The 60,948-nt window shown below is 38.7% G+C and overlaps 3 protein-coding genes and 2 long non-coding RNA genes across 8 annotated transcripts; 4 read left to right on the forward strand and 1 right to left on the reverse strand.

The window, feature by feature from the left end:
• Positions 1-18,001: 18,001 nt before the first annotated feature.
• On the forward strand, positions 18,002-22,099 carry NAC089 (NAC domain containing protein 89). The gene is made up of 4 exons (XM_008231715.3): positions 18,002-18,492; positions 19,682-19,935; positions 20,622-20,903; positions 21,607-22,099. Exons 1-4 carry the CDS (start codon positions 18,297-18,299, stop codon positions 22,042-22,044), a joined length of 1,170 nt encoding a protein of 389 aa, XP_008229937.3. The 5' UTR covers positions 18,002-18,296; the 3' UTR covers positions 22,045-22,099.
• LOC107880552 (uncharacterized) lies at positions 21,916-23,297 on the reverse strand. Its single transcript, XR_001677435.2, has 2 exons — positions 22,722-23,297; positions 21,916-22,017 (listed from the first exon to the last, which is right to left on the reverse strand). It is a non-coding gene; the product is annotated as an uncharacterized LOC107880552 (long non-coding RNA).
• Positions 23,298-30,781: 7,484 nt separating this feature from the next.
• On the forward strand, positions 30,782-35,243 carry LOC148921617 (uncharacterized). The gene is made up of 5 exons (XR_016121900.1): positions 30,782-31,232; positions 32,338-32,387; positions 32,500-32,573; positions 33,206-33,358; positions 33,491-35,243. It is a non-coding gene; the product is annotated as an uncharacterized LOC148921617 (long non-coding RNA).
• A 7,418-nt stretch (positions 35,244-42,661) lies between these two features.
• On the forward strand, positions 42,662-48,378 carry LOC103329402 (bifunctional riboflavin kinase/FMN phosphatase-like). 4 transcript variants are annotated; one of them, XM_008231879.3, is made up of 12 exons: positions 42,668-43,126; positions 43,947-44,081; positions 44,270-44,456; positions 44,807-44,937; positions 45,069-45,138; positions 45,267-45,332; positions 46,207-46,361; positions 46,457-46,552; positions 46,868-47,019; positions 47,096-47,179; positions 47,279-47,431; positions 47,784-48,378. In XM_008231879.3, exons 2-11 carry the CDS (start codon positions 43,994-43,996, stop codon positions 47,405-47,407), a joined length of 1,158 nt encoding a protein of 385 aa, XP_008230101.2. In that variant the 5' UTR covers positions 42,668-43,126; positions 43,947-43,993; the 3' UTR covers positions 47,408-47,431; positions 47,784-48,378. The 4 variants fall into 4 exon arrangements, 3 of the variants coding, with proteins under 3 accessions (XP_008230101.2, XP_088909178.1, XP_088909175.1); XM_089053052.1 differs by lacking the exon at positions 47,784-48,378 and having other exon boundaries at positions 42,669-42,933; positions 43,033-43,126; positions 47,279-47,668; XR_016127269.1 differs by lacking the exon at positions 47,784-48,378 and having other exon boundaries at positions 42,662-43,126; positions 46,457-46,620; positions 47,279-47,337.
• A 496-nt stretch (positions 48,379-48,874) lies between these two features.
• LOC103329422 (transcription initiation factor TFIID subunit 4b-like) lies at positions 48,875-57,483 on the forward strand. Its single transcript, XM_089053057.1, is given in 18 exon segments — positions 48,875-49,015; positions 49,125-49,221; positions 50,886-50,987; positions 51,076-51,181; positions 52,398-52,942; positions 53,025-53,120; positions 53,211-53,697; positions 53,700-54,130; positions 54,646-54,670; positions 54,673-54,769; positions 54,860-54,941; positions 55,055-55,187; positions 55,344-55,399; positions 55,480-55,536; positions 55,623-55,763; positions 55,874-55,939; positions 56,024-56,285; positions 57,066-57,483. Coding segments are annotated over 16 exon segments (2,784 nt in total). The 5' UTR covers positions 48,875-49,015; positions 49,125-49,221; positions 50,886-50,945; the 3' UTR covers positions 57,224-57,483.
• The last annotated feature ends 3,465 nt before the right edge of the window (positions 57,484-60,948 follow it).

A 60,948-nucleotide genomic window follows, 5' to 3' on the forward strand; every position in this document is an offset into this window, starting at 1 on the left:
CCATTCGGATGGGGAACCTTAGGAATTAAGGCAATCTCGGTTCTGTTTAACGTTTCCATAGGCATGGTGTTGGAGAAAAAGTTGTTGACCGACCTGCAAACATCATTTCCCACTATGCTCTAGTACTTTTGGTAAAAAATTCAGAGAAACCATCAACAATACCAATGTCATTCATAAGTCATAGAAAATATAACATTACAATTAACCTACAATTGTTGCTAACGAGGTTTCATATCATGAAAACGTCGCATTATATTTTCATCACTAATACAAGCAAAAATTCAAAAACAAAAAATAAACGCAAAATTCTTGGGGTGCACACTTGACAAATTGTTAATCCTTTATAAAGATAAACTCGCAGTCCCACTTAAATAAGGAGTTGGGCAAGAGTTTCCTTTAAAAAAAAAAATCTTTTTTAAAAAAAGAAAAAGAAAAAGAAAGCCTTATTGTTAAAATCCCTAAAGTTTAAGCCTTTTATCCTTTTTATGCAGGCCTTAGAAGATAGAATGTTGTTAGAGCCCACGAATCGGTAGTTCAAGTTTCCTATTTTTTCTTTTTCTTAAAATCCTAGTCCAAAACGAGCTCGTTTTTGCCAATATTTTTGTTTTATAAAAAAAAAAAATAGGCGCTAACAAAACAATAACAAACTTCATTTAGCCTATTCGTCGAACACCTAGAGTGCATCACCTAGCCTGAGCAGAGGGACAATATGCAACACCTACAATGTCTTTTCCGGTGAGAGGAGGTGCAGTTGCACCTTCTTGTGCCTTAATAGGTCCGCCACTGAATATATACACTATATCTTTTAGTGCCTCGTTTTTTGTCAATTTCAAATTGAATGGTTCAATAAAGAATTTAAAAGCTTAGTTTGGTCTTATTAATTCTAATGACACAAATTGCTTTAATTTTCATGATGTCAATCCTAGTTTAGGATAAAAGTAACACATTTTCTTAAGATTCATTTTTAGGTATAATATTTTTTAAGTACATTTGCTATTGGTCTAGGTTTAGTAAAAGAGTTTGGCTATTATATTTTTGTTTTCTTAAGTTATGTAGTAATCTATACTATTGTTTAAGAGAAAACTCTTTCTCCATCACTTTTGACCACAAAAAAAAAAAAAAAAGGTTGTGTAACAAAAAGATTTAAAAGACTTATAAAAAAATAATTCTTTTTTTTAAAAAGTCCGCCTGTTTAGGCCCATGGCGGATGGCCTTTGATGGGCGATCCCAGGCCAAGCCTTTTGAAACCTCGGCATGGCTCGAAAAATTTAAAAAGCTTGAAAAGCCCTGCCTTAACCAAAATATTTCGGGTCCGCCCAGCCCAATGATGAACCCTAGTTCACCCTGTTCTCCAACGACCATGAAAAATAATAATAATAAAAAAAGAAAAAAAAACTTGCAAGTCACCGTCCCTCTTCGTCTATCCCTCCTTTCCCTTCCACTCCCATTCCCCCTCTGATCTCTCTCTCCTGTATTTATCTCTCTCTACACTCTCTCTATTCACGATGGAAAAAAAATGGCCTTATTAAAACCACTCCACCGCAGCTTGAATTGGCGAAGTGTGGACGTTAATCAAAGCACAGGTGGAGAGGGAAGTATAAGGTTGGCTGAGGGGAACAAAACCTGACCAAAATCATGGCGTAGTGGCCTCTGGCAGTGATGTCTCGGAAAAAATGACGAGGAAGGGATTGACAAGAGAGAGAAGGCGAGGGAAGGTGCGTCGGGGAGATGAGGAGGGGGAGAAAGTGTAATTTTTTTAATAAATTTTTTTAAATTAGTTTTTATATGTTAGGTAGAACCAACGTTCTTGACAGTAAATGCCAATCAATGCAGTTTTCCATTGTAGTTGTTAATGTCTATAATTGCATAATTGTCTATTACAATTATGCTGTAAACGTTTTGTAACTTCTACACCACTAACAGACTGTATAAAACCCATGTAACAATGCTTATTTGAGATATGAAAAGAATCTATTTCTACATGGTATCTAGAGCCACCATTTTTCTTTAAAAAATTTATGCTTCCCTTCCTTTCAATGGCCTCCTCCGCCTCCTCTTCCTCCTCCTCCTCCTCCTCCTATTCGGCTGGTGTTCTCTCCTTCCGCAATTTCTCTACTTTTATCTCCACAAAACTCTCGGAAACCAATTACCTTTTCTAGGAAACTCAAGTCCAACCTTATCTTATTGGCCAAAAATTTTGGCAATTCATCGATGGTTCTCACCCATGCCCTCTGCTGTTCTCACCCCCACCAAAGACAAAGCTGGTGATGCTGCTTTGGACCCCGTAGTCCCCATTCCCACCCCGGAATATCTTACCTGGTATCAAACAAATCAATCTCTTATTAGTATTCTTCATTCCACTCTCACCGAGCCGGTCCTTGCTCAAGTTGTTGGTCTCACCACTTCACAAGCAGTCTAGGACTGTCTTCGTCAAAACTTTTCTCAACAATCTCTTACTAATGCCATCCATCTCAAGTTTCAACTTCTCTCCATCACCAAAGAGACTAAGACAATTTCTGAATATCTTGCTCTTACCAAGAGCTTATTGATCAACTGGCAGCCATATGTGCCACAGTTTCCTCTGATGATTTGGTCAGCTATATGATTTGTGGCATGTGCCCCGACTATGCCATGCTCATCACCGCTATCATGCAATTCCCCTAACTACCCACTTTTCCTGATCTCCGTGCTCATCTTCTCGCCTTTGAAGCCCAACAATCTCTCATCGCTCTTATGGCTCCTCAACCAATGCTGCAAGCATTTTACTCTGCTCAACCCCAGTTTCACTGTTCCAGCCATCCACGTGGCCTCCATGGCACCCGCCATAGTTCCCAGTCTCCTTGCTTCGATCCCTCCTCTAGTGGGTCCACTCGTGCGTATTTTCTAGGCACCAGTCAATCCCATCATTGACCATATTGTCCCCCCTAGCCCAGCTTTAACGTCTTATGGCCTCCTTCAACCTTGCGTCCTCTTCAATGTTGGTCTTGCCAACAATTTGGCCATATTGCTGCTCAGTGCCCCATGTTTACCCGTGATGCTGTCTTCTCGCCTCCTTTTGCTGGCATGCACATCTCTCAACTTTCTGATCCTAATTGGTACTTAGACTCTGGTGCCACCAATCAAATGACTAATGACGCTTGCACCCTCACAAATGTCTCCACCACTTCTGATTAGGTTCTCATTGGTAACGGTGCCTCCCTTCCCATTACTCATTCTGGTAATGTCAAATTTTCCTTTGGCTCTTTTGGCTTTCATTTATCTGATGTTCTTATTGTTCCCTCCTTTCACAAAAATCTTCTTTCTATTACTCAATTCACCCACGATTATCATGTTAGCATTACTTTCTTTTCTTGGGGATATATTATTTGTCACTTACACACATGTGTTATTCTCTTTCAGGGTCGATGTAATGATGGCCTTTATCTGGTCTTACCCTTTATTGCATCCAACTTCATGTCTCCTTCAAAGTCAGCTTTTTCCTACATCGTCTCATCGTCTCTTTAGCATCGCCGATTGGGTCATCTGTCCAATAAAATGCTTAGCAACTTAATCTCTAAGTCCTTGTTAGGTTCTCATTTTAAATTATCTCATAATTCATGTAGCCATTGTGCCGTAGCAAAATCAGTTTGTTTCTCCTTTTCATCTCATGAACATTGTTCTTGTGAACCTTTTCAATTAATACATTCTGATGTTTGGATGTCTCATGTTGCTTCAATTTCAAGTTTCCGTTATTATGTTCTTTTTACTGATTATTTTACTCATTTCTCGTGGATTTTTCCCATGAGACTTAAATCGGAAGTGTTTCATCATTTTTCTACTTTTGTGTCCTATGTTGAAACTCAGTTTTCGTTGCCCGTTAAACAATTTCAAAGTGATGAGGGCAAAGAATTTGATAATGGTCTTTTAAAACAATTTTGTGCTTCCAAAGGCATCATTCACCGCTTTTCTTGTCCACATACTCCCCCAACAAAATGGCCTAGCAGAGCACAAACATCGCCATATTGTTGACATGGGGTGTACTTTGCTCCTTACTACCCATCTTCCTCACTCCTTCTGGGTTGAAGCTTTTTGCACCACTATCTATTTAATCAATCGTCTTCCTATCCCACTTCTCAAATGGGAAACACCTTATCGGCGGTTGTTTCATATAGACTCGGATTATTCTCTTATTTGCGCATTTGGGTGTACATGTTATCCTTATCTTGGTGCTTATGTTTCTAACAAGTTAGAACTCCATTCGCTTGCTTGTGTTTTTCTTAGCTACAATGCTAATTATTGTGGATATTGCTGCTATTACTCTACCACCGGGCATGTCTATACCTCTCGATATATTGTCTTTCACGAGCATAACTTTCTCTACTCTGCCCCTGCACTCACCCAGGAGACCCCTGCCTCTAATTTGGTTTGTGTTCCAGTTCTCACAAGGTCAGATATGCTCAATGGGGCCTCCTACCTCTCATATAGACACTGGGCCCATGCCCCATATGGAACCTAATTCTCCTTTTACACGTCATGCCCATGTGGAGTCTCCAGCATATGCTATCCTCACCCCGTCGTCTCATGCCTCTCTATTTAATCCAGTCGACAACATTCCATCGCCTCCCAAATTCACCCGAGCTCGCACCAGACCACCACGTGCCAGGTTTATTTTGGGTGAGATGCCGTCACCCAACAACCACTTCCGTTCAACCACACCACAGCGCTGCTTTGGCCCTAGCACCGCCGCCGACACCTAGCCTCCTTTCATACAGCCCATGACTCACCCTTCCACACGCACCAGCCCCGTTCACACACAGTCAAAATCCGGCATCTTCAAACCCAAATTTCTCTCCAATTTCTCGATTTGCTATCCTTTTACTTATGCATATATTTCTTTGGTTGATTCTGATCTTGAGCCTACATGCTACTTTCAGGCTTCTCGATTTTCTCATTGGCAACAGGCTATGCATAATGAGTTTAATGCCCTCCTTAAGCAGGGTACTTGGTCCTTGGTTCCATTGCCTCAATCTGCTCATGTTGTGGGTTGCAAGTGGGTTTTCAAAATCAACCGTCACTCTAAGGGTAGCATTGAATGCTACAAGGCACGTTCGGTGGCCAAGGGTTATCATCAACAACCCAGAATTGACTATTTTGACACCTACAGCCTTGTTGTGAAACCCACCAACATTCGCACTGTCCTCAGTATTGCAATCTTCTCTGGTTGGCCTCTTATCCAGTTAGACGTCAAAAATGCGTTTCTTCATGGCACAATTTCGGAAGCAGTCTATATGTAGCAGCCCCTTGGCTTTATTGATCCTACTCGCCCTTAGCATGTTTACAAACTCCACAAAGGCCTCTATGGGCTCAAACAGCTCCTCGCGCATGGTTTCAGCGCCTCAGTTCTTTTCTCCTTCATGCTGGGCCGACTCCTCTATTTTTATTTTTCGGAGCAACTCTAACATGATGATATTACTTCTTTATATTGACGACATTATAGCAGTAATACCTCATCTCTTTTGGATTTCATCCATATCTTGGGTATTGAATTTGACCTCACAGATCTTGGGCAACTCAATTATTTTCTTGGCATAGAGGTGACTTATTCGTCTAATTGTGTTCATCTCACGCAAAACAAATACGTGCTTGATATACTCAAACGCAGTAACCTCTTAGAATGCAAGCCATCATCCACCCATATGGCCTCCAAAAGCTCCTTATCCTGTACCATCGGTCTTTCTCTCTTTGATCCCTCAATCTATCGGCAACTGGTTGGCACTCTTCAATATTTGACTCTCACTTACCTTGACATTGCATAAGCGGTCCAGTCTGTGTCCCAGTTCATGGGCTCCCCTACTGATCTTCACATGGAGGCTATAAAACGCATTCTTCGATACCTAAAAGACACTCTTGGTCATGGCTTGCCACTTCGTCGGTCCACCGATTGCTCTATTCTTATTGCTTATTCGGATGCTGATTGGGCGGGTTGCCCCGATACATGACTTTCGACCACTGGCAATTGCGTGTTCTTTGGGGAAAATTTAATCTCATGGAGCACCAAGAAACAGCGTACGGTTTCACACTCTAGTGCTGAAGTGGAATACCGTGCACTCTCCTATGCATGTGTTGACACCATTTGGATCCAAGGTCTCCTTCGCGAATTAAACTTCTCGCTCTCCTAACCGGTTCTCCTCAATTGTGACAATCTCTCTGTGACTTAGATGGCTGCCAACCCTGTTTTCCATGCTCGCACGAAACACGTTGCTCTTGATTATCACTTTGTTCGGGAACGCATTGCCTTCGGTAGCCACAAAGTTTCATTCATCCCCTCTGCTGATCAACTCGCCGATGTCTTTACCAAAGGTCTTCCTACAAATCGCTTTGCTCGCTTGGTATCCAAACTTGTCTCTCCTCCGCGTTCGCCAATCAATGCGGTTTTCCATTATAGTTGTTAATGGAGTTGTCTGATTATGCTGTAAACGTTTTGTAACTCCTACACCACTAACAGACTATATAAAACCCATGTAACAGTGCTTATTTGAGATATGAAAAGAATATGTTTTTACATTATATATTGAAAATTTTAAATAATTAATTAGTCCACGTGGCAAAAATATGGGTGACTCCACATGACAACATTATTTAAAGGAAAAGATGACGGTCATACTAACGGAGGTATGAAAGTGATATGAAAGTAAACATTATGTATGCGACTAAAATGAAAAAAACTTGATGTATGGAAGGTTGAAACTCGATAAACCTCAACGTAGTAAAATGAAAATTATCCAAACAAATAAGAAGACAAAATAGTAGAAAATTTGGCTTTGAGGCACATTACTACATTTTCCTTAAAGTGATATTTGCCCCCACTCAATAGAATTTTCTAATGGGTTCCAGACAAATCACTTCCAAGATACAACAAAGATTGGAATTATAGAGTTTAGCAAAAACTGAAATTCCCTTAGAATTTCAACAAGGAAATTGTATGATATATTGAGAAAAAGGGTTAGAGGGAGATTGACTTCTGCTATGTTTAGAAGTCCCACGTTGTGGGTTTTTATAGATTCTAGCGAGAGTCAAAAGTACCCATTTGATTTTGGTGAAGAGGTGCCAAAACACTCTTTCGGTGGACAAATGCCTACTATTGAATATAACTGTCAATACCCAAAGTTCACAGGTGTTGGAATACTTTTCAAAGGATAACTCTATTTCACAATGCACCCACCAACTCATCACTAATATATGCAATCAGTCATATATCTATTCATATATGTATTTTGAAATCTCTAACAATTCCTTCCAATTTCAAAAAATGTATATATAAACTGGAAATATCATTATCTCATTCAAACCAATTATAAACATATATTACAGTACCAACAATTCTCATCCAAATTGTAATATACTTTAGGCTTGTTTGTTCAAATACCTCTTGTGGTTTACAAAATGTCTCAAATTACACCCTGACTTTTGAAATGGCTCAAATTACTCGCTTAACTTCCATTCTATTACTAAGGTTGCCCAACGTGGCTATTGGTGGGATCCATGAGAGAGTATGTTATACTGGGATAGGGTTTCAAAAATTTCAGACCATTCGAGCCCGCCAATTTTCCCACAATTGTTTCCAAAATCACAACCCCAGGTTCCCCCTACAACAAAACAACTAGAGATCCCTAAAATTGGCATCGTCGTTGCTCCAAATTGGGGTTCTCCTTGCTAGCAATTGGGGTTCTGCATTTTGGTGAATCTGTGTTTTGGTTCAATTGAAAAAGTTGAAGAAGAGATGGAAGTGGGAGAAGCAAGACATGCTTCATGATGTTACTGTGGAAAGGTGGCAAGAACTATAACTTTTTGGACCGATTCAAACCCAAGAAGACGATTCAAGTCTGTCCACTCTTAAAGGTAAGATTCTTGGATTAATTCAAATATAGGGTTTGTTGTTAATGGGTTGAAACACTGAAATTTTTTGTGGTGGGTTGATGCAGGGAAGAGTTAACAAAATATGTGGATTTTGGGAGTGGGTTGATGATGAACTGTGTGATCGTTCCAAGATGGTGATACCGAGTTTGCTGAGGAAAATTGATAGGTTGGAAGACGAGAATGCAAAGATTCAACTGAAATCAAGAATACTGGTTGCTGTTCTTGTGCTATGATGGTTGATTACATGTGTTGTTATCATGACATGAAGATGATTCGAAACTGAGAGGAGAATATGGATGTGTTAATGGATATAATATGGTTGTGTTTATGGATGTAAGAGGTATTGTAATAAGTTAATGGATGTAATATGGTTGTATTTTGCAATGTAATAGGTGTTGTAATATGTTAACTGTGTTTTGGTATGAACTGGGTATGAAGTTCACAAGTTTGGAGCATTTTTTTCTATATAAAGTATAAAGTCTTAAGGATTACATATACCATCTACAGGATTACACAAAAGAGGCAACAAAAAAGTAGCAAGATAAAAGTTTATGTTGAAAGTATAAAGTCTCAATTCAAATATAACACAAAAGAGGGGACATAAAAGTTTTCATTTGCATTTCAATATCAAAAGTTGAATAACATCAACCATCTGCAGGACTTCACTCTATGATATATCCGAAATATGTCAAAAATCACCCATATCTATCCAAAATATGTCCAAAAAACTAGTTTCGAATTGTGAAGCTTTACATGACCAAAAAACTTGCAACCCAAATCTGCTTAGAGTGACATAACAAAAAAAGCAACCCCCAAGTTCATAACAAAATAAGCAAACCCCGATTTCATAACAAAATAAGCAACCCAATCCTGTCCTAATTCAACTCCCATTCTTCATCATGGGTGAAAAAATGGATCCTTCATAAAGTGCTTCCTTTGTAAAGATGCTTGTGACTTGTTTTTTTGGCCTTTAATATCCCTTAGATTTGGTACAGTAGGTGCACTTGTTGAAGCTTCACTTTGTTGTGTGGGAACTAAGCATTGGGAGCTATCTCCTTGCTTCTTTCTCTACCTAGTTTGATATCCTCCTGGATTTGGTATACTAAGTGCACTTGTTTAAGTTTTAGTTTGTTGGGAGGGAACCAAGCCATGAGAATCAACTCCTTACTTCTTTTTCCTAAACTACCTTGTATGTTGGCCATTAGGTTCATCTGTATTGGCACTCATTCTCACTTGAAAAATAAGAATTTCTAACTATAGGTCAATTTGAAAAGTTTAAAAATAAGAAACTTAACTATAGGTCAAAATAAGAACTTACAGGAAGCTATGCTTTTGCTAATTTCTTCTTGGGAGGCTTTAAGAAAGGGTTTTTAGATTCCTGAGTATGGTAAAAATTGAGTAAATACAATTGAGGAGCTTACAATTTGTTACAAAAAAAAAAAATTCAGTTTTGCAACATAGTAAGAAAGACCCTTCATCATACCTTACAACCTCTTCGATTATGTCATTCTCCCCCATAATTGCCACATTTTACTGGAATTCCATACTTTGGCAGCTTGTATGGATTTTTTGGTTTCTTAGGTTCATCAGCAGCTTTATTCCTTGCCTTTTTAGGTCTACCAGGCTACTTGTGATATTTCGGAGGCTTCAATAGAGGTAGCCCAGTCTTCACCTATTGATCTTGGCTCGGCGTTAACATAACCATACGTTCATAAGTTTTCATCAAAGTTTCTTTCTTGTACCCATTGGCCACATAGTCCTCAGGGGCTCCATGATACCTACTAATGGTAGCACAAGCATGTTCACATGGTAACCTAGTCAAATCCCAACCTCTACATGAACAAGAGTGGGCATTCAAATCAACAACTAATGTCCTCCTACTTTAGTGCATTACCTGGAATATTTTGATTCTAGCAGCCTTAGGAATGTACCACTGACTCTTTCCTCTGCTTTTTTTCTAAAATACCTCTAATCCTTTGCCCCACTTATCTATGCCACTTGTCATATGTAATCCTTCTTGTAGCCATCAATAGCATAATGTACAACCTAATTCTCTCTAACATAGCCAAAATTGGCTTGTCTCTTGCATTCAATATGCTTATGTTGAAAGCCTCACATAAGTTATTCATAAGAATGTCACATTTGGAAAAGGTCTTGAAATGTGTCCAATTCCTAGGATATTTTTCTGCTAGCCAATTATGGATAGCTCCAGGCATGTTCAACATCTTATTCATCTCTTCATTAAAACAAGGCACTGTTGTGGTCCTTGTAATGGATTTCAATTGTTGCTTCAATGCAAGGCCTTTATATTCCAATCATAAAGTTTGCAAGCAAATACTTTAAGCAGTATCTATGCTCAGCATTAGGGAATAAAGCATGTATAGCATCAATGAGACCCTTTTGCTTGTCAACATGAAGACATAACCATTATTGTTTCAAATAAGCAGCCAGAATTTCCAAAAACCACCTCCAAGTATTGAAATTCTCAACTTCTGCAACAACATATGCAATTGGATACATTCCGTTGTTTGCATCAATCCCAAATGTAGACAACAATTTCCCTAAATGAGGCCCCTTTATATGGCATTTCTTGCATGCACCAAGACATATATACAATCTCTGAAACCACGGTCTGTCACTATCTAATTCAGACTTAATTAGCACACTGCTTCCAACATTTTTATTCCTAAACTAATTACAGTAATCCAATAAAGATTCATACTGTTTAGTGTAATTTCCTTATACAATATCCACTGCTAAAGCCTTTGTTCGATACACAGTTGCTCTGGAAGGGGTGTAACCATAATCTAAGTGCACTTGCTCTGCAAATGATGATGCAGTCCAATTTGGATTCATCCTTAATTGCCCAACATACCTTTCAACTAACCACTTAGCAGTCACATGTATATTCTTATGACCCCTACATGTATGTTCAAATCTACATGTTTTCACTTGCAAGTATGTGCTTCTATTTACCTCGGATGCATACACAACCCAAGTGTGAATATTGGTTTCTCCATGTCAATTTCAGGCCTACAATCCAAACCCTTTGGCATTGTTTTCCTTTTCCTTCTTGCTTCAGCTAAAGTTTCATCTTCATCTGAAGATGTATTTGGGCCTGTAAGTGTAGCCCTATCCTCTCCAGTGACATCTCCATCATTATCTTCCTCGGCATTTGGATCAACAGTGTTATCATCAACATAACCATTAAACCAGATATCATCCTTTGTATAATCAACAATGTTAGCTTCCTCATCTTCAGACTGCGCATAATCATTTTGCACGAAGTCTAGATCAGTTGCATCCTCATCTTGAGAACTAGAACTCTTACCAACCTCTTACACAGTCACATCATCTTGCTCTTGCACATGCACAGGCACATAACCAAGCTTTTGCAATTGCTCCTCTAATTATTTCACTTCATTTGAAGTTTCACCCTCATGATTATAATATAACAAATAACCTTTTATTGCTCTTAGGAACTGTATGCATAAACTCTAATAGGCTATCCTCGCATCCTATGTGAACAACTTTCCTAATCCGTGCAAAGATACCATAGAATTCCACACCGTCTTTATATCCTAAATCCTTAGTTATCACCCATACCTCTAACATTGACATGTAGTCAGCCTCACAATAATCAAAATAGAACCACCCAAGTAAGACCATTGACTTTCACTTGACCTTTTCTGCACAAGCTAACCTCCATGGAACATCTTAAATGTGATCAAATCATCACCATCTTCATCTATCAATTTCAGGGTAGTAAATGTCCCATTAATAACTAGTCAATGCACTTCCTGTGCTATTCAATTGAATATAGACAAATGCACAATCTCATTCATCCCGCAAAAACCATGACTATTTAACCATACACTGACAACAGAAAACAAAAGACCACCCAACTAGGACTACATGGTTCTTACATGCCAGCACACGTGAAGGAGAAAGAGACATAAAGAAGACAGGTTCGGCCAAAAAAAGACATATTCAACCAAAAAAGAACATAAACAAGACAAAAGCATATAACAAAGAAGGTATAAAGAAGAGACAAGAATGGGACCACTTACACACCGGTTGAGAACCTCCAACTTCTCTAAGCATAGTCATTTTCGCACCACTTCACTATGTACCCTTAAATTCCAACACCAACCAATATTCAATGATTTCTTTCCGAATTAAAAGATTCGCACCACTTCATTGTTGCTAGATAGAACTTTACACTGACGAACTCACTATACACACACACCCTATCCAAGGATGCACTACCGAAAATCCAAGAACCCGCATTGAAGATTCTTTCGGCTTAAGCAGATGAGCCATTCAATTTCTTCACTTTCCCAAATCTGAAATTTTCCAAACCCTAGCCCAGTATGACATGCTCTCTCATGGGTCCTACCAATAGCCACGTTGATACCAATTTCTGATCAATTTTTGCGACTTGTATGAAATTACTCGAGTACCCCTGCCACATCAGCTAAGATAACGATTTTTCGTTGAAAATTCATGGCATGGGGCAACCTTAGTAACGGAGTGGAAGTTAAGGGAGTAATTTGAGCCATTACAAAAGTCAGGGGCTAATCTGAGACACTTTGTAAACCACAGGGGGTATTTGAACAAATAAGCCTATAATTTAAACACTTCAATAAAATCATCCTTATATGTTCATGTATACAAGAAGGTATCTTTCGATTTTAACCTTCAATTAGTGTAAGTATTTCAAAGATTTGACAGAGACAATGGTGGCCTTTCCATACCTTAAACCGTGTGTCCATTTTGTCAAAACCGGATAAAACCACACACATGATCACATTAAAATTTCCTTGTAAAAAATTCTGAACTGAGTAAGCACTATTATGGCTGTGTGCTACTTCCTGGCATAAATATTTACAAGAGAAACACCCAAAAAACTCTTGTTAGAAGCGACACCACTTCTTATATTTATATAGGTGAGGTTACTCATGATATGTCCCTGCTATTGAGGACATGAAAAACAATAATACCTCACTAAGAGTTTAATTCATCGTCTTTATCATAGCAGTATGCACTGAGCATCCTGGAATTGGGTATATAAATTTATTCAGTACTTATTCAAGTCACTTATTAGTAACTTATTATTACCCATTTAACTTTGGTATAGTGATGTTCTAGGCAAAGTTGGGTTACCATTACTTGTGATTTAAGTAAATGATTTCAACCCCATTTTACTAGATGTACTTTTTACCATATCTCTAGAGAGTCCCTTAGTAAATGGATCTGTCAAATTTTTATTTGACCTTACATACGTTATATTGATAACTCCATATGTTATCAATTGTTTTACATACGCATGTCTTAAGCTAATGTGTCTAGGTTTTCCATTATATAATTTGGTATAAGCTCTAGACAATGTAGCTTCACTATCACAATAGAAAGAGATTGATGACATTGGTTGTGGCCACAACTCTATATCAAACAACAAGTTTCTCATCCATTCGGTTTCTTTGCATACTGCTGTTAATGCTATAAACTCAGATTCCATCGTAGAGTGTGATATAATTGTTTGTTTCTTTGTTGCCCAAGAAACTACACCTCTTCCAATTGTGAATATCCACTATGACATGGATTTATTGTCACTGCCACTAGTAATCCAACTAGCATCTAAGTAACCCTTTAATACAGCTGGAAATTTAGAGTAAAATAGACCCAAGTTAATGATCCTCTTTAGATAACCTAAAACTTTACCTATTGCTTCCCAATGTTGTGCACTATGATTGCTTGTAAATCAGGATTGAAATAGTCTACTCCCTTATTATGCTTAAAGCTTTTGGCTATTAAAGGTTAACCATCAGTATTATATTTCCTTCTAAACACCCATTTGCAACCAATTGGTTTAGATCCACGTGGTAAGTCCACTAAAGTCCATGTTTGGTTTGATAATAATGAGTTCATCTCATCATCTATAGCCTCCTTCCAGAAGGCAACATCTCTTGAAGTCATTGCTTCATTTAGGCTTTTAGGATATTATTCAGCTTGTAATATCATGGGTATTTTATTTAGAACTTGATTTCTATCTCCTTCTACTAGAAACACAATAGCTTGTGAAGAAATAAAATCATGATCTAAATTATTTTCTTTCCTAGTTCTTTGGCTTTTCCTAGGTTCAGAAGCCACTTCTAATTCTTTTCTTTTCCTATTGGAAGATGAACTAGAATTTGTATCAACCATTGGTTCTTGAGTATGTTCTAGAGTTGAACGAGGACTAGGGTAATGATAGAACCTATCTTCAAAGAATTCTACATCTTTAGACTCAACAATGATATTTGAGTTTACATCAAGCAACCTATATGCTTTAGAGTTTTTTGCATATCCCACAAAGATACTTTCTATACCTCTAGGACCCAATTTTGATCTATTAGGATCATGAGTTCTATAAAAAGCCAAACAACCCCAAACTCTAAAATAATTTAGATTCGATTTTCTGCCCTTCCATACTTCATACGGAGACAAGTGTCTTCTTAGAAGTAATTCTATTTTGAATATAGCATGCAGTAAGGAGTGCTTCACCCCACAAATAAATAGGAATATTAGCACTTATAATCATAGAATTAATCATATTAGTCAATGTTCTATTCATTCTCTCTGCTAAGCCATTTTGTTGTGGTGTATAAGATGTAGGTTTTTTTATGGATGATACCATGTTCTTCACAAAACAAAGAAAACTCATGTGAAAAATATTCACCACCTCTCACTACGAAGGATTTTAATTTTCTTTTCTTTTTGATTTTCAACTTCAACCTTATATATCGTTTAAAAAACTCAAAGGCTTCATCCTTGCTAGGTATCAAATATATATAAGTAAATCTAGAGCAGTCATCTGTAAATGTAATAAAATATCGTTTTCCTCCTCTTGTTAAAGTTCCATTGTACTCACAAATATCATAATATACTAAGTTTAAGATTTTTGTGTTTCTGCCATCTTCAAAGGTTTCTTAGTAATTTTAGATTGGGCACAAGTTTCACAATTTCTAGATGTAACTTGTTTGCAAGAAATTAAATTTTGCTTAGACAAGAATTTCAAAGATATGTAATTTAAATGTGCTAACCTAGAATGCCATAAAAAAGAAGAGGAGTCAACAATATAAATAGAAGAATTCACTTTTATTAAACTGAGTTTGAACATTCCATCACATGAATAACCCTTCCCAACAAACATGTCATTCTTCGATAATATAAGTTTATCAGACTCTAGAACAACTTTTATGCCATTCTTGCATAGTAGATTTGCAGATACAAGATTCTTCCTTATGTCTGGGACATGAAAAACATTGGTCAAGTTTATTGTCTTTCCAAAAGTAAATTGGAGTTCAACCGTCCCTTTTCCTAAGACTCTAGTGGAAGTATGGTTGCCCAATAGCACCTCTTGAGAACGTTATTCTGTTGTGTAGGTCTTGAATTGTGTTTTATCATTGCAAAGCTGGATCAAGAATATAGACAATTTTTTAGTGCAGTCAGCATCCAGCGAATCTTGTCCTTCCAACGCATGAAATTGGTTCCATAAAACTGGTCAAGTTTCCAAAAAGAACTATCTTTCATTGCAGAGAGAGCCATAATTTCTGACATATTCTCCATACAAATATCACTTTAAGATTGTTGGAAATTAAATTGAGAATAGACAGAAAATTTAGCTTTGAGGCACGTTACTACGTTTTCCTTAAAGTGATATTTGCCTCCACTCAATAGAGTTTGCTAATGGGTTCCAGACAAATCACTTTCAGGATACAACAAATATTGGAATTATAGAGTTTAGCAAAAACTGAAATTTCCTTAGAATTTCTACAAGGAAATTGTATGATATATTGAGAAGAAGAGTTAGAGAGAGATTGATTTATGTTGTGTTTAGAAGTCCCATGTAGTGGGATTTTTATACATTGGGTGTCAAAAGTACCCATTTAATTTTGGTGAAGAGGTGCCAAAGCACCCTTTCGATGGATAGATGCCTCTTATTGAATATAACTGTCAATACCTAAATTTCACAATTGTTAGGATACTTTTCAAAGGATAACTCTGTTTCACAATACACCCACCGACTCATCACTAATATATGCAATCAATCATATATATATATATATATATATATATGAGCGGATCCGTGACACTACATTTTTTTCACAAATTTTCAACCATTAGATTAGAAAGGATTGAATGGTTGAGATTATGTTTCATTAATTACTTAAATTAAATTAAATCTCTAATGCCAAGTAAATTTCATTTTTATTATTAGTTATCATAATCCCGAAAATCACTCATTATCTTTTCCCCTTCTGTTTTCTTATCATTTTCTCTCTTCTCAATTAATATCCTACGAAACCTCACCATTACCTTCCCCTTACCATTTTCATCAGCACCAACTGAGCATTCTCCCATGACATAGAAAATCTGTCTCAAGCTACCAATATTGGAGAGAAGATAGGATTTTAATATTTAAAAGAAAAGCCCAGATTTGTTGCAATATTTCTTCTCTACGGTTTGGTTGGTCTCTCTCTCTCTCTCTCTCTCTCTCTCTGTTTTTTTTCTAAGAATTATTGGTGGGAAAGTGTAAGATGTAGAGGGGAGATGAATGAATGGAGAAGAAGAGAGAGACACAGAGATGCAGAGGGAAGAAGGGCAAGAGCAAAATAGGAAATAAAGAGAATGAAAACCAAGGCGCGTTACTTCCCTAACTCTGAAGTAATTTTGATTGAACAAAAACAAAAACCCAGTTTCTCTCCAACGCCCACAAATTGGCTAGATTAATGTGATCTACTCTGCAACTTGTTGTATAGATTATTAAAACAATGATTTATCATTATAAATCTTAACTCTAAGGATTAATTGCTAGTTTGTGATTTAGATGCAATGATTTGCTGAAATTGGATGGCTAGTTTGTGATTTCAGGGTTACTGAGAAAAGCAAGAAGAAGAAGGGAGGTGGTGTTAATGAGAAGGCACGAAGAAGAGAAGAAGAAGAAGAAGAAGTGCCTTGTGTCAATAAACCATCAAAACTTAATTAAATGAAGAGAGAGGAAATAAAAAAGTCAATTATTTATTTTATATAATTGCTTATTTAAATAATAAAATAATTAATTTGTTTAATCACATCTACTGATAGTGTGTCAAAAATGTAGTGTCACGAATCCGCCCATATATATATATATTGAAATCTCTAACATTTAATTAGTTATTAATTATATTGTATCATTGATATATTAGATCTTTTCAACAAGCTAGATATAGAGACATTCATTGAAGCTTTGAAAAAGAAATGTCGACAACAAGCCTAGATATAGATTTTTTTTTTTAATGGTTTATATTCAGACAAAAAAAAAAAAAAAAAAGACTTTATTCTTTGGGGTTTATTTGTTAAATTCAGAGAGACGTGCTAGTGGCCTACTACTAGCAACACTGATATTGTCTTTAACTTAACCACCTACAAAGTCCAGTAAAGTGTGAGATTTTATCACAAAAAGCATCAGTATTATTAGGAATGTTGAATCACTTATTATAAGTTGTAATTTATTTAGTTAAGTTTTTGATGTGAGACTTTATATTCTTCAAGACGCTCCCTCACGTGGGACAACGACATAGTGGGCAACAAGTGGAACCAAGCCCACATCAAAGTCAATCATTCAAGTCCAACATGTGAATACTACGTATTGGGTAAAGGGTATGGGTAAATATTCAAGTTCAACATGTGAACACCACATATTAGGTAAGGGTAAAGGGCCAATTCAGTTCCAATCAATCAACTTGCTTTGATATCATGTTAAATTTTAGAGGCGGGCCACCACTACTATTAGATATTGTTTCCAACTTAACACATCATAAGTCAGTAAGGTATGAGGTTTTATCACAAAAGGCCCGGCATTATTAGGAGTGAAACCACTTATTATAAGTTGTAATTTATTTAGTCAGTTTCGATGTGGAACTTTATATTCTTCAACATTATCCCCTTTTTTCATCGAAAAACAAAGAGGACTTTTTTTATTTATTTAAAACAATAAAACCCGTGTATATTTCACGTTGTCAGCTAGAGCGCATGGTATTGGTGCCAAATAGGCAGAAGATAGGCACGCCCAAGTCTCTCCACATAAAGCAGAAAGTTCTCGAACAGAGCTCTCCACGTGACCATCACGTGGCCTTCCGCCTGTCCAACGTGCCCTTCCCTCCGCCTAAAGCAAACGTCGACGCGCAAAAGAAAGAAAGAGAAAGAGAAAAACGCGAGAAAAAGCAAAGCAAAGCACAAAGCCAAATAAGATTTGATCAAACGTCCAAGTCTCAGTTAAATCAAATTCCTTTTCTTTCCTTTCCTTTCAACTCTTCCTCTTTAGCTCAGTCTCTCAGCAACCAAACAGCAGAGAGCCAAAAACAATCATAGCATAGATGGGCGCGGTTTCGAAGGAGGCTCAGCTTTCGATTGCGGTTTCTTCAATGTTTCCTGGGTTTAGGTTTTCACCCACCGACGAGGAACTGATTTCGTATTACCTGAAGAACAAGCTGGAAGGACCTGAACCTGGGAAGAGCGTAGAGGTCATTCCTGAAGTTGATATTTGCAATTTCGAGCCCTGGGACTTGCCAGGTTTGTTGGGTTTTATTCATGATCATTTCTAATTCTTTCATCTTTATCTTTCTCAAGTTTTGATTTTTGTTTTGTTTGTGTAGTGAAATAGTGATTGAATTTATTTGCAAAATTTGTTTTTTTTTTCCTTCTGTTTTTGTAGGAAACACTGAAAACGTATTTGTTTTTGTTTTTGTAATTGCATGCTGACAGTGACAGCGTTGAATTGAGTCAACAATTTTGTTACAGAGTTGTTGCTTGTAAGAATCCAATTACATTCTGGGAGAAACGTCAGACATGGGTCAAAACTTAGAGGTATTAGTGTACCCAAGGGCCTTAGCTGGCTCCCACCCTTGTCAACATGCACGGTCCACCAGTTTCTTTTCATTTTGAGCCGGACAGCTAACCCTTGGAGCTTGCGTGTGGCTCATCCACCATAGGGAGGTCCGCACCTTTGAACCATGATACATTTAGTTGAAGGGATGTTTTACTGATGTGAATTATTTATATGAATGGGATGAATCCTATATATGGTATTCGATTTTATGTGACAAAAAAAAGTACTGTTGTTGGAGCTAGCTTGCAATAATTTGTCGAGGAAAACTAGTCAGATTAGTAAACACAAACATGCATGTGCTCACAGTTCTCCGCCTCTCTCCATGCAGGATGAGGTGCACGTAAGCGAAAGTTGAAAGGACAAATACTGCAAATATGTTTTTCTTTTCACTGTATTTGGCTTGGAGATGGTTATTGAAATAGAGGTTTTAGTCTATTTGGAAACCAATGAAGATGAAAACCTTATTTAACTGATTAGTTGATGAGAGAGAGAGAGAGAGAGAGAGAGAGAGATAGTTTTATTTGAAAGGATCCAGAATAATTATCACGCTTTACTTGGACAGGGTAAAACAAATTAAACTTTTTTTTTTCTTTTTTTTTTTAAATAAAAATTTAATTATGAAGTGCCATGTTGGTTCTGTTTGGTTATGCACGTACATATATGCATTCTGGTTCAATTTTGCTGAATGTAGTGTCTGATTAACACTACGCATGATATTTGCTTATGTATATGTGTGTGCGACATTGAGTACGTATATACATATATTGTTATGTGTGGTGAGTTCAATCACCTAAACTTGTTGAAGTCTCTTTGTAAACAAATAATTTTTTGCTGGATTTGACATCTGATTAGAGTTGGTGCATGTGTAACTAGCCAAATCTGTTATTCAATCGGATAATGAGTGGTTCTTCTTTTCTCCACGAGGAAGAAAGTACCCAAATGGCTCACAAAGCAGAAGAGCAACAGAATTTGGTTATTGGAAAGCCACAGGTAAAGAACGCAACGTAAAGTCAACTTCTAATGTAATTGGTACAAAGAGGACACTTGTGTTCCACATGGGTCGTGCACCAAAAGGGGAAAGGACAGAATGGATTATGCACGAATACTGCATGAATGACAAGTCCCAGGTAACTTTTTTCAATATTAGTTCAAAATGTCATCGGTTAGTTATTGGGTTTGAACTATCACCAGATGTATATTCTTCTGGGAAAGGGAAGATTAAATTAATACCATTTGTAAGAGAACCGTTTTTCATTTGGATTTTTTTTTTTTGGGTCTGGAACCATTTTTCAGTTGTCCATGAATGTCACAAGTGCATTACTCTATCATTCTCTCAACTAGTAGTACTTTGATAATCTTAGTCATGCAGTGTGGTTGGCAAATGCAAAAATGTGGGTGATTGGCCAGAAATGTTTCATATGAAAATGATTTCCACTCCATTTAAGGAAAAAACGAAGTCCATGTGATTTAGAAGACTATAGATTGATTGCTGCTATTACTTGATTCAATCAACGTTATTCGTTGTTCTTGAGAATAACCGCCCTCATCTCCTTACTGCCAATACCTTCATATTCCTTAGAATTTGTTTCTTTAAAGTAAATTACTTATCAGAAGTGACTGAAATGTTTAGCCACAAAGATTCACCTGCTAGACCATCTTGAATTGGCTCAAGATTATTTACACGCTGCATATGTGGGTTGTATTTATATAGTCTCTTGTTACATCTGCACATTCAATAGTTCATTTTAGTATGCAAGCACTTTCTGATTTTTTTTCTTTCTCTTAAATATTCTGCCTGCTTCTTGTGCTGCAGGATTCTATTGTTGTTTGCCGCCTCCGGAAGAACAGTGATTTCCATTTAAATGACACCACAAACGGAGGTTCTTCAAGTCGAAATCCTTTATCAACTGTGCATAATAATGAAAATGCTGTCTCAGAAGTTGGTATTGACCATGATAAGCCAGTTGAATGCTATTCGAAGAAGTCTACTAGCAGTCATGATTCTCATTCTACTGAGCAAATTGATTCTGCATCTGAATCCAACCAAAAACAGACAACAGAGGTTACACAGACAGAATCTACTGGCCAACGGAAGGTGGGTTATCGTCTTGTCTATCATATCCTTCTTTCTTTTATTTTTTATTTCTACGGCCATCTTATTTTAGATGAAATCAGTAGCCCACCTGCAAAGTTGCAGTTTACACACAGGTGCATGATTTTGAATAGCAGTAACAATATCAGGTGAGTATCGTTTACCAGAAAAAACCGTATCAGGTAGTACATTTATAAATTTTAGGAGCTTAGGTATAGCCAACACCTAGTTTTTTGTCAGGTGGTTACGTGACACAGTTTAGTTGTGTCAGGTAGTTATGCCACTACAAAAACAAAGGAAAAAATATATATATATATATATATATATATTCAAAGCTATTGATCACAAGTTTTACGAGGGGTTATAAAAATACTTCAAGCTTAACTGCTTCAGAACTTTTGTATATTTTTATCAGGATTTATCTATATGTATTGGTTGGGCCTTGGAGGGTGGGGATGACCACCTGCAAGATGGATAGGCAATTCATCATTGTATCAGAAGTGATTTTTTATATGTATTACATAAGAAGTGCGAGTCAACAATACTTGCTCTTCTGTTACTTTTACCATACTTTTGTTCTGTGAAAGATAATCAGCGGTCCAAGAAACTTTGCATGACTGTTGGCAGTTTTGAACTCTATTTCTATATGGTAGTCCATTGTATGTCCAACTCTTGAATAATGATCCATGTGAATTACAAATTGCAGGGTTCTTATGATGATGACTTTTATGCGGATATACTGAATGATGATATCATCAAACTAGATGAAGTTTCAGTGTCTGCGTCTGCTGACACACTTCCAGTTCTTGCCAATAAGTCTGAGGACGAACAAAATTCTCACCAGCCTATGCAAGCCATTTGTAATTCAGAAGCAATTCCTTTCCAAGGTACTGCAAACCGAAGAATCCATTTGCGAAAGAGAAAGGAAAAGTTTCCTGCTGGGTCACTGGAAGGTCCCAATTCACAAGAGTCACCAAAAACTTCAGCAGATAGGATGGACGATCAACATGTGCTATTATATGTAATTATTATTATTCTGGTATTGCTGGCTCTGTTTCTGTCCAAGTTTTGTTTTACTGACATTGCTGGCTCTGTTTCTTTCCTTGTTGAAAGGTTTCTGTCAAGTCAAAAACATCACAAGTAAGTCTTTGTATAAAGGTTCTGCCGCAAAATGTTAATATTAGACTTTTCTTTCTTGACCGGGTCTCGATTTCTGTCGAATGCTCGAGTAAGCTCAAGGACAAGTAGTGGAAGGCAGCCCTTTGATCCATGGGATCCCTATGAATTTCACATATTAATGCTCTGCTAATTTGCTTCTTGAATAAGGTTGAGGATGCTGGCAAGTCATCCTCCTCCATCCGTAATTTTGAATACCCTTTTTATAACAAACGTTATTAAATAAATTTAGGCATGGGCAATGACACAACGTGGCCAAAATTTGGCGTCAACGTAGGATTTGACTACTAGTTTCAAGGGGTATTATAGTAATTAAGCTTTACATTTACAACTAATTCCTATTTCTGGATATTTTTGCTTTTAATTTTTTTCAATTTATTCTATTTTGGATACTCATTTTTTATTATTACAGTTTCTACTCCCTTTTGTTTTTTTTTTTTTTGGTCAAGGGTACTTTCATTCCAAACGAAAGAGAAGTACAAACATAGGACTAGCTACCTACAGCCACAAATGAGAAGTAAAGCTACCAACAGCCAGCAAAGAAAGGAGAAAAACAAGCTACTGCTAAACTAAAGTAGCCACAGCAACAATAGAAGAAAAAACAAGCTACAGCAAAACAAACACAGATATTGTTAGAGGCCAAACCTATTACACCTCCCAAATAGGGAGCGTGTCCGCCTCTAACAGCCAATGCTCACATTGTAGGGGGACATGGGAGCCCATCAGCTTGCAACACAAAGACCAAAGAGGATGGGAGGCTGGCTTCCCAAACCTCATCACACACCCTCCTTTTAGCTTGAGAAGCTGCAGCATCTGCTGCTTTGTTTGCACCACGGGGCACCCAGTTCCAAGAGTACGAACTGAAACCACTACAGGCTCTTCGAATTGCTGTTCTCGGATAGCACCCGCTCCAGTAGAAATTTCTCAATTTCGAAATGTATCGAAGCCTTGGGTAGTAAAAAAAAAATGGGATGCTATATTTCCAGGATTAGATTTCATATTCGAATGAACCTCGTAATCGTAAGAAAGTAGGTTTTTTAGCTATGAGCCTAGCAAAAGAAAATGGGGAAGATAGTCCATCTACTCCTCAGAATATGGCCTTTGACAGATTGGACCAGCTCCTTTGAGTCAGATTCGAAAACCGCATGTGATATCCCCATTTGAGTAGCTAAGGCCATCTCCAGCCATGAGTTATATCCCAAATATAGCCCTAAATTAATGCAAAACTCATCTAAAGTAGCTAAATAAAATTTTAAATTTAGAGGCTACATTTTTTAGCCTCTAATCAGTAAATGTAAGCTTTGGCCTAGGCCAAATTCATTGTGGACCCCACCACATGCTTTTCAACCACTAAATATTATATTTTAGTTCCCACTTGCCTTTTAAAAGCTGGATATATATATATAGAGTTTTAAATAATAAATGGAGCACTAGTCTGCCATGTATCACAACAAACCTACAGCTTTTTGAATGTTTCTTCCACGCACTGATCGTTGGTTGAAAAGCTGTAGGTTTGTCATCTTTATAAAAAAGAAATCATAAATGTGGTCAGCTGTAGGTCTGTAGGTTTCGTCCCTTCACAACAAATCATAAATGGAGCCACGCACTCTTTTTTTTTCTTTTTTTTTCTTTTTTATAAAAAAAGAAAACATAAATGTGGTCAGCTTTGCCATCTATTCAAGTGTTTAAAAAAATAATAAAAAAGTTAATGTTCATTACCGTTGAGCTAAAACATTAAACCCCATCCTTTCCTTTTCTTATTTTTCTTATTTTTATTTATTTATGTCTTCACATTTTTAAATGTTTTGTTTAAAAAAATTATAAAAAATTCTGGGTCATGACCGTTGGAGGTCACCAATATATTTTTTTTTAATTGCCTTTGATGGCTGTATTATTATTTCTTTTAAAAATTTAAAAACCTAAAATTTGTGTATAAATACCTCTCCCACTCATTTCATTCCACATTTCTTACAAATTCTATCACTTTCTCTACTTATTCACAATTTTCCACACTCTTTCTTGTTGTCAATTTTCCACACTCATTTCCTACAAATTTATTTTCTTTACACTCTTTCTTGTTGTCAAATACTCTCCACACTCTTTCTTGTTTGAAAAATGTCCCGGACTTTGAAGGGACGAAATTGGTCATGGGTGGAAGATGAACATCTTTGCAAGGCTTTCATAAAAGTCTCCGAATATAGTGTTGTGGGTACTAACCAAAAAAGCACTGGGCTTTGGGAACGTATCTCACAAAAATACACAGAGTCTATTGAAGGCATCATCAATCCTTCAATTTTCAGAAACCATGAGAGTTGTGCTAGCAGATGGATTTGCTCCTGAGTCCATAATGTTGCTGCAGTAGCCGCAAGTTGTGCATTTGTACGCATTCGAGCATCATCTTCTTCATCTTCTTCCATCATTTGGCATCTGCGCTCCTCCCATTCGGAATCCAAGTTGGAACTTGAACCCCAGTTGGAATCCATTGTAGAATTGGTTGAAAAAGTGTAGAAGAATATAGGAATTACAAAGGAATGAGATGAAGTTGTGAGATATGAATCAAAAACACTCCATTTATTGACTGGAGATGGCCTGCATGGCTGGAGATGGAAAAATTTAGCCATGCACTATTCTTTAAAAAATTAATATTTTGGGGGGCTAAATTTTTAGCCCTGGACTACATTTAGCCCTATGACTGGAGATGGCCTAAATGAACTCCACTCAAAGCTGCGTGAGCCTCCGCCTCAATAGCCGACGCTGCTAGTCTAGTTTTACAGCTGCCGCCCAAACATACAACATTTGAGTCCCGAACCACCACACCCAAACCTGCTACCTTCGAACCTTTCTCCCAAGAAGGATCAACATTTATTATAGTTTCTACTCCCTAAGTCCCAAAATTAAAACCTAGAAGTGCAAAAGATGATTTTGAGGTGGAAAATGTGAAGACTTGCGTATGCTTTTGCACCATTTGAACACAGGGCCGCTTGAGTGGATTTTGGTTTGTGCCTTGGCGCTCGAGAGGACATTGCGATTTTTAGTTTCTTTTTCCGTTTTGATGAGTTGTTAATGTTTATTTATTTATTTATTTTTTTCTATTCTTTTTGGGATTCCTTCCTATAATAGGTTTGAGGTTCAGCTATGATGCAGGAGCATAAGGTTGAATCAAGAGAGATATTTACCATTTAATTAGTTATTTCCTTATTTAGGTAGTATTATAATATCTTTTATTATTTATTTGTGATTTTTATAATTAGAAACAATTGGCTTGTAATTAATTTATTTTATAATTAATTAGTTTATTTTTAGACTAAGTAGTCTTGTAAAGCCTATAAATAAGGCATATGTAATAGTTGTAGGGTTTTTTTTTTTTTTTTTTATCACATGGGCGGCAACTCTTGACATCTAATTGGTGAGGTGTGCGGCAATTGATGATAAGCTGAACTCCAACCTTAGCTAATTATCCCTTAGAATCAACAGCTCATACTTGGAAAGCCAGCTCAAGCTTGATTGCATGTAAAATGATGCCAACACCAACTTCTAAAGCCACCTCCTACTTAACCAACATCCACCTCATGCTTCTTATATAAAATCTATACCATGGTGAAGTGTACTCGTGTAACTCCCAGGTAAAGCCAACATATAATACAATATAATTTATAATAAGATAGTTTTGTCCAATTCTATCACTCAACTTATAAATATCTATTTTAAAAAGTTGGAATAAACAAGTTGGTGCCACTAAAATTACAGCCAAAATTATATTTGGATGCCATTTACCTTTTTAGCTTTTTAAGCTTTTGAAAAAAAAAAAAAAAAGTGTTGCTTGACATTGTAAACCGCGTATCCTTCTCGTATAAGTAACTGGGGCTCTATCCGGGAGCTTGGACCCGTACTGGGCTTTCGAGTATGAACAGCCTCCGAAGGATGATCTGCGCACTTGAAACGATATCGAATTAAGGGTAAACTGGGGTTGATTCCAGCCTAACCCTCTCCGATGGTTAAGTCAGAAACTAACTTGTGTTTGAGAGAAAATGGACACAAGGATTTTACTACATAAAGAGTTATTACCTTTGTCTTGGTGTAGGTGAAGGGTATTTATAGGGAGAGGGGGATCAAGATATTTGTAGAGAATATATTTATCTCATGTTCTCCTCACCTCAGTTGCATTGAATGTTTTGCTTCTGATAACCACAAAGCTGGTCAGAGGTCAGGTGGTGAAGTGACAAGCTATTAAGGATGGGAGATGCAATAAATGATCTCTTTCCATCACTTATATGTTCACTCTGAGATTTAATGGATATGGCGACATCTGTTTGAGGATGGGACGCGCATTTAACCAGCCTTCGTACTCAACCAGGCTTTTAATGCAACTCTTTAAGATATGGTGATACAATGGTCGAGTCGGTCTGTGAACACCCGACCACTAGTCTCATTCTGATCTGTCACATTCTTCTCAAAGGGTTCGTTGTCGATTACTAGGTACACAAGCTGTCTTTCAAGGGGCTCAGCTCACAGTGATAGTATGAGCTATCAACAGTAGCCCCCCAACTCCTTAACTCAAGGAGCCGACCTTGGGTGGGGAGTTGTTTGATTTCCCTCTTTTTATTGTGAGCTAAGCCCTTCGTGATATTTTCAGCTAGGGTCGGTGGATGCAGCTCCCCAAATCCGCAGCCGAGTAGGCTCATTGGAATACCAATTTATGATGGCGCCAGTTTTTAAAATATGAGGCACTTGAGTAGATGTGACATGGCCCAAGGGGGATGGCCAAACAGAGAAGCATTTAATGGTCCCTGACATCGAAGGGTCGCGTTGATACATTTCCGTCCCTTCAATTGATAGCCTGTGTGACGTGGCCACGTGTAAGCATCATAGCTGATGTGAGCACAAGATGGACAGTGGAGATGATCGGGTGGTCGATATAAATGGAAGATAAGGCAGTCGTGTGTTCCATTTGGTCTCCATTGCTGCCGGTGTGAGAGCTTGAAAAAATGCTCCGATCAATTGTATACCAGGACGCTTGTGTAGACGAAGGAAGGCGGAGGAATCGTGCTGGTAAGATGTTTTATTCTGTTTTCTAATTTGTTTCTTGTATTTCCATCCTCTTCCTTCTTTCTTTCCCAAAATCCCATGCATTATTTTTTGTTTTTCTGGGTTTGGTGTGTCTGGGTTCATCCATTTTGCTTGGTTTAGTATGATTTGATGCTTAGATTCCGTCCCTACCTATCTTTAGTTGTGTTTGAAGTGTGAGAAGCAGTAGAAAGGATGTCGAGCTGATCAGACCTATCTAACTAGCAAGAAACCCCGAGCAGCAGGTCGGCGTTTAGAGATGATAGGGAAGATGAGGAAGTGGTAGAACAGATGTTCGAAGCAGCCGACCAGATGGGTGAGGATATGCCTGTTGGGCTAGGTGGGAACTTTGAGTACCGAGAGGTTGCTGAAGAAGGGGGTGAGGAGGTGTCGAGAAAGGGAAGGGATGTGGCAAGAGCGGGCTTGGGTGAGTCAGAAGGAAGAGACATGAGCACAGACGAGGTTGAAGAAGGATGGTCAGCGAATAAGCATCCGAGCACAATGACTTAACAAAAACTTGAATGGTTGAGAGATGAGTATGCCATTCTGAGCGTGTAAAGTGAGAGCCCCATAGAGAACGAGCCGAGCACATAGCCCTTAGGTTGGGTAACCTTATGTGCTGATATGCTCAAGCAAGGTGTACGGTTGCCATTATCATCGTTTCTCTAAGAGTGGATGGCTCGGCTCGGTGTGGCCCGTATCAAATGAATAAACCGCTACCTCGAACGATGGGAAGATGATTGAAAGCAACGCATCGTCCCAAAAGACGTGGAAACCACACTGGTTCTATGCATCGAGGCGAGCGAGGCGACGAAAAATCTGAGGCGGTTTAGAATGCCAGGTCCGATTGTAGTGCCAAGTCCTTTGAAGTCCTGTATTCCCTTGTTGTGTTTATGTTCGTCGGGTCCTGTGTCTCTAGAGTTTTTGTTTTTGTTTTTGGGTGATGGGGGCCCTGTGGCAGATTGGAAAAGAGTTTAACATATGGTTTATCCGAAGTGGAGTTGGAGCGAGCCGATCTGCCAAGCGAAATAGGTGGACCAAGTGCTTGCATTACCGAGCATGGAGAGGGCAGTGGACATACTGCTGGCAAGTGAAGGTGTAAGCGGTTTAGTAGGTAGGTTCACTCAGCTCGCCTGTTAGGGTTTATTTATTTATTTATTTATTTATTTTTATTTTTAATAAATGATTGTGATGCAATAATTGCCATAACACCACTGCTCCCGTAGTGATGAGGCCAAATCGGAATTACTCGAGCATGCATGCGAAATTGATGAAGATGGCCAAGAGCCATCGAGCGAGTCGGCTAGTGGGTCGCAATAGCCCCGTGGTCCACCCCACATGTCGTGGCTCGGAGCTAGGCAACCAGCATAAGCGCAATCGGTGGCGCTACCCGGGTAGGGCATAAAAGCGAGCCGAGGAGCCACTAGTAAGGGATGTTGGGAAAAGACGAGTAGAAGAAGAGCCGAGGCGGGACGCAGGCAAGAGGCTAATAATTGCATTGGTCCTCGAGGTGAGAGAGCAAGTGTAGACCCGGTAGCTGGCGGTGGAGCCCTAGGTAGATGCGAAACTAGTGCTCATTTCGTACAGAAGGCCATCAAGAGAATCTGAAGGTAGAGGTCATGGAGGGCCTGTTCACCGAGGAGATGGGGTACAACGGGATGATGATGACAGCATTGGAGGACCAGATGAAGGTAATATGTTTTGACCAGGTTGTGTGTACGCTTCTTTGAATGTAGTCGTTTCTATTGTGAGGAGGATTGTCGTTGCAGGCTACTTGAACGTGGCGTCGCACCGCGAATTTGACCACGGAAAAAGATGAGCAAGTCACTCTTCTTTGGTGGCGAGGACCATTGGCGAAAAAGCCAAGGTGGAAGATGAGTTGTTGCTCTACAGAGTCGGCTAGAGGCAGGGATGAGGAAGAATGCCGAGCTACGATCGGCAATGAATAAAGTAGCCAAGGAGAAGCGAATCGTGAGTGTGAACTTGTTGGCGGCAAAGGCCTAGCTGAGTGAATCGAAGTAGAAGGCCGAGGCATTTGCAGCCGAACTGCAAACGTGCTATAACGATGCGGTGAATGACTACCTCGGCTCGCGGAGTACCAAGAGAAGCTGAACGGTCATAGGGTCGAAGGATACTTCGATATGATTGAAAAAGTTGGGGAGAAATATCCCTCCCTGGACTGGAGCTTATTGGATGAGGAAGCAGAGGAGGTCGGCGTAGAGCAAGGTGAGCATGGAGAAATTAAAGTGGTGGCAGACTGGATACCAAGGCGGCAAATCAGGGGGCCGAAACAGTAGCCCAAGGAGGTGATCTTGTTGAACCGATGAGCTGTTGCCAAATTGACCCCACCGACCAAGGCGGCAGGAACTACATCGGAAGAAGCAAGAGAATACTAGAGTAGATGCCCCATTTCTATTTTTGTAAGACTCGTAAAGTATTTTGGAACCACTGAGACGGGCCGCTGGTCGGCTCGATGAATGTGAACGTGCTTTGCGTTTTTGTATAATTAAGTCTTGATTTGGCACTGAATTTGATTGTGGTTGTGTTGTTTATTTGTTTGCAAATTGGATTTGATGAACATGCATGTGCAAAATTTGTGTGAGCAGAGCCGACCAAAGGCCTTTCTTAACAATACAGCAAAAAACAACGATAGCTAAAGGTGCAGTGATTAAAGACTTAGAGACACGAACGAGAATAAACAAGGAAAAGAAAAGTTCATAAGTACAAAAGGTAGAATTACACATGTGCGTAAGCCGAGTGTAGGGGGCTTTTTCTTCCGGCAGCTAAAACGGGCTGAGTTGCCGTAAAGGGTAGATTGATGAAATTGTCCCCCTTTGTCTGAGTTCGAAAATCAAGCCCCAAAAATGGTTCGAATGGGCAGTAGAGCCTTAGGAAGCATCTTGGTTACCTTCACCAACCAAAATAACAGCAGTTTACAGATGATTTCTTGATGCTTACAGATAAATTTTCTAGCTTGGCATAAGAGGGTTGTGGCATGGAAGCAAAATCAGCATGAGTTTAGCACCAAAGAGGTAAATATGGCTTCCTAGGGAGAAATGAGAGTGTTTAAGGTGAGGAAGAAGAGGTTTGCAGGCTGATTTGGCTAAGAAGAGAGAAAGAAAGAACAATGTTCTTTTAGCGGCTTGACAAAGCTTTTGACATATATGAAAGTGGTCTGCCAGAAGAGGAAAATGGATAAGGGTGAATAGTGCACGAAATTGCCGGGTTTTTTTTGCAGGTAAGAGAGAAAGCTTGCTCTCTAAATCTGAGTTCTGATGATGGGTAGGAAATGCCTTTTTTTATAGGCGCTTGAAGCTATCATTTTCCAAGAAAACCTAATGGTTTCTATTTGATTTGGCCAAGTCTTTCCCTTCCTTTCTCGCCTCATCTCTTCAATCATCATATTTTGGTGAAACCCACTCTGAACGGTTGAGTTGAATCAAGATATAGCTTGGCGTGATGAACTTGGGGTATCTTTTCATTGCAATTGGGACAATTTGGCATTATATGGTGATAGCATGGCTTTTTCTCTGTGCTTTCAGCAGCTAGAACTGCCAAGTTCTAACATTCTCATTTTTATGATGACTGTCTTGCTTGAAAAGCTTGATATGTGATATCTAGTTTGGTTTGCTTGAAATGATTGCATCAAGTGAAATGCTTGAGTTGCATGGTTTGTGTGGATTGATTCACAAATGCTCGTATTGATGCATGGTGGGTTGAAGAAGAGATGCGGGCTTCAGAGCTCATAAGAGAGCTGGGGCCGTTATCCTCTTGACTGGCTTGGCCTTCATGTGGGCAAAATTGTGTTGCCTCTTCCTTTTGAATTTTTTATTTGCAAGTAGCTGCTCTTTTTTCCTTTCATTTGGCATGGCATACTTTATTTTCTCATTCTCCTCCTTCTTCTTCAAGACCCAAACCCGTGGGTATTGTGCATCAGTACATAAGTCATATTTCGGAAACTCGGATTAGAAAACTCCCTTGATGAAAGTTGTTCATCTGCTCGAGTACTATAGCCTGTAAAATTTGTAGAATTTGTAGAATTTTTCTGATACCTTAAAGCTGGTTTGCAACTTCTGCATTCATCCATGGCTGGTGAGTTTTTGCAGATTTTGCTTCTGCATGTGTCTTTAACTTATGATGCTCGGATGATTGCGCTTGCTTCACAAAACTTGCTCAAAATTATGTTGTTTATAACATATCCAAAATTGAGGATCATCCACCCATTCTAGTGCTCTCTGCCTCCATTTTTCTTAAGCATGTTCATGAGTTGATGTTGATGCCTTTGTTGCATGCTTGTCTTGAATGCTTGAGTTCCTCTGTATTTCCCAGCATTTGTGAACTATAAATCGAATTCTAAGGTTGAGCTTTTGGTTTAGGATTCTAGCTTAGTGATAAACAAGAGTCATGCAAGCTCACTTGGGTACGCATGCCAAGTGTTTGTCAAAATATCTCAAAGTAGCTTGCTGGCTGTTTTTTGAACTTTTGAAATGTTTTTTTCCGAATCTGAGTTGGAGCTTTTGAGACATAAAAATGGACTTCTCAATGGTTATGTTGGAATTGGTCTTGCGTCACTTGAAGAAAAAATGAATTTTCGGTGGAATTTCAAAGTAAGGGTTAAGCTGCTGGAGCTGTGCAGTTTCTGCTGCATGGGCTGTTTTAGGAATCTGTTTGACATGCTTCCCTAGCTCGAAATGCAACGAAAATTTGGAAAAATGAAGCTTGATATGTCTAGTTCTAATCTGGAAAGTCTGGGATTTGTTGATTGTAAGCTTGATTTATAGTGATTTTCTAAAGGTGGGATGTTCTAGATAGGATGGTTGGAAAGCTTGTGCATAAGCTTTGCTTGGCATGTTGCTTTTGCTTGGGAATTTAGCATGTCCTTTCTGTTGGCCTTGAGTGCTGATCTGAGTATTGCTAGAGCATGTTCTTGAGCAATATTGTCGTGAGAGCATGATGTTGAAAGTTATTGTCGTAAGAGCATGAGTTCTTCAATTTGCTTGAAATGCCCGAATTGCTTGGAATGCTTGAATGAAATGAAATTTCTTGGCATGTGGATGGTATCACACCCCATGAATTTTGTTAAATGCTTGATAGATGAGTTTGCTTGCACTTTGAGAAAATTTATGCTTCCGACGCCTCCGTTTGTGTATGAGACCTTTCCGGCGTCTGATTTTGGCTAACGTATTCTCTTGTTTAGAAGCTCCAAAGCATGAAAAAGCATGAGAAGTCTAATTTTCTAGCATGAAAGTGAGTTTTGGTCTCTTGCAACTTGTCTTTGGAAAAAATTATGCTTCCAATACCCCTTTTTCGTTTACGAGTTCCTTCTGATCGCCAATGTACTCCCTTGTTTCTTTTTCAGGCTTGATTGAGAGGTTCCAAAGCACGAGGAATGTCATCTTCTTACTGATTTGCTAAGAACTTGATAGAACAAAGGTGAGTTTTTCATCTTGACTTGCAATATGAAGGCTTATGAAAGATTTGAATTGCTTGATCGGAGGGACTGTGGGTGAGAAAGAGAACAAGCTAGTTGTTGAGGTTGTTTTGAGTTTTCTTCTAAAGCTCTGATGAGTTTGTTGAACTGTTGCTGTGGGAGAATGGATGAATGTAGGAAAATATGCTTCCAGCACCTCTATTTTATTTTCACGAGTACCTCTCCAGTGTCTGTATCTTTTTTTCGACTTGATTTATAGGTTCCAAAGCATGAGAAAAACAAGCTAGTCGTTGAGGCTGCTTTGAGTGTTCTTTTAGAGGTGCAATGAGGTTGTTTAATTGTTGTAAGGATGGATTGAAATCGGGCAGGGGTTAAGAAGGTTTGAAAAAAAAATATTGTAAATGATGGAAACAATGATGAATGAATGTATATAGCTTGGACTTGGTTGAAGATGTGAATAATATTGAATCACACATCTCTTGGAACTGAGGTATAGCTTAGTTTAGCATGAGAAACTTTGAAGTGCTTGTGCTTGACCCTTTTTTTTTTCAATTGGCAGGAAGCCCCCTAGTCATTTGGAACTGAATTTTGACTCCTCTTGTTTTGTTTTGTTTTGTTTTGTTTTTTTTAACAGATTTTCTTAGCACGAAGCCCCCAAGTATTTTGGAGTTTGCATGTGTAGTTCGCTTCAATGGCATGAATGATGGATTTGCTTAAGGCCCCAGCCCTTGTACAAGACTTGGTTTTGCTTGAGAATGGAGATCTAAGACATAAGCAAAAGGCACATGTCAGTAACTCTTATTATGCTTGTTTTGCAAAGTAGATAGCCAACAAAAGAAAAGAAAAAAAACAAGAAAGAAGAAATGTTCTTATCTCTTTATTTTCTCTGGTTTATTGATTTTGGTCTTCTTCTTCGAAGGCGTTGGTGAAGATAATGGCCTGATCCCCAGCAGAGTCGCCAATTTATATAGGGGCTTTTTCTTCCGGTAGCTAAACGGGTGGGCTGCCGTAAAGCGCAGATTGATGAAATTGTCCCCCTTTGTCTGAGTTCGAAAATCAAGCCCCAAAAATGCTTCGAAAGGGTAGTAGAGCCTTAGGAAGCATCTTGGTTACCTTCACCAACCAAAACAACAGTAGTTTACAGATGATTTCTTGATGCTTACAGATAAATTTTCTAGCTTGACATGAAAGGCTTGTGGCATGGAAGCAAAATTAGCATGAGTTTAGCACCAAAGAGGAAAATATGGCTTCTTAGGGAGAAAGGGGAGTGTTTAAGGTGAGGAAGAAGAGGTTTCAAGGCTGATTTGGCTGAGAAGAGAGAAAGAAAGAACAATGTTCTTCCGGCAGCTTGACAAAGCTTCTGACGATATGAAAGTGGTCTGCCAGAAGAGGAAAATGGAGAAGAATGGTGAATAGTGCACGAAATTGTTGGGTTTTTTGTAGGTAAGAGAGAAAGCTTGCTATCTAAATCTGAGTTCTGATGATGGGTAGGAAATGCCTTTTTTTATAGGCGCTGGAAGCTATCATTTTCCAAAACAACCTAATGGTTTCTATTTGATTTGGCCAAGTATTTCCTTTCCTTTCTCCCCTCATCTCTTCAATCATCATATTTTGGTGAAACCCACTCTGCCCTTTTGCACAAAATCAGAGATTTTTGGGTGCTCAAGGCCCTTTCATGCAGCTGTCTTAGTGGAGAACTTATATTTTCAACCATCTTTTTTCCTTCTTTTCTTCTTCTTCCAAAGCTAGGTATGATGAGGGAAAGAAATGAGTATGGACACTGGTTTGAATGGTGTTTTGCTCAAGTATCCCTTGGTTTTTGGATGTTTTTTGCTTGAAACTTGTTCCCTCCAATGTGTTGAAGATTCCAGCAGCCTGCAGATGTGAGTGGCCTTTGGCTTTTGTCATGGTTTTGTCTCCAACCATGTGCTGGAGATTTTCAGATATTTTGTTAGTCAATTGGACTATTTTTGTTGAGGTGTTGGGCTAATTTGGTTAAGCTAATGGGTTATTTCCTCTTTTGTGCTCACCCATATGTTTGGGCCTAAGAAATAGACTTGAGTCCCGAGGCTCCTAAGTAACGTAAGACTTCCATTTTGTCGGCCCATCAATGGGCCTCATGTTGATTTATTACCATTCATACCACAACCTACTCAAGCAAGCCTCGGGTATTTGAGTGGCTTGGGGCCCACTTAAGCTTGTGGCGTGATTAGGTGCGGAATATTAATTCCATGCTTGGCGTGGCATGTCGCTTGGCGTGGCATGTGTGCAAGCGCATATGATGAACTTTCGCGTGCCCAAATAAGGTTTCTTCTCGATAAGGTATCGCATTGGGCCGAGAATTTATTTGGGCCGAAGAGTGGATTTTTTAGGCCTCAACACCGAGCAAACGACTAGCTTGGGTAGCCCAATGCTATGCTCGGGCTTGGAGAAAAACATAGTATATGGAGAGACAAAAATAGTTTGTCTATGAGAGATTACACCGGGTGAACTAAAGATAGTACTTCCTTAGGTGTTCGGCGTTCCATGGATGGGGCAACTGTTTGCCATTTAGGTGTTCGAGCTGATATGTTACAGGTCAGGCGATATTATGAACTCGGTACAGGCCCTCCTAATTAGTTCTTAGAGTACCAGCGGCTCTATCTTTGGTTCCAATGAGCACCCGGCGAAGAACCAAGTCGCCAGGCGGTGAAAGCTACTGCTGGCGAACATGCTAGTCGTAATACCGAGCAGCCCATTGTTGATACATAGCGAGATGGAAAGCTGCTTGAAGACGGTGTTCCTCGAGCAAATCCATGCTGAGGCAAAGTTGTTCCGTATTTTTCTCTGATGTGTAGTGGGTGACCCGGTGTGTGGGAATGCCGACCTCAATAGGAATCACTACTTCGGTACCGAAGGCTAGGGAATACGGAGAACCTCTGGTAGGAGTTTCGACTAGACTCCCTTCTTAGCCCCTAAATTTTTCTTGAGCGTTCGTTTGAGGAGTTTGTTCACGGCTTCAACCTGGCTGTTTGCTTGTGGGTGCGCTGGGAAGAGAAACGAAGATTGATTTTGAGATCGTGAGCGAAGCGTGAAATTTTTGCGATCAGCGCTTGCCATTATCCGTGATGAGATTGTGAGGATATCAAAATGGCAGACGATATTTTTCCAAATGAAGCTCTGCACCTTTGCGGCCGTAATAGTCGCCAATTGTTCTGCCTCGGCCCATTTAGTGAAGTAATCAACAGCGACGCCTTTGCATAAGTAGTTTGCCATTTCCCTTTAGGCATAGGGCCGATCAAATCCAATCCCCATTGTGCGAATGGCAAAGGTCTAGTCATTGTGGTAAGGCGCTCAGGTGGTTGATGAGGTATGTTTGCGAATATTTGGCAAGGGCGGCAAGATGTGGCAAGACGCTTGGTGTCGGCGTTTATGGTAGGCCAAAAATACCCTTTGCGAATCACCTTGTGTGCCATGGACTGGGCCGCAGTATGGTCACCACAAATGCCTTCGTGGATTTCTTGGAGAGCCTCAATGCCCTTCTCGGGAGTAACGCAAAGTAGGAGGGGCAATGAGTGACCCCGTTGTATAACTTATGGTTGATAATAGTATAGCGCGTAACTCAGGTTTAGATCCTCCTAGCCTGGACCTTGTCCAGGAAGAGCGCCGATGGTGAGGAAGGCCGGACGGGGTTATCAAGTGGGTGCCTCGTCGATGACCATGCTGGTGTAAGCTGGTAAGTTAATGCTTTTTTGAGCGAGATGTTCGATGGGGATGTCTTTGGTGAGCGTGGTATCGATAGCCGAGGCGAGAGGCGAGTAAGTCGGCCCCCAATTCCTTTGCTAGGCGCGGAAGTGAGAGAGGAGTTCCTTGACCTTCTGAACATAGGCGGTGAGATGCGGCTCTCGAGCTTGATACTCATTGGTGACTTGATTAACCACGAGTTGGGAGTCACTATGAACGTGAATAGAGGCAGCCCCCAATTCCTTTGCTAGGCGCAGGCTGGCAATGAGTGCCTCGTGCTCGGCCTCGTTATTTGATGCACAGGCGAAATCGGTGCGTATTCCACCGGGATGCGGGGATATGAAAACCAGGCCAGCGCCACAACCTTATAAATTGGAAGCACCGTCGACAAACAAGGTCCATTGTGGCCCTGTCGGGTCTGTGGTCTGGTCGCTGTCCGTAGGGGTGACATTTTAGACCGAAAAACCACAAAAACCAACCGACTATTTATCGCAATAAAATCGCGATCGCGGTAAACCGAACAGCATTTGCGGTATGAAGAATCGAACCGCAATTGCGGTTGTGGTTACGGTATTTGATTTTCAAAAATTGCGGTTACCGCAAACCGCAAAGTATAGCCAATTTATGTTGTTTTATTTGATCTTCTTATAATAAGATGTACTAAACTATGTTGTTTTATTTGTAGATAGCTTTGGTACTCAAACAACACAACAGTGTTCTTCAAATCCACTCACCACCAACACTTGAGTTTGTAACATTGGTGCATTGCATTTTTCTTTTAGTTTGTAACTTTAATTAACTTTGAATTGGATTTTTCTTTTTAGTTGTAACTTTAATTCATTTTGCTTTGCATTTTCTTTTTGGTTTGTAACTTTAAAGGATTTGGAATTGGAATGCTTGAGAAGTTTAACTTTAATTGGAATGCTCGTAATTGTAACTTTAATTTTCTTTAGGTTGTGAATGCTTGAGAAGTTGAGGAGATTGTGAATTTATATATGCTTGAGAAGTTGAGGTTGTGTATTTATTTATTTAGGTTGTGAATTTATATTTTTGTGAATGCTTGAGAACTTGCGGTTTTAAACCGCTAATTCTTGGTAACCGACCACGGTTTGCGGTTTCAAAAATCACCATACCGCAAATAGTCGATCGGTTTGCGGTTTGGGCAAAAATTCACGGTTACCGAACCGCAACCACCCCTAGCTGTCCGCGTCAGGTTATGCTGAGGTCGGAGCTAGCTCTAATGGCCCTGGCATGTTGGTGTTGTGGGTTGGTGTGGTGAATTCTGAAATGAAGTCGGTGATGGCCTGCACCTTCATGGCTATGCGCGGCTGGTAAGTAATATCAAATTCTCCTAGTTCTACCGACCACTTGATAAGGCGTCCTGAGGTCTCGGGTTTTCTCGGGACCAAGTTGAGTGGCTGATCGTAAGGACGAGGATGGAATGGGATTGAAAATAGGGGCGTAGCCTCCGAGCCGTGGTGATCAGGGCGAGGGCTAACTTCTCGATCAGCAGATATCGTGTTTTTGTATCAATCAATGCCTTGCTCACACAGTAGACTGGGTGCTTGGGTTTTGTTTAGGTCTCGAGTGAGCACCGAGTTGACAGCCGAGGAGGAGACGGAGAGATACAAAGACAAGACGTCCCCAACTCCGGGTTTGGATAGTATGAGGGCTTAGCCCATGTGTATTTTAAATTTTTGAATGCCAAAGCACAATCGGGTGTCCAATCGACGACATTCTTATTGTCTTTAAGTGATTTGAAGAAGGGGAGACATCAGTCAGTAGCCTTGGAGATGAACCGGTTTAATGTCTGCTACTCGTCCATTAGGCTTTGGACCTCCTTCCGAGTCTTGGGCTAAGACATTGGATGAAGGCACTGGACATTATGCAGGTTCGCCGATATCTCCATGGCTGACTAAAAACCCTAGAAATTTCCCCGAGCCGACCCCAAACACACATTTGGCAGGATTCAACTTCATGTCATAGCTCCGTAAGATTGCGAAAGTGACCGCGAGGTCAGCGATGTACTGGTCAACATGGACACTTTTAACCAACATATTGTCCACGTAGACTTCCATGCTCTTGCCAGTCTAGTCGGCAAACATGTGATTAACCAATCATTAATAAGTAGGCCCCGCGTTCTTGAGGCTAAATAGCATGACCTGATAGCAGTATGTGCTGTGATGGGTGATAAACAAAGTGATTTCCTGGTCAGCTTGGTGCATGCGGATCTGGTTATATCCCGAGTAGGCATCCATAAAGCTTAGGAGCTTGTGCCCCGCGGTGGCATCAACTAGTTGGTCAATTCTTGGTCAGGGGAAGCTATCTTTGGGACACGCCTTGTTGAGATTGGTGAAATCAACACACATCCGCCACTTGTCCTTTGTTTTCCAAACCATGACCACATTGGACAACCAACTAGGGTAATCCACCGGTCGAATGAAGTTGTTTTTTTTGTAACTTGTCTACTTCTTTCATGGTGGCGTACTGACAACGTCGTATGCCCGATGCTTCGCGGACCGGCCGGGACTGCGGATCGATGCTGAGGCGGTGGGTGATTATGTCGAGGCTAATTCCGTGCATATCCTCATGAGACCAGGCGAAGATGTCAGTGTTCTCCGTCAGGAATCTAACTAGTTGCTGCCGAACAATTGGCGTGAGCTAGGCCCTGATCCAGAGAAGCCGATCCAAGTGGTTGAGAAAAGGTGCTATGAGCTCGAGGTCTTCGACGGACTGTGGGTTAACGGGACTGATCTCTCTCTTGGGTCAACAATAGCCGAAGAGGGGGCCAAGGTATCAGCTACACAAGTTTCTACACCAAATGCCTCGTAGGTTAGCTTGGTTTTGAATTTAACCGAGGAGGCATAGCATGTCCGAGCCGACTCTTAGTCACCCCTGACGTTACCAACCCCACGAGGTGTAGGAAACTTGATTAGTAATGCCCTCATGTTGATTGATAAATTTAAGTCACCGATGGCGGGGCGACTGAGAATGACATTGTATGAAGAAAGGCACTCGACGATGATGAAATCCATTGTAATCTTGGTGCGCTGCAGTACGTCCTCATATCTGGTCGAGGCATGTGGCCAGGGGTTGCACATGCCCCGCTGAAGGTAATGAGTATAGGGCAATGTCGGTCGAGGAGATTCTCACCGACCCCCGATTGTCTAAAGGCGCCAAAAAATGATGTTGACAAAGCGCCTCGCCGAAAAAAATGGGCGATCTGCGGTGATGACCGGGGTCGTGGTGGGGAAAGTGAGACCCGTAGTATCGCTGTGAGAGAATGTATATTGGTTCGAGTTCCAACGCTGGTCGGGTGGGCGAGTTTTCAGTATCCATTGCCATGATCTTGACAGGCTCGTCTTTGGTAAGCCTTTGCGTATCTTTTTATGGCTCTGTTGGAATTGCCATCGTAGGTCCCCCCAATATGGTGGATATGTACACTCGGGATACTCCCGGTTTGTCGTCGATCTTGGTTCGTGCATGTGTGTCTATGGGTGCTGCGTTTCCCGTAACATATTCTTTTAATTTTTCCTGCCTTATCAGCGCTTCTATCTCTTCCTTCAATTGGTAGCAGCCATCTGTGTGGTGACCATAGTCGCGGTGGTACTTGCAATACTTGCCTTCATCCCTCCTTCCTCGGTAAGGAAATCTTGCCCTTTTCGGGTTAAGGAGCTCACCGGCTATTACTGCAAATATTTCACCCTTTTTATTTATTCAATGGGGTATAATTTGTGTACTGATTATGCTTCTCAGGTCTGGTATCGCCCTTCCGAGCCGAGGACCCTAGCTCTCCCTTCCTTCTTTTCGCTGACCGATCGTTGGCATAGTCGTTGGGCCTCTTATCCCTGGGCTGGTATGCCGCGTAGGTCTCTGGGACCGACCCTGCTGTGGCCTTTCTAGCCGTGTTCAATTGCTCGGCTTGGGAATAGCTCGTAGCCTCGCAGAGGAGGTCTTTATATGTCTCCGGCAGGTTCCTAGTAAGGGAAAAATAGAAATCTCCTCCTTGAAGCCCTCCCATCGCAGTGCGTTGTGTGCCGTGGCCTCATCGCACCCTTCGCAGCGTGCGTATTCGTTATTGAATCGAGTGATGTAGTCTCTAAGCTTTTCGTCGAGTCGTTGTTTGACCATTGATAAGTCATTTGCAGAGTAGAGCCGATATGAAATGATCATATATCTTTCCAAGAAGACTTTCCTGAGCTCGACGAAAGAGCTAATGGACTATGGGGCGAGCCTCTTGAACCAACTCGTGGCCGGGCCCTTAAGAGTTGTCGGGAACAGGCGGCACTTGGTTGCTTTGTTTGCCCCACGTCCTTCCATGGTGTAGCGGAAATTATCCAGATGATCATATAGGTTGGTCATCCCGTCGTACAAAGGAATTTTCGGAGCTTTCGAATCCCCTACAACCCTTGCCTTGAGCAGGTCCAGGTGTATGGTAAGGGAATTTCCTCCTCGGTGAACTCGGGTCCCCTGGGCATTTTGGATTTCTTGACTTGCCCGAGTCGATCCACACACTTCTCGGCTTGCCCATGACCGGGTTCCGAGTTTGGAGGTGAGGTGTCAACTTCTTCCTTGGCCTCATCCGAGCCGACTGATTTTCCCTTTGCGAAGGTTCTCCACTAAGCATTCACGGTGTCCCCGCCACTTGTGCTTTTTTTCCTTTAGGATGTTTCTAGCGTCGGCCACGTTCATACAGTGTTTCAGCCGCTTTTGAAGAGGATGAGTCTCCGTCGGTGTCCCTGGTGCCGGTTGGTTCGGGCACCTCTGCGTGCGTACTGATCTACTAGCTCAATGTGAATCTCCTGCAGTATTCATTTTGTGCACGGAGGCTATTGCTAAGGTTATGTACATCTTTTACACCTTCGAATCCGCTCATCTTTTCCTCCAGGCCTCTTAGACGACCGATCTTAGCTTATCTCTTCGTCTCTGGGCATTTCTCCCACCGTGCTCGTGGAGGCCTTCTTTCCGAGATGTTGGTTTCTTAACATAGTTTGGTTTCGTTTGCGTCAGTGCTCGGATGGGTGAGGGGATGTAGCTTATGTTCGCAAATAAAGTCTAATTCCCACAAGACGCCAAAATGTATACCGCGTGTCCTTCTCGTATAAGGGGCTCTATCCGGGAGCTTGGACCCGTCTTGGGCTTTCGAGTATGAGCGACCTCGAAGGATGATCTGCGCGCTTGAAACGATATCAGAATTAAGGGTAAACTGGGGTTGATTCTAGCCTAACCCTCTCCGATGGTTAAGTCAGAAACTAACTTGTGTTTGAGAGAAAATGGATACAAGGCTTTTACTACATGAAGAGGTATTACCTTTGTCTTGGTGTAGGTGAAGGGTATTTATAGGGAAAGGGGAATCAAGATATTTGTAGAGAAGATATTTATCTCATGTTCCCCTCACCTCAGTTGCATTGAATGTTCTGCTTCTAATCACCACAAAGCTGGTCAGAGGTCAGGTGGTGAAGTGACAAGCTATCAAGGATGCGAGATGCAATAAATGATCTTTTTCCATCACTTATATGTTCACTCTGAGATTTAATGGATATTGCGACATCTGTTTGAGGATGGGACGCACATAACCAGGCTTTTAATGCATCTTTTTAATCTATGGTGATACAGTGGTCGAGGCGGTCTGTGAACACCCGACCACTAGTCTCATTCTAATCTGTCACATTCTTCTCGAGGATTCTTTGTCGGTTACTCGGTACACAAGCTGTCTTTTGAGGGGCTCGGCTCACAGTGATAGTATGAGCTATCAACAAACATAGTTATTATGACTTATTCATTTTTCATGAACCTTACCAGATATGCTTAAAAACCTAACAAAAAGAGCAATAAAATTATAAAAGTGTCTTTGCATTTTTTTCGCTGCTGAGATTCAGTTCTTCTTCTTACAAAAGTGTTGTCATCTATATATATATAGCAAAAAACAGAGAATGGTGAAACATTCAAAATACCAGAAAATATCATTGGTTAATGCAAACATTAAGAATTGAAATTATTAATTAAATGAGGATAATATAGTAAATTCACACTTTTTCATATTTAAAAAATTAAAATTAAAATTAAAAGAAAATTCAGATAATGAATCATATTTTTATGGAATACAACTATCTATTATCTTTTTAATTCTAAAATAAATTTATATTTTAAAAAAAAAAAAAAAAACCCCGAGCCTACAGAGAGGCTAGTCTTTATTTACTAATGTAATTCAACTACAAATTAACATTTTTTAAAAAAAATTCTCTAAAGTGGTATTTATCTTTCACTTTAAATTTTTTTTAACAACAGAGATACGTGTTACATTGTGACTGTGCCACGTTAGTGCAATGAGGATGAAAGCATATTCTTTCTGTGATTACTCGTCAAGTTGTTCATAATTAGCCTCAAAAGTGCAAAGATTGTACCTAATTTCCCCAAAACCGCCAGAACCCCGAAATTGAAACTTAATTTGTACCCCAAAAAAGTGAAACTTCACGACTTCTCCATTAAAGCCAAGCCCATCTCCATTTTTGTTTTCGAGTTGAACCCATTTGTCATTTACTAACGGTGAAGTAAAAGCTCTTCCAATTGCACCAGTTTAGGGCTCACACAAAACAGAAACGCCATTTGCGTGTTGGAGAAGAAAAAGTTTCTTGGGAAGTTTTTATACAAAGAATTACTTGATGTGTTTTTTACATTCTTAGTTTGTTCAGGTTTTACTTGTGTTTTTGGTTCGCATGTTAAACCCATTGACAGGAGTCGAGAGAATTTCTTATAAATCAGAGACAGAGAGCTCGTAGAAGCTAATAGGATTTGCTTCGCTGTTAAGGCTTGTGGTCACCCAAACAGCAAGGTAACATATATATCCTTAATATTTTGATGAAGTTAAAATCTAAGCTCAAGGGAATTTATGTGTTTTTGTTTTTGTTTTTACTTTTTGATGAAGTTAATATATCCTTAAGTTTCATGCTCACCCAGTTTTCAAAATAGGTTTGCTTAGCCTTTTGTGTATTCTTAGTTGAGTCTCATATTGATTGTTATGCACAAGGGAGAGTAAGAACCAAAACTTTAACTAGAATTAAGGATTTTTCTTTTGCACATTTTAACAATAAAAATCGAATTTTACAGGATTTAATTGTTTTGATCTTAAATTGAACCACAAGTTGTACACTTTATTATTTTTGTTATAACTGATAGTAAACACTATTTAAATGGAAAGTCACTGATTATGTGGCTATGGAATATAAGATTCTGTTCCCATTACAAAGAAAAAGATGATTTGTATGACTTCTGCCTTAAGTTTAAAACCAAAACAATTAAAACCTGTAAAATTCAAATTTGATTGTTAAAATAAAATCTAAGTGCAATAGAAAAAGCCTTGAGCACGCAGAAAGGGCATGCCAAGAGGCTAGCGTGCAAGAATGGTATAAATGAATTTAGTTGGCTCTTAATTTGATATCTTCAATAGTTAAGCTCAGTAAGGTCTGTTTTAACATATAGGATTGACAAATGGAGTTGTGTGTGTTTGGTTAAGGTATGGTGGGAAAAAAGGTCAATTATTGTTTTGAATAGTTCGTTGATAAATTTCTGTTTGACTTTGAGATTTGGGTAAATTGATTAGTACCAGTTATTAAATTTCAGTCATTGGATTGAAAAACCTGTCTTTGTTTCAGATACATTTTATCCGTGGGAGCGTAATTCTCAATTGTGAGATTTATGCATGATTAGGAAGATGTCAACTGCACAGCCTTTAAAGAAATTAGTGTCCTGTGTTATCCTTGATTTGGATGGTACACTACTTAACACAGGTTCGCACTCTGAGTAGCATTTTCAATTTTACATTTAACTTGATGTTATTTGATCTGTGATAATGGGCTGATGCTTCCTTTGGTCTTCCTGTGTTGGAACTTGGATGTGAATGTTATTCTTAGTAGTTGCTGTTTGCTTACTACTGGTGTTAGTAACTCCTTTTCTTCATTATTTTAATTAATCACAGATGGAATTGTAAGTGATGTTTTAAGAGTTTATTTGGGCAAGTATGGAAAGCAGTGGGATGGACGGGAAATTAAAAAAATAGTTGGAAAGACACCACTTGAAGCTGCAAGTGCTGTTGTTGAAGATTATGAGCTATCTTGTACAACGAGTGAACTGCTTTCAGAGATTACCCCCATGTTCTCCAATCAGTAATTAACTTATGTACTTGCTTTTATGTCTGTTGAAAAGTCATTTTGACGCCTCTGCCAAATGTTTGTTTTTGCTGGTTTTTACTATTGGCTTTTAGGTGAGGAATATATAATAGGTGTTATGGTCAATATAATGTTACATGTGCTTCTTTTGTACTTTTTCTATAGGTAGTCATTTTGGATGTTGGATAATTTTCTTTTTGGACTAAACAGAGCTTGTTTTTGATCAAATGTTTTTAAGGATGCTTCCATATGATAATAATGAGGACAACTCACTCACTCACTGTTATGTGTTCAGGCAGTACTTTAGTGGAAAACTGTTAATTGACTATTGACAATTGTCATTCTAGGTGGTGCAACATCAAAGCACTTCCAGGTGCCAATCGGTTAATTAAACATTTGAGTGGTCATAGAGTGTCAATGGCATTGGCTTCAAACTCTCCAAGGGAAAACATAGAAACCAAAATTTCTTACCATCAGGGTATACTTCTTCAGAAGCATATTTGCTTACATCTTACATGGAAAATTTGAAGTACCACATGCATTTAGGATATTATGATTCGTTCTTATCATACAAACAAGCACTATTTGCTTATTGTATTTCATATGCAGGCTGGAAGGAATCCTTTTCTGTCATCATTGGTGGTGATGAAGTAAGATTGGGGAAGCCTTCTCCGGAAATGTGAGATGCATAAATGTGTTGTTTTGGGCTTGAATTTGAGTGTGTTTTTTTATTTATTTAAATTTTTTATATCAAGGATTAGATTATATGGTATTCTGAAACTAGAAATCTTTGATTTTGCATTGGAGATTCCTTGAAGTTGCTAAAAGGCTTAATGTCGACCCTTCCAGCTGCCTTGTGATTGAAGATTCTCTGTAAGTATCCCTACTCTGATTCTTTACAGGTTTGAATTTGTTTTTCTATTAAAGTATGCAGAGCAAAAACTGTTGCAGGGAACATTCTCCTTTTAGTGCTATAGTTTTCATTTATGTTCTCTTCAACTACCCTTGTTTACATTACATCTTAAACGTCTTCAATAGAAGAATGAACCTAATTGAACACCTTCATTTTTGCTACAGATACTTTCCTCGAACCAGACTAACTTTGATAAGGCTGGGACATGCTGTATTGGAATATAATTCATATTACATTTTTGGCCAATAATAAAAAAATGTCAATTATGACTCTTTCATACTGAACAAGTTTGGAATTAATTTTAAAAACTAAATCTAATAAATCAATTAAACCCACTTTATACCCACTATTTACTCTCCCAAGTTCTAAATTTTCTTTCCTTAATGTACCTTCTATCACAATACACACATGCGTTGCATGTGATGCATGTGTGCATTGCATGTGATGCATGTGCCTTGCATCACATCATTAGGCAAATGAATAATTGATGTGCTCTTCTTCACGAACATTCTTCCTTTGATAAGTAGATGCTATGTTTCTGCCTAATGGTGTGATGCAGGGCATTAGCAGCAAGCTGCTGTCCAGCGACCCAAACATTCCCAAAATACAGAGAATAGAAGGATAAAGCAATAGAATAGAAGTTGGAAGGAAGATAATTGAGTTCTAGGGCAAAGAACAAATAAAACAATTACTCATTAATTTAAAATAGCCAAAATTTAGCCTTGTTGGCTAACGAACAGATGTTCCTGCCTCATGATGTGTATATGGTTTAAGAAGTCATGTCACTTTTCTTTGCATTTCTTTATTGGAACATTTATGCATTGGTTTTGTCAGACCAGGTGTTACAGCTGGAAAGGCTGCTGGTATGGAGGTGGTTGCTGTACCCTCCATCCCAAAGCAGGCCCACCTTTATACTTCAGTGGATGAGGTGATCAACTCTCTACTTGATTTGCGACCTGAAAAATGGGGCCTACCTCCTTTCCAAGATTGTAAACCTCAATACCTGTGTCTGTGTTTCAACTATGTTTGAAGAGTTTCTTCTGCACAAGCCCTTTTCATTAGCACCATTGATCTGTTGTTGCAGGGATAAAAGATACTTTACCACTAGAACCTTGGCGCATTGGTGGTCCTGTCGTTAAGGGATTCGGTCGGGGCTCAAAAGTACTTGGGATCCCTACAGGTGTGTTGCTGTTGGCCTATCCAGTTAGAATCTTCATTCAACTGTACATGTCTTCTGACGAAACAATGGTTGACTGCTGTTCTTAGTTTGAGATGATATATACAAGTTAGTTTTATTTCATAGTAGGCAATTTTTTAATGCACCTGATATTGGTTATATACAAGTTGCATTCCTTAGATCCTACATTGCTTGAATGAGCTTGAAATTATTGGTTTGTTGCTTGTGATTTGTTGTTTCTCTCCCTGTTATGCTCAATTAAATTGTTTCATTTCCTCATTTCTTTATCCTTATAAGTGCACTACATCTTTTCTACAGCTAATTTATCCACAGAAGGATATGGATCTCTTCTTTCAGAACATCCCTCAGGAGTATATTTTGGTTGGGCTGGATTATCTAAACGAGGTGTCTTTAAAATGGTTATGAGTATTGGTTGGAATCCTTATTTCAACAACACTGAAAAGACTATAGTGAGTCTTTCAAGCCACATAAGGTAGCATTTGCAAGTATTTTTCTTCTTTTTGTTGAATTTAGTTTGTAATGCAGGAGCCATGGTTGCTTCATAACTTTGATGAGGATTTCTATGGGGAGGAACTGCGTCTTATTATAGTTGGCTACATACGGCCGGAGGTATTAGTCAAAACTGATCAATCTTTTCTGGAAAATGCCAATTGCTCCTCTCTGTCCTTCTATCTATTTGTTCCTAATGTTCGTTTATGAAATAAACAGGCCAATTTCTCATCCCTCCAGAGCTTGATAGAGAAGATTCATCATGACAGAAAAGTTGCAGAGGAAGCTCTTGATCTTCCATTGTTCTCCAAATACAAGGACGACCCATATCTTAAAAGTTCTACATAAGGGTGTCCCAGGAATTTCTTGAAGGCTAGTTTTCCCACGTCATCTGCAAAACAATAAATCAAATTGTACACTCATTATTTTGACATTCATTCATTTTGAAGAGATTCTATGTCACTCTCCAGAATGTAACATATATAAAGTGCCTTAAATCACAAATCAAATTTATTGTTTTCTAAATTACGGGTCATATCATAATGAAGTTGTGGTTATACAGAGACATCAGTTACAGTTTATAAATCAGATTTTGCTTAGGTCAGAAAATCTCCAGGCCTTGGCACTAGTATAGCTGTGCCAGCTCTTTTCAGATTATATGTTTTAGATTGCATGTTATTGGGGAAAGCTGCTCCTCTCATAACTATGTTGCTTCTGTCTCCAGGTCCCCAACCCGGGAGGTGCCTACACCATAAGTAAACCCCTCAACAACCTCAATCTCAGACAGAATAACCAATGCAAGAATATCTGCAACAAAGTTGGGTTTGTTTTCCTCAGAACATGATGAAACCCGACTTCTTCAAAGAGATTAGCAAAAATGAATGTCTCAAAGGATCGACCGGATGTGAAGTATCATTCAGCAGACAACCAATATCAATAACGAGAGTACCCCCCAACCAAGATTTTGGTCAATAAACTATTTCCTTCCACATTCATAATACAGCAGAATATAGAGTTTTCATTAAAAAATAACTAAGGAGTTCCATGCATATTAGATAGATAGATTCGTCATGACTTTTATGCAGAAAAAACAGATTTTCAGCAACGTACTTGTATCAGAATACCAAGACTAATACAGAATTCTAGACTTAAATACAATATTGTAGGCATTCGATACAATATCCTAGGCTTAGAGTCATTACCTTATGCAAGTTTCATGTATTATATTTGTAACAGCAAACATTGAAGATAGCCCGCACCATATGATTTAGTTTGTAAAGTTTGGAAGTAATTAAATGTGATTCTTTATTTATGTGGAAGGCTTTTCTATAAAAAGCATGCTTTCTGCACAGAGTTTTAGCCACGATTTCTTTTAATAATTTATAAATAACGATTTCTTTTAATGGCCGCATTTTTTATACATAAAAAATACCATCAGCTGGTGGGTTTTCTTTTGGCAAATAATCCGTAGCAAAAAAGCACAATTCTCTCCGTTGGCTCCTTGCAATCGCTTAAAAAAGATGGAATAAAAAAGTTGGTGCCGCTAAAATTTTATATTTGGATGCCTTTACCTTTTTACCTTCTTATTTTTTGAAACAAACAAATACAATTATACAAGTGCCTTTGCTTTTTTCCCGTCGCTGCCCCGCGCTGAGCTTCTGGTTCTTCTTCTGCTTCTTTCATTTTCTTTTCTGGGTCTCTCACAGGGAAAGAGGATGAGAAAGACGGAGTGAAAAAGGGCTCAAAGGGATTAAGGTTTTTCAAGAATTCAGTGCCAGAATGGTGAAAACCATATTCTTTCTGTGGTTAAAGCCAATCTCATCTCCATTTTTGTTTTCAAGTTGAACCCACTTTTCATTTACTACCCGAGAAGTAAAAGCTCTTCCAATTGCGTCAGTTTAGGGCTCACACAAAACAGAAAGTCGTTTGCGTGTTGGAGAAGAAAAAGTTTCTTGGGTAAGTTTTTATAAACAAAATTACTTCATGTGTTCTTTACATTCTTAGTTTGTTCAGGGTTTTACTAAACCTTATGTGTTTTTGGTTCGCATGTTAAATCCATTGACAGGAGCCGAGAGAATTTCTTTTAAATCAGAGACTGAGAGCTCGTAAAAGCTAATAGGATTTGCTTCGCTGTTAAGGCTTGTGGTCACCCGAACAGCAAGGTAACATAAATATCCTTAATATTTTTATGAAGTTAAAATCTGATATTATGGTGTACTACTGTTTGATTAGTTTGAGCTCAAGGGAATTTGTATTTTTTGTACTTAAATTTAGTTCTGTTGGATTCTAAGAGATTGAAAGTAAGGAGAAAGCTTATTGACACTTAAAAGCTTAGATGAGGGCTAGATAGAAGCTTCGTAATATTGGATAAGGTGTTTGGTAATTGGGTTGTACAGATGAGTTGAGTTGAGTCGGTTCGTGTTATAAAAGTGTTCGTGTTATAAAAGCATGAGATAAACTATGTTGGGTTGTTTGGACTGTGGAGGCCTGTTGTTTGTTGATAGCAACATGTCTAATGGTTGTGCTGGTGAGAATTCATTTTGATTTGAGGATAATCTTATTAAGAACAGGAACAACTTGATGCTATGTAGTAATTTTGAGGATCTGAAGGTGTTAAGAGACTTGAGTGTGTCTGTTCATCAAATGAATTTTTATCAAGCAAACTGGCCTTTTTACATGTTGAACCAGGCTTAATAAGAGTAACATCCAAACTAAACTTCGTACAAAATGGATTTAAGATGAAATTATGTTAAGTTTCATGCTCACCCAGTTTTCAAAATAGGTTTGTTTAGCTTTTTGTGTTTTCTTGGTTGAGTCTCATATTGATTGTTATGCACAAGGGAGAGTAAGAACCAAAACTTTAACTAGAATTACGACTTTTAGGGGGCAGCTTTGGGTCGTCAGATATCACAATAATAATTAATAAACAACCAAAGGAGAAAAAGATAAAGTGGCATATATGCATCTTCCGCAAAGTCCAAGTCTTCATGAAAATGGTCATTCATACAATTGTATAGAAGCTAAGCAAAAAGTTGAAACCTCAGCCTGTTGATGGACTATGGAGTTCCATGAATTTTCAACTTTCCATCTTCCCATCATTAAGTTAATGATGTGACACTCTTAGCATGTATATTTCAAATAAAAACTAGCTGTTATCCCTTGAGTCTTGCTTGACTTACTAGAGCGACCTCCACAAAGTCGCTGCCCCCATCATAAAAGAGAAATTGTACCAGTCGCTCGCAGTGGCAAACCTAGCTTGCATTTTTGTTTTTTTTGTTTTTAATAGTTGCAACCCCTTGCAATTCGAAACTCCCTCGTATCCTAGGGTTTTGTAATTATCTCATGATACACCTCTGCCTTTTTCTCTCTCCCTCATACTCCTTCTCACACCCCTTTCTAGCTCTCTTAATTTTAAATTAATTTCTGCAATATTAGATCTTGCTATTGTCTCAAACCATAAAACAAAAGAAGGGAGGTAGAAAGATAAATGGTTGCAAATTTGGGTTAGCTCTATCTCTGGCTCGCCACTTGCCAATCAATAATCATGCCTCATGGAGTCAATTACTTTCCACTCTTGTTTGTGTATTTCTCTAATCACGTTCTTAAGCTTTCCAATGTTATCTGGATACGAGTTTAATATACTTGATGTCTGTAGAATTTAATAGGTTTTATATGAAGATATATGTGAATTTTGTGTGTCCTACTGTTTGAATTATTGCTTCTGAGTATGAGTTTGATTGGAATGAGCAATTAAATTTTAGTAATTTACTACTTGTTACTTCAGAATTGATGGTTTATCTTATCATCCCTTTAAGTTTTCTCCCAGAAAGATAAAATCCTGGGAAATCTGCCAAAGGCTCAAAGGCATTGACATATATATCTCATAATGGATCCATCCATTGTGAAGAAGCTACTTGAAGACGACGAGGTTCTCTCTGTCTCTGTCTCTGTCTCTGTCTCTCTCTGACGTATCTCAAGCTAATATTACATTCTCATTCTTAATAAAATGTCCAAAGGATGAAACCATGCATTCCGGGGCGGATTTGTTAGCTTTCCAGGCTGCCCTGAATAAGGACATAGAAGGAGATGTGTCTGCTTCCCAGCCGTCTGATTCAGACACAGGTATCCTTCTTAACCTTCTTTTTTTGATTCACATAACTAAGTTGACATTAATCATAGACCCATTGCAGATTACTCTGTGGAACTTGGTTAGAACTATTAATTTTGAGAATTAAATAACTTTGGTGTTTTTTATTTGTTTAATTTGGGAAAGCACAAGTCCTCTGGATGCAATAACTTAATGTGATTTTGATGTATATTTTTTAGAACATATAGGTGAGGCGTTGCTTTGGTTGGTTGGTGTTTATATGTATATAGTTTATTATAATCATGCTGAGCATATTTTCACTAAAAATTTGGTTAATATTCACTTCCACAATTTCTTTTGAAAAGATTCCAAAATTTGGAGACCAGTTAATTCTGTATGCAAGTAGTCACAACTTGCCATCTTTACTTTGCTGATTATTTTTCTATTTTTTTATTATTATTTTTTTTCTTCCTCTCTTAGTGATTTTTAATTGAAATGGATCATTTTCATCTTTCATAACTTTGTCTAGTTGGGTTGATCACTTGAGTACTTATCTTCGATTCTTTTCTATTATGATAAATATCTCCAATTCCCCCTGAATTTTAGTTCGTGTCCCATATTAGTCCCCAACTTATCTTAACATCCTAAATTATCAATCACGTGTTTAGTTTGTGCAACTCATAGATTCTGCCAATATTTTAACAGAAGTAGCCATTTGAGTATCATAAACCACTTAGTCAAGGACAAATTTGTCAGTCTAACTAAATTTGTACTCAAGACTACTCGTAGCTCTTCTTCAACTTATCTGCCTTCTCTTCCACCATTACTGATCCTACAATATCACAAGTGATCATCATCATCTATTTTTCCTCAATTTTGCATTATTGATTCTAAAATACCAGAAGTGTTTTGAAATGAATGTATCTTTGATTCATTGTTTGTCAAAGGATCTATTTTTCATTTCAGCTATAAAGAGTGACATTCCAACAATGTATGAAAGCTGGTAAAGTGTGAAGCCCATAAACATGTATTTTTTACTTCATTTTGCATTATCTGCTATCAGAAGAGGTTTGAAATGAATGTATCTTTTATTTATTCATTGTCAGAGGCTATATTCAATTACCTTCAAAAAGTAACTTCCCACCAATGTATGAAAGTTTGTTAAGTGTCAAGCCCTTAATCCCTAGTTGTCTTTGGGTTCGTAACTAGAAATCCTCGATCATACATGATGTGTGCAACTATGTGATGCAGCGGTTTTGTCTCAAGGAAGCAATAATACTTCTAGTCAGTCATTACTGCAGTTGAGTACTGCTAGCCAGGATGAAAATACAGCTGGTCAAATTCAACAAGACCAAAAAATTGCACAACATCGAGAACTGCATTTGTATGAAATGGAACCAAAGCAACAAGGATCCATTGCTGAGAATATGCAACAAGAAAATGATGCCTCAAAGGTACTTAATCACTTTCCTTTACCCCAGAAGCGACCACTTGGTGATCTTCAAGGACAGGCAGAACAGAAGCCACTCCAGATTCCTGAAACAACTGGAATGCCGATTTCTGAAAAACACCCAAGCTCAACAGAGGAGCACGGCATAGCACCTAATCTCAAAAGCGAATCTCAGTACTTAAAGCTTCAGAAGATGAGCAGTCAACAATCAATGATCACAAAGCAACCAAGAAACCCTTCGAATCAAAGCAGACAAGTAGTATTTTACCAGTTATATCCCCTCTTATTGCCCCAACTAAATAAAGACAGAGGAAGGCAACTTACTACTCTATTTGGTAGACTCAAGGTGAATCCTACACGCATTTTATGTCAAGATGTTGTGGGTTTTGTTAATTATTCTAATCTGCGCACTTTTTTTGCTATTCTAGAGCCGTCAAATCCACAAAGATGCTTTTGTCCGGGAACTTAAAAGTATAGTTGGGGATGAGATGCTCAGAATGGCAGTAAAGGAAGTGCCACTAATGGTAAGAATATAATGAATTCAATACTCTTTTAAATTAATAATGTGCTGATGTCTGGACCAAGCTGAAAACCTGCTTATTAAAATCTTGCAGCCTAGTCCTAACCATCGGTTACTGCCTAAGGCCTTGGTCCAGCAACAACCTCCAAGGATGCTATCTATTAGTGCAGGTGCCACACAGTTGACTAACCCTCGTTCATCTGCACTTCATCTGAGAAGTCCCAATTCTGCCACTGACCCATCACACAGTCTCCCTTCAACAGTTCAGGTACAGACTGATTCAAGCCATCTGCTCATTAAAAATAGTGCTAGAAAATTGCCAGAAGCAGAATGTCACTCAGATTCTGAGGGAATGCAAGGAAGTCAAATTTCTTCCTCTAGTGTGGTAGCTACCAATCAAGAAAGGGAGTGCTTCTCAGTTCCTATGCATGGAAATGCCAGTGGTACTTGTCACCCGTTTTCAGGGACAAATGTCAATACTTGCGCATTGCCTGTCAAACCGCAGCCTTCTGATGCACAACTGAGACAAGTCCTACAACATCAAAGCATAGGTTCTACTCAGTCAGGTGGGGAAGCACGTGGGCGAACATCATGAGTGTGTCCAAAACAGAGAGGCAAAATTCTATGAATGAACCTAGTAGACTGCAAGGTGGATCTCTTACTCACTTTACAACTAATGCAACTTTGCAACAGAATCCTAATCCTTCACAATCCTCAAATAAAGAGCAGAGTTCCCATCCTGTGTCATCAATGGCTTATGTCAAACAGGAATCGATTGATCAGACTGCTGAGCAGCAGCACAAGCCTCCATTGCCTAGTTCACATGGATTGCCTTCAGTTTCTGCTTGGGTACTTGAACAGGGAAATGCATCATCTGTAATTTCAATGGACGAGTCCTTAGAGAAGCAGCCTTCTAGAATGGGTGTTTCATCATCGCCTTCATCATCTACAATCACAGTGCCTCAAAGTTCGGTGTCTCCTTCCGTCATGATGCAAGTCAATCCTAGTGTCTCGGTAATTTCATTCTACTCATCTCTGCTTCTCTTTTACATATGCATTTGTGAGGTCACGATGGAGACTTCCTACGTTTTTAATTATGCTTTCTGAAGAGAAGTACTCTATTGAGAACTAATTATAGAACTACATACATGAGAGTGGCTACTTCTATGGTGGTGCTCTTTTGCAATTATGGTAAAACAGGAGGTATCCATTTTGTATCTTTATCTCCTGTAATTCATATCCACTTTCTCATGACTCACAAGATGATACGAAACATAACAGGTTTGGGAGGTGCATTCGATCATTAATTAGTAATAATGCTCCTTGTTTCCTCATACTATTGTTTTGTTGTGCCTCTCAACTGTAACTTAAATAAATGGATGAGCTAGTTTCATGTTGGATCTACCTTTTCCAGTTTACTTTGTCCTGCAATATATTTGTCTTTGAAAGTCAATTTTCACTTGGCATGAATATGATTATGTTTATACTTTATTAATGACTAATGTCTTTTCTACTTTGTTTCATACCAGTTAGGCCCTCGGATAATCTCTGGAACTCTCCTTGTGGGATTAATAATAAAACACCTCCAAAAAAGCCTTCTATTGGCCGAAAGAAGCCGCTTGAAGCACTTGGTTCTTCACCACTGCAATCAAGGTAAAATAAGTTTATATTGTTGCATCACAGTCTGTTAATCATGTCAATCTCTTCTTCCTTATGACTTTCTTATTTTCTGGGTCTCCTCAGTAAGAAGCAAAAAGTAAGTGGGGCGTTTTCGGATATTGAACAACTCAATGATGTCACTGCTGTCAGTGGAGTTAATCTTAGGGTACGGTATTTGTTATTTTCAATTCCTATTCTGGAGTATTAGCTAATTAAGTGAAGAGTGGACACTTTGTAGTAAATTTGTTCAGAACCCACTGACATTTTTGATAAAAATAGGAAGAGGAAGAGCAGCTGTTTCCTGGGCCCATGGAGAATAGTCGAGCTTCAGAAGGCTCTCGAAAATCTGTGCAAGAAGAGGAAAGGCTGATTTTGGAGAAGGCTCCACTGCAGAAAAAATTAGCTGAAATTAGTTAGTACCCTTTACTTATCTATTTATCATAGACGTGTTAAAATTCCATCTTTCTATTTTTATTTTATTGTTTTATTTTTTACACTTTGTTCCTGTCATGAAAAGAAATATCAAACAGAAATTGATATCTGGTATTTATACATGTGTTTTTGGCAGTGGTCAAATGTGGTCTGAAAAGTGTAACCCATGACGTGGAGCGATGCTTGTCACTGGTGAGGTGCTAGCTACCATGTTCTTTGTTATTGCGATAAACTTACATGTTATCTTATTCCATGCCAACTGAACTCTTCAGTGTGTGGAGGAAAGAATGAGGGGACTAATAAATAATTTGATCCGACTGTCAAAGCAGGTTTTGTTTCTATTTTTTGCTCCTGCTGAACAAGAATTCTCTTGCATTATGTATCTCCTGACTTTGATTGAATATCCTTGTGCTAGAGGGTTGATGCTGAGAAATCAAGACACCACACTATTACTAACTCTGATGTTCGGCAACAAATTATGGATCTCAATCAGAAAGCTAGGGAAGAATGGGAGAAAAAGCAGGCTGAGGCAGAAAAGATCCGGAGGCTTAATGAGGTTAGTGTCATTTAAGCATTGTATATTATATTTGTACAATGCCCATATGGGTGAGCTACAAGTGTATGTGTGTGTTAATAGTTCCTCTTATTTAATATGACTGCATACAGCCTGAGGTTGACAATGGAGTCGATGGAGACGAGGAGAAGGATGAAGGCTGTCCTAAATCATTTAAGGTATGAGGATTCCACTCATTCTGTTTTTTTCACTTCTGAAATGAATAGAGCTTTTAGTCTTCTGTGGCTTTCTGCTCGGTGCAGACAAACATAGAGGCAGATGGCAAACTGAGGACAACAGCAGCAAATGTCGCTGCCCGTGCTGCAGTTGGGGGAGACGACATGTTCTCAAAATGGCAACTCATGGCACAAGCCCGGCAAAAATGTGAAGGTGAGATTGATGCGGCATCTGGGTCCCAGCCAGGTAAAGATGTAAACCACAAACCTACATCAACAACTGGAAGGATCATGAAGGGCAGTCAAGAAGCAGAGAAAGGGGGTGGTCCGGCTCCTGTCGCTACAGCTGGTAAGTATCATTAAGCCTGATCGTTTGTCAAATCATGATTTTGTAGCCATAAGTCAGTACCATTAGATATCATTACTGCTTACCAAACAAAGATTCAAATGTATTAAAGAATATGACACTGTAGTTGGCACCTTGGTGTAGTGCTGATTTTGAAAATTGGATTAACTAAGGCGATTTATTCTATGAGATTAATGGTAGGAGAGATTTTATCGGCATGAATAACATACTACAACTTCTCATTTCATATAATTGGCTGAGTTGGTATATATTCAATTACACTTAAAATGTTATCCCTGAATATTGATGCAATCAGACTACAAAGTGCCATGTACTAGTTCTCAGATTCTGATAATTATTGCTGGTCTCATTTGAGAATTCAACTTCTGTATACAATTTCTTGGAGTGAGTAACAAATTGGCTTGCCAGCTGTAATTTGTAAATCATTTGTTACTTCCTGAAGCTAAAACAGGGCAGGTGTAGCACCTTTATTTTGGTTAGATGAACCTTTTTTTTTTTTTTTTTGTTGTTGTCATAATTTGCCTTTTCTTCCTATTCTTCTTTTTTTTTTTTTTGGAAAATACCCCTTCGCTATCCAGTTTTACAATCCATATTTTGGTATTACAATCACATTTCTACTTGCAACCAACAGCTTCGATGGAGAAGTATATCATAGTTATTTTGGCAGGGTGTTTATTGAAGAAGTTATCTCTGGCAATATCTTACTATTTGGTGCTTTGTTAGTCGAAAATTGTTTATTTATTTGAAAATTTTTTTGGACAGGGCCATTTAGAAAATCTGGAAGGAACCAAGTTATCATGCCTCACACAAGGATGGCTCGTACTATATCTGTCAAGGATATGATTGCTGCCTTGGAAAGGGAACCTCAGATGTCGAAGTCTATGTTGATATATCTGTTGCATGAGAGAATCCAATCCTAGACACAACCGTGGAATAGCCTTAAAGTACAAAAGAAAAAAAACAAACAAACAATGAGATCGTAGTCATCGTTGGCCTCAGAATCTTCTTGCAAAAATTATAAAAAAGAGAAAATGGTAGAGACGATCATTAGTTGTAATTTGTGCAGCGTCTCTTACGAACCGTTACTTGTGATATTCATGTTTGCCACATAACATAGCAGCTTCCTCCAGTGGCAGTAATACTAAGCCAGGAGAAAGGGATGAAATAGTCCATTATCTGAGATCATGGTAGTATCTGAAGGATTCTGATGGCCTTATTGTTTGTTAGTGTGGGTGGTAGGGGTTTTTAGGGCAGGAGTAAATAATCAATTGTTTTCATGTCATGCATTAGCATTTTACTCAATTACATGAATCATGAGATTATGACACAAGCCCACAGATTCTTGAAAGAAAATCCGATTCGTACGTTCGCTATATATGCGAGTTGTATACACATAGGTAGCTCCCGAACATTGTTACTATGGTGGTGCATTTAGATAATCAATTCTCAACATTGTCTGGTTCAGAAGTTGCATAAAATCTTCTCAGTTTCATTTTCATAAACTAGTCCAAATATCGACCTTCATAAAATGAAAGCCAAGATTCAGTTAGTTTTTCTGCCATTTTGGGGTATTACATTTCTGTTACTTTAGATTTTGTTGTCAGTAGATTTGTGGGATGTCACTTGTTTATTGTTTCATGCAGAATTTGCAGATCAAATTGTATGCCTAAACATCACATTTGTGTACCTTAAAATGACCACCACCAATTTTTTGTCCCTTAAAATGAAGACAACCAATCCATTTTTTCTGTGCCATCACTTGCGTACCCTATCCTAATCGTACCTAACTATAAATATCTTTTCCACAAACACATGTCACACCTTGACATTAAACAAAATTTTATCTCCATTTCCATGTATGACAGAGAAGCACTAATTCACACGAGTTTTTTTTTTATATATTTTTTATAATCCAAATTACAAAGAAGATCCTTTACGGATCTTTAAACAAAATTGTAGAATACGGCTAAACAAATCTTGAAATTAACTGAGTACACCATACCACCAAAGTATTTATTAAATTACTAATTTACCCTAATATAAAATGACCAAAAATGATATATTGAATTGTGAAACAAATATAATTTTAATAAGTACACCCTACTCACTATATTCAAACCTAATCAAACGTAGAGAAGTTTCTGTATAATTTTTAAAGGTCTTTGATGTTTCAAAGACTTAGAGCTTCCTTACAAACACAGAGAAAGACAAGTGTCGACGTTTCTTCATGTACTTGATTATTTCTTATGCAAAATATGGGCAGCCATATTTGAATGAAAAAGTTTGTTCCAATCTGACTTTTTAGCTCAACATCATCCATACAATAAAGTTGAAGTGGATGACTTTAAAATCCTAGTGTTTAAACATTTCTTCTAACTTGGAAGCATCCAAAATTATCAAGGATTTCAGACTAGTGATGATGCATTTCACTAGTAATTTGACAGAGATGTTTGAGTCCCCTCCACATAGTTTGAAGAAAATCACAAGGATTTACAAGAATCAAGCTTGAATTGTAAGAGCTAGCAAATCTACTCGCACAATAGCTTACGAAATTAAAGATTTTGATGTAAACCCAAAATCTGAAAAGATGGCACAAATTCATGTAAAAAAAGAAACCTGGTTTAGGTTCTGTATTAGGGTGTTGTGTGATAGAGTGTATTAGGGTATACAATGGGTATTTTGGGTAGTTAAATAGGGTGTACTTAGTTAATTTTACATTTTGATTAAAATATTATGATGTATTTAGTACTCAGCTAATTTTAAGGTTTGTTTAGCAGTACTCAAATTGTAGCACTACTTCCATGTAGCTGGCATGGCTTGAAAGAGATGTTGTAAATTTGTGGATGGCCCACAACTATTAGAATGAAGACTTTTGTGTGTTATAGGTGAAAGTGAAAAGACTAGAGTTAAGGCAGTGTAGAAAATGTTTACAACACCCAATGAATTGCTTATCAAATTCATTGCAGTAGCTGTAAATTTTCTCTATAAAAGGAATCCTGAGCTGATGAAGCTAGACACACCAATCAGAAGAGAAAAAGTGAGAGAGAATTAGACAGTTAGAAAGTTTTATCCAAGAGAGAATTATGTTACGGTACGTTTGGATGAGGGAAATAAATTTGGAATTTTGGCAAAACTCAGAATTTCTAAATTGATATGAACCAATTCCCATGTTTGGATAAAATAAAAATAAAAATTTAGAAATTCAATGTGGGAAAAAAACATGTAATTTGGAGATCATAAATCTCAACTTTAAATTCTATCTAAAAGTCATCATTTCTAAAATCCTAAGAGAGATTGAGTTTTTAAAAAAGATAACTTTAAAAATAAAGGTTAAATTCCGTGTTTTAAATCCGTCATCCAAACAAGAAACTTTACAAAATCTAGAACATTAATTTCCGTCATTTTAAATTCTGTCATTTAAGAAATCCTTTGTACTTTTAAATTTGCTCATCCAAACACACTGTTAGTGTAATACCACAACAATAAATACAATCTCACCCCAATATTCAGTGGTACTTTCATATTTTGTCTATTTTATAAGAAGAGAGGCAATAATTCGCACAAGTGTTTTTTGTTTTTTTAATGAAAACAAAAATTACAAAGAAGATACTCTACGAATCTTTAAATAAAATAAATAAAATTTGAAAATGTATAAAACCTGAGGTGGGAAATTGATAAACCATATATAAATACCTTTTTTGGTCTTTTGGCTAAAATCAAGGGTCCCACGACTACAACGTGGGTAATTCTTTTATTTTCCTGCCCTATAGCTGACATGGTATGAAAGGGAAGAAGACTAGGGTAATTGTAATCTAATAGATGCTCATTCTACCGCAATAATAATGCTAATAATAATCTAAGAGTGCTGTTATTTCCATCCATTTGTCATATTTTCTTACTCACCATGTAAAATTAAAAACACACAATCATATCTTTTCACCCACCATTATTCCTAAAATACCATTTAATTATTAAAGTAAAATAATACTTTTTATAATTTAAAAACAAAAACAAAAACAAAAACTTCCTTCTCCCACCTGCAGCCACCCCCAACTCCCACTGTAACATCCCACATTGACCAACGAAGAGGGGGTGATGTGCCTTATATGTACATGCCCACCCCCATCTAGCACGAGGCCTTTTGGGAGCTCACTGGCTTCGGAGTCATGAGAACTTCAAAATTAAGCGAGTTGAGGCTAGAGCAATCCCAGGATGGGTGACCCAGGAAGTTGCTCATGAGTTTCCAGAAACAAAACCGTGAGGGCAGAGAGGGGGCCCAAGAGGACAATATCATGCTATAGTGGAGCCGATTCCGGGATGTGACAATTTGGTATCGAGCCACTGCCGTGTGGTGCAGTGTGCCGACAAGGACGTCGGGCCCCTAAGGGGGTGGATTGTAACATCCCACATCGACCAACAGAGAGGGTGATGTGCCTTATATGTACATGCCCACTGGGTAGTTGCTCGTGAGCTCCCATAAACAAAACCGTGAAGATAGAGAGGGGGGCCCAAAACGGACAATATCGTGCTACGGCAGAGTCGATCATGGGATGTGACACCCACCCCAACCCCGATTCCTCCCCCGTAGGCGAGAATCCTACAGATTTCTACACCTTCAACCCCACCCATGTTCTATATTTTTAAT

This window comes from Prunus mume, linkage group LG1 (assembly GCF_029339155.1).
Source record: "Prunus mume cultivar Tortuosa linkage group LG1, ASM2933915v1, whole genome shotgun sequence".
Taxonomy (NCBI): Eukaryota; Viridiplantae; Streptophyta; class Magnoliopsida; order Rosales; family Rosaceae; genus Prunus; species Prunus mume.

Bases quoted from the DNA above. Each gene is read 5' to 3' on its own strand.
- NAC089 (XM_008231715.3), top strand. From the start codon at position 18,297: ATGGGCGCGGTTTCGAAGGAGGCTCAGCTTTCGATTGCGGTTTCTTCA. The intron at 18,493-19,681 runs GTTTGTTGGGTT...ATGTGTAACTAG, and splicing joins CGAGCCCTGGGACTTGCCAG to CCAAATCTGTTATTCAATCG. The intron at 19,936-20,621 runs GTAACTTTTTTC...CTTGTGCTGCAG, and splicing joins GCATGAATGACAAGTCCCAG to GATTCTATTGTTGTTTGCCG.
- LOC103329402 (XM_008231879.3), top strand. From the start codon at position 43,994: ATGATTAGGAAGATGTCAACTGCACAGCCTTTAAAGAAATTAGTGTCC. The intron at 45,333-46,206 runs GTAAGTATCCCT...TGGTTTTGTCAG, and splicing joins CTTGTGATTGAAGATTCTCT to ACCAGGTGTTACAGCTGGAA. The intron at 46,362-46,456 runs GTAAACCTCAAT...CTGTTGTTGCAG, and splicing joins CCTACCTCCTTTCCAAGATT to GGATAAAAGATACTTTACCA.